This window comes from Actinia tenebrosa, unplaced genomic scaffold (genome assembly GCF_029948245.1).
Source record: "Actinia tenebrosa isolate PJP-AT-01 unplaced genomic scaffold, QUT_ActTen_1.0 PGA_scaffold1__47_contigs__length_23844297, whole genome shotgun sequence".
Taxonomy (NCBI): domain Eukaryota; kingdom Metazoa; phylum Cnidaria; class Anthozoa; order Actiniaria; family Actiniidae; genus Actinia; species Actinia tenebrosa.
In genome coordinates, this window is record NW_028292578.1 from 3,498,161 (window position 1) to 3,559,108 (window position 60,948).

Sequence of the window (60,948 nt, forward strand, 5' to 3'; positions counted from 1 at the left end):
ACAGAAACATCAACAGAGAAATAATCAGAGAATCTAGTCCTGGATGTGGGAGGGACTCCCTATTGAAGCCAATATGACGTCACAACAGGGCTCCGTGGCGTTCATGTTGTTGATGGCATATACCCTTCGAGGAGTGAACAGGCTTTGTAGGAAAATGACTCCGTCACCAGACCGCCCAGTAGTTCGTAGTTTGATAATATAGAGTTAACTAAGATAAAAATAACTAACTCCTTACTTCTTTGCCGTATGGAAGCTCATTTGCCATTTCTGGCGACGCGTACATTTGCGTGCCTCGGAATCCTGGTTGTATCGGTTGCGTCGTTCTCACCACTAGTCCAAGGTCGGCGATTTTAATCTGCAAACATATTAATGACGTTAGTGCCATCCCTTTTGCTGCAGTAGTAAAGGGCAATGATTGATTTTTGGTGTATATAACCAGTTTTTTGACTTGTTAGTATTTGACGCATTGCAAAGAAAAAAGTCATTTTTACCTGGCCTGTGTTACTAATCAAGATGTTTTCGGTCTTTATGTCACAATGGATAAATCCAGACTGATGTAAGTGTGCAAGTCCTTGCAGGCATTCTCTCATAATGTGTGATACGATGTACTCTGGTAAACCGTTTGAAAAGTTGGACATCATCGAGTAAAGGCTCATCCCAGCCACATATTCTGTGACGATGTACAAGAATCCATCGGTGAGGTAGCTGTTTGCTAAGAGCGAGGAATATTTTTGTGCTTGAAGGTAAGCAGGGCCTCGAGCTCCATCAGCAGGCTTCTCTCGTCTGAATGTTCAAGCGAGATGGTCTTGATGGCATATTCTTCGCCCTGATCACGAAAAAGAAAACCAACATGTTAGGGATAATCATGATGTACCACTTTTTTGCCAGAGCAGAGTTATGACAGGCCGTATATACTTGTGTTTCTCACACTTCCTATCATGAGGTTAGTACCTGTATTAGTTTGTTTCTTGCGAGGTAAACCCGTCCAAAACCTCCTCGACCAATCTCTCTGATGAAGATATAATGTCTGTCTGGATGGTACAGTCTATCACGATGGAAGTATTTCAGAACGCTCATCTGGTTCCCTTGCGTGTACGTATGTTGCACACTCTTTTGTGAACTTAGTACAATATCAGCAATGGAAACTTGCCTTTGTTCACTAATAAGAACAAGCAAGAGAAGTGAAAGTAAGAATACAAGGGGGAAAAAGCTGGAGTACAATTTACACTACACTTGGGAGGCTTTGAACGGGAGAAAGAATGTCTTGCAAACGTATAGCAAACCTTTCGCCCAATGTAAGGGAATCCGGACTTATGGTGGATTCCGGATTCCAAGCGCTGGATTCTGGATTCCGAGACTCTGGATTACGGACTCCAAGGGTCTGGATTCCGGATTCCAAAACTTTTGTATTGCGGATTTCGGATTCCATATCGTTAATTTTCAGATACTTTCTCTGAAAATCATATTTGATATACTTGCCAGTATAAGTAGAATCGTCTATCAATTAAATCAGCATCTGATGACAGATATTCTTGGTGGAGATATTACGCAGTGGGGGAGGGGCTACATCGGTTCAGTCTAGGTCGAGGCGATAGCATTTGAGTGTATACTTTGAATTTCAAAGTAGTGGATTCCGGATTCCAAATGGGTAGATTTCGGATTCCATTATAAACTGGATTCCAGATTCCAAGGATTCCGGATTCCAGAGTGCTGGATTCTGGATTCCAAAGCCTAAAATTTTGTGGATTCCGGATTCCGGATTCCGGATTCCGGATTCCGGATTCCGGATTCCAGATTTCCTTACATGGGGCGAAACCTTTTATGGATCGGAAGCCAGTAGGTTTCTGACAAAATATTAACACTTAATTTTCATTTTGAATCCAGATGAAAATCGACGCTTGTCCAACTGTTGTGGAGATTGGCATTAGCTATTATAATGATACCTTGCAGGATTACTAAAAAAGGACTTCTAGAATACGATTCCACTGGAAATAATATCTAGAAGGTATATACCTTTGAAAAACATTTGCAGTCTAGTGTTTATTATTCTACAATTAAAATGTTATTATTGAAAAAGGCCAAGTTAGCATAAGCGTTTATTCACCTTCATTTTCTTTCTTGTATAAATGGTAGAGATCTTTTTGCTGGAGGCATTGCTTTCACTGATAAAGATCTTCGGATTTTGTTCGGCGCGGTTTTTGAGTACACAGAGCGCAGTACACGTGGAGTGACATCCTGCTTGATTTCTTTCGAATTTGTTGTTGTTTTTGGTTTTTTATTTGAAGGACCCTGGTTTGTAGGTTTTCCTGAGCACAGTTTATCATCGCAAGGTACCCCTGCCTTGGTTTGAGGTCTTTCCTCTGCCTGAGGATTATTTTGCTTGACCACTTTTAAACAGAAGGTCTCTGTAACCATGAAATACTATGGTCAGTTTTTCTGCATAAATTGATAAAATCGAATCATAGTAATAATAATATTGATGGAAGTCTTACTCTTTCGCCTCCAGTAGCCCCGAATATTTTTGTTGAACTTGAATAACTCCTTTTGAAGTTGATCCATAGTAATCTGAAATGAGAAAACCCAATTATAGTAGTTATTTTCACAACTAGTGCATCATCTATCAACTATATTTTGTGTGGTGATAGCTAGTAGATCTAGCGTGGACTGCGTTGGTGTTTCTGAATAAAACAGTAGGAATTGAACTCGTATAAATTGGATCACCGTAAAAAGCTTTGTGAAACTGACGTTTCGGACGTTAGTCCTTCGTCGGAGTAAGTGGAAAGAAAAGATGAGATGGGGTGAATAAATGCTAAGATGGAAAATAAAATGGCCAATGAGAAATGAGCATATTTCTTCATATGCTTATTTCTCATTGAATTGGTCATTTTATTTTCCACCTTAGTATTTAATCACCCCTTCTCATCTTTTCTTTCCACTTACTCCGACGAAACGTCAGTTTCACAAAGCTTTTTACGGTGATCCAATTTATCAACAAGTTTCTACTATATATTTTGTTTGTTAAAGTTTTACGAAGGATTCCGTATATAAGGCTACGTACATTTTTCTAAAATCAAGTAATTTAATTATTTTTTAAATTGGTTTTGATTTCCAAAATGTGTAATGAGATTCAATATAAAAATGGCAATGTGACACAAAGGTAAAATTACTTATTGCGCGCAAACCAAATCAATGACATTTTTGGTGGTGAACTACGCCCTTCAAATCTAAGTGAATCAGACACTTACCGGTTCTGTTTCTCGAACTTTTGGTTTACTGTACGCGCACCCCATCTTTTAGGACTGAAATTCGTAACTCAACTTTTGTTAATAAGACTAATTCCTACGTTTTTATCGCAGCGCAGAACAACAGTGTTTCGCGAATGAAGAAAACTATACGAATGGGAAATCGCGAAAGATTTGTGAAGTCATAGTGAGAAACTACGTATTTGCGCGCGCGGATCGTGACTGGTTCCCAGGTCCTTTTGGCATCATTGTCAGCCTTCGCTATTCACCATTATATTTATTGTAATTTGTTACATTTATTTTTTTGTGTGTGAAGAAAGTGAATAAAAAATAAATCTAAATGAATAAATAGAAGCTAAGGGAATAAACAGTGAATCCACAGAGTGTCTCTACTTCCACTGAATTCCAAAAGAAATTTAGAAGTTATTATTTGTTTTGCTAAAGACGGAGAATGAAATACCAGACAATCCGAAGAAATATCCTGGAAGAACTTATAACTTAACTCATATTTTACAACTGTCACGTCCACTTTTCTGTGAGGTTCCCTCCACACACACTACTACTTCATTCTATATTTACAACATACAACACTAAACTCACAAGTTGAACCGGAGAACCCGGAAAATACCCTTGTGGCAAGGGAGAGAACAACACATCAAACAAACTCAAGTCAGGGGAGGAGTGTACTCCTAAAAGGCTTCATTAGTCCAAGTGAAAGCAACGTTTTCTTTGAGTATTAGTTGGTTGGGATTTTCCTAGTAATTAAGGGACAACTCAGGGCAAAGGGCATGCAGAAGTCCAGGTAAAGCTCCCCGCGCATCAAAACACTAAAATACGAATTATATGACAGTTTAATAAAAAAAATAATGGTACAGAAATTCACAGTTACAGTCATTCGAAGAAGTCATTTGGAGGAGAAAATGTTTTTGATGCAAAAAATTTTCCAGACTCTACCTAATAGCATTGATGTTTTTCGGGTAACCCCCCCCCCCCCCTTTCAATCGTTTAAAAATCCTCCTAATCCTCCCAATCATCCTTTTAACCTTTGAAGGTCCCCCTTGTTCCACTAATAAAATTTGAGGGCCCCCCATTTTCTCCTCCACCCCCCCCCCCCTACCGCCTACCTCCTCCCCCCTCCCCCGCGCCCCCCTCCACCCTTCCTACTTAAATAATGACCGGTCCCTAATACAGCACATGTACATTACTTGGGCTTCCTGTAGTCTAAATAGTTGCTTATAGTTCTTTCTCTTTACCTTGTGCTTTTTAGTCTTTATTGTATAAAGATAGCTGGTCATTGTGACAGAAACATAAATTTCAATTTTTTCTCTACTATTAATTTTATTAGACTGATTCCATAAGTTGTACTTTTCGCTCCTTAGCTTTTGGTGGTCGCTAGCCGTGTTCGCCCCTTGCCGCGAGAAAAAAATTCTAAAGAGAGCAAACTGGGACCGACTTATGAAATCAGTCCATGATTTAATAATAATAATAATAATAATAGTTTATTTATCCACATAACGCCTAGGAGCATTTCACATACTCGTTTAAAATGCGCACGTGCACTAATCTATTAAGAAATAACCTAAATTAAAGTGATATAAAATATAATATATATATGTATATATGCAATAAATATAAAATATGAAATGATAAATATCTATTTACAATGGGAAGTTAATAAAGGAAATAAGGAAAAAAAAAAAAAAAAAAAAAAAAATCCAATATATGATAAATAAAAATTTATCTAACGATATATAAAAGGTATGAAGTCTAATTTACGTATGATATTCTTAAAGCTATTTACGTTAACAGCATTTCTCGCATTAGATGGTAAATTGTTCCAAAGATGACTAGCTATGGATACAAAAGAATTAAGACGCCATTTACTGTTAAATGAATATTGCTCAAGTTTAGTACCAGAGCCTCTTAAATTATACTTAACTGTACGAAATTTGAAAAAGTCATTAATATATCTAGGGCCATTCCCTTTGATGCATTTAAAAAGTAAGACTAAAACTTGGAAATATCTCCTATGTTCTACGGTATGATTTCATTAGTTTTGGTTATTCATTACTAGCATTTATTCGCTAAAATATCTTAAACTTTCACTACTACTTGAGATATTGTTCCAAAAGATTGAACGTTTTTATATTATATTTTCTATTGTAAGCTTCATGATGGTAACATATTTCTGTCCCTCCCCTCCCCTGTGGGTAAAGGTTGACCAAATATAGTCAACAGCTTTACATCCGGGACCTTGATAGTAAGATCCAACATGGACGGCTTGGCTGGCTATACTTCAAGCTCGCCTGAAGATGGAGAAAAAGGCCAAAAAAATGAACCAAACAAGGTAAAAATATATAGAATGTAAAGTTTAAAGTCAATAAATGTATTATACTTCTTTTTATTTTATAAAAACGTGTAATTTGCTTTGAAAACTAGGGTTTTGAGTACGCGTCTTGGGATGACAAAGCTACAGAGCTAAAGAAATTCAAATTCCAGTTCGTAATGAGATTATTATCGTGGTACAAAAGCATTTTAACGGGTTTGAATGATTTTCAGCTTATTAGAAGCCTAGCTAAGGGTTTTTTGATGCATTCGTAGACTGACATGTGATTCTGATCTAGCAGTTGTCAGCTAGAACGCAGCTATTCAAGTCACAGGGAACCCAATTCAGCTAAAATTAGAAACTTCATACAAAATAAAAACAGATGTAACTTTGCGGTTCAAAACGGTCTGGTAATGTCTGAAAAAAAACACACACATATTTTTAAATGATTTAAGTATATTTGTATGAACAAGTATTATTATGCTGTATTTATCATATCTGGTTCCTGGTTCAAAGGTTGTAGTACTTTTGTGTTGAACCAAGAAATAGAAGGTTTATCCATAGTTTTATAGTGTTACTGCTTAGTTTAACAGCAATATTACGCCAACTTGGTAGTTGTGAGCTGCCCATTGGAATTTGATTTTGTATTAATGAGTACTATACTTTGTGTTTGACTAGAGAATTATTGTATGAAAACTGGTAGATGATATCATTAGGTACATTAGTTTTACTCTTACCTAGTTTTAGTATATTCATGTTTTTTAAAACTCATTTTTTTCTGTTCTAATGAAATCTTTTATCATTACTGCATAGGCATTAGATAAGGCGTATACACCCCAAACAATGGATACAACTCAGTCATCAGAAGCAAAAAAACGACAGAGATATCCTTCTCCATACTCACCAACAAGCCCTACTAAAATGGCCAGAACAGACCAGCATTGTCCTGAATCACAAGCAACATTTACTACAGACCCTGGAAATGAATCTAATAAAGGTAATGAGAAGTCACTGACTGACAAATTGATTGTAAATGTATTCATGGTAACAGATTAAATGTATCTATTTTACAGATGCAAACGATTATAGAAACAGAAGTCCACACAGTACTATTTCTAGGGTAAGTAAGACTATGGTAAAAATATGTTATCAAATCATAATTAAAGTATTTATGGTTAGTGAAACTGCAAATGATAATGGATAAAAACTGTTTTTACCCTGGTACTGTATCTTTCACAGTATTGGTGCAGTTTTTTTATGTTATCCTAATAAATTATTCATTTGTGTACTCAAACTTGTATTGAATGATGACAAAACAAAGTAAATCATTGCTTTGATCATGCAATTACAGTATAATTATTGCAATTGTTCATCACGATATTTGCTTTGTTTTTCTCAAAAAAAAAAAAAGTTTGAGAATCCATTTCAAAAAATTGAAAAAAAATTTTCATTCCTTATCATTACATCTTGACGTTGTTTAATACTCTACTTCCCACTTCTTGGTCTAAGGATATCGTCTGAAACTCTTTTTCAAGCTTTTGAAATAATGGGTTTTAATTATTATTCTCCTTTTTTATTGAACACTTCGAATCTCAATGCGCTCTTGTACGTTGCTGGCAGGTGTTCTTACATACAGTACTCAGTAATCAATGTAGTTGTTTGTTTCTTCCCCACTGGATATGTTTATCATATGCATTACTGCAGGTATTTAGGTTAATTTGGCCAGAAAAATAAATACTTTAAAGACTCAAAGCTTAAATAACAGTGTTGAACATTAACCAGCATTATACAAAATAATATTATAGTCCTTTGACTATTATTCTTAACTGTTTACCTGCAGTTCATATAAGGATATAACTGCCAAAATAGAACATTTGAGTTATATATGTTATGGAATTCTTAATGTTAAAGTGTTTAGATGTCTGATTGATTTTTTAAAAGAAATTTAGATATACTTGTAAGAGGAAATTAATAGTCAAATAAGTCCAAAGGATAGTTAATTATGTTCAGTCTGACCTAAATAATTTTTCTTTAAGTTCTTTGAAAGCTCCGAGGTTGATGCTGGCTTGAAGGCACAACTAACGACACTTCTTGGAAAAGTTGACGAACTTCTATCAAATCAGGAAAAGGTGCTTAAAAACCAAGACAGGCTACTATCATTGTTGGATCCCAATCAGAAAAGCAATATCTCAGAAAACAGTAAACAACAGACTGTTCGTGTGTTAACTGCTTCTGCTGCGCAAGTCTTGAATATTAATAACATCAGTACCACAGCACAGGTAGTTCCCAAGCAGACTGGTACAGAAAGTGAGGTTTCTTTTGCCGAATTTAAGGTCCCTACATTGCCTGCTGAAAATATTCCCTTTACATGTATCAATAGTATTTTGCCGAGCCAGCCTTTGGCTAAATCACAAGATGCTGTTTTAAAAAATAATTCACAAAATGAAGAAATTTTACCGAACCCCCAAGCACAACAAACTAAACTTTTTCAAGAAATCACTCTCCCTGCAGATTTTCAGTTAGAGTCGTCAGGTAATGAAATAGAAATTCTATCAAAAGATGATGCACCATTTCTAAATGAAGGTGACAGTGACCGTATGAAGGATCTTCTGTGGTGGGCACAAAAAATTAAGAGTAAAAGCTGTTCAATTGGTAATTTTGCGACCAACCTCGTCAAACTCCTTTTTACAAAAGAGGAACTACTAAATAAAAACTGTTCAGGAACGAGAGGAAAGAGTGCTTTAGATCCTGATAAACTTGCTTTTGTGAAATACTGTACTTTTAGACTTTATTCAAAATATGACTCATTTGAACAAGACAATATCTGGAGAAAAAAGTGTATTGTGTCTATTGATGAATACCTTCGCCGAGGCAACAGAACAAGAGCAAATAGTAGAACAGTAAGTCAGGAGGGATCTAGCGAAGATGATGACAAAAGTGAAAGCAAAGATGAAGTTGAAGGTGAACTTAAATCTGCTCCCCTTGAATATACGGAACACCAAGAAACAACAGATAGTCAACACTTACATTCAACAGTAAATGTATCCAACATGGTCTCAGTGTCAAACAATGTTACTTGAAGTAATGACAATATTGAAATATTCATAGGCAGAAAGCTGTTAGCTGTGGAAAGAAGGAAGGAAGGGATAAGCATAATAGCTTTTTTATCACATAACTGTAGGTTGCTTCCATTGCATTTGTTTAGTCGTTAGAGCAATGCAATGAAACAAAAATTTTACTGCTGTGTTTTAAATTTTGAGGACCCTGATACATGGTCAACAGTTATGATAACAACATTTCATCACTTAATCTTTAAAATGTAACAACAAAGCATAGCTAATCATTCACTTGTCAGGTTCTTGTTTTTACATGGTTTTGGAGCTCTCACACCTACTTTATTATAAAGTACTGGTAATATTGATCAATCCATTCCAGAAAAGGATAATAGAAATTTTTTTTTGCCTTTAAGAAACCAAAGACAAACTCATTCAAAAGTAAGATTAGTGTGATATAAATTATATATTCTATTCATTTGGATATTGCCATAGGTTGAAATATTTGTGACTAGATCTTGAGCAGTACTTAATTATTGGACTTTTAAACTGGTAGTAAAGTAAGGTAATACTAGGTCCTATGCTTAACAATTTTAAGTGTTCAACATTACTAATATAGTGTATATCAAGGATGTATCAAGGATGCAAAGCTAAAGTGCATATCATATATCTGTGAAAATGTTACCTAACAAAATTGTACAAATTAGTGGAAAGTTGTGTATAAGAAATATTTATATATATTTTTATAAAAGAAAAATCACTCGATTTAACTTGTTTTAACTTGTTTTCTTGTGTTTGTTGTCATGATCTTGGTTTAGTTTGGTTTATACTCTTTACGGGGAATTGCTTAATGAAATCACTTGATTCAACTTGTTCAAAACCACTAGTTCATTGTTACAGTTCAGCAAACTTTATGCAATTTGCTGAACTTACCAATTTGTGCAATTTCTTACAAAGTTTTTCACTGATATATGGTATGCACTCTAAATAGGAAAATACAAAAGAAATATAACTATTCTGAATGGAATACAAAGTATTTCTTTTCCATCTTTCTGTTGGCTAAATATTCAAGATAGTTTTGAGATGGGTTAATACATTATACCTGCTAGATTATTATTTTAATGCTGAGCACTGCATTAAGGATGATTTTTCAGTGATGTGTAGTAACCTGTATTGGTTGTCAGTCTTCTGCTATTGCAGGGTTGTCTCCTTCCCCTACTCTCCCATCCCTCCCTGCCATTAGGATTACTGCTGACAACCAACTGCTGCAGGCTAGAGACTTAGCTACTAAGTATCTGTGTTCTCTCTAGGAAATATTAAGTAGAAAGATTCCATGTATTTATTATTTAATCCATGTCATGAAAGATGTGTTCATAAAAATACAGCCAATCAAATTTCCAATGTGCTGAGTTACTGGTAATAGGCTTTTGATTGACAGAAGCCAGTAATCCAGACACTGCACTGATTTGGTCAAGTACCTGTAGTTATGAAACTGGACATAATGCGCATGAACTCTGCATAACTTTGCAACAAGTGTAACTGAAAACTGCATATATATAAATCAAATTGTAGAAATGTTGGGTTTTTTGTCTTGTGAAGAATGTTCAGCAGACAAGTCGTCAATAGAATTCTTTCTGGTTGACAGCAAATAGTGGTCAGTGTTTGAATACTATTTGGAGACTTTTATCTGCTGATTTTTTTTCACATTAACATGACATTTAAAATAATAATCAAGACTGACAAGAATACAATGAATCAAAAGACCATGTTAAAGTTAGTGAAGGTTGAAAGTTTGAAATAAATTCAGTAAATAAGAAGAAAATTATTTAATTCCAAAGTTTGCCTATTTCATATGATTTTGTATCATGGTTGGCAACAGCTTGTCCTTCAATGGATAATTCTTACATAAAAGTGACAGTCTTTGGTCATCGCGAACTTGGCTCCCATTTGAGTTAAATTTTTTTAATTCTCCACTTTTACTAACTTTACTTAAATGTACATGCTCTTTCAAGTCATGATATTATTGTCGGTATTGGATTACTATAACAAATGTCACGAGACACGACAACTCCCCTTTGATGTTGTGATTTAAAATGTTAAAACACAACCTCAGAACAATGGGTTTTGAAATAATCTGTTTATGGAGATTATAGTTTTGTGGTAAACTGAAAAACAGGATGCCATACTGCATGCTTAGGTCAGCAACTACAAGATTCAGAGGGGGTCGGGTGAGGGGAGACAAAAATAAAAGGAAAATAAGTTCACTGTAGGTACAACAGATTAAAAAAACAAATTAATACATTTATTAAGAAGTAAATATTCAACTATGTTTACTGGGTATTTAAGATATACCATGATAATACCTGCCAGCAACTACAGACTGCATACACCTTGTTCCTTATCAAGCGTGACGTAATGCGAACGAAAAACGACTTCCGGTCCAAATTAATAATTACTTCCACAGACATTTTCCCATGCTTTTCTTCATAGCAGAATTTTCTGTCCATATATCTAAACTTTGAAGGCAGAGAATAATTCCTGGGAATAGGTTGTGGCAAGATTTTCGGATTTTTTTTGTGTGATTGGACCTGGAAATACGTCGAAACTTGACCCTATATTGTTCAAACCAGAGGTCTTCACCAGTGTTAGAGAAGCGAGGGGGCCCATCTATGCAAAAAATAAATGGGATCTGTATTATAGATTATAAGTGTGACAGGCAATGTGTGTGTTTGAGTGGTGTGTTGTTTGGGAGAAACAAAAATTTAAGAATCTTTAGCGATTGATTTTATTTTCCATCCCATCGATTATGTTTGACTGGCTTTGGGCGTAGCCAGGATTTTCCGCCTTTGTGTACCGACGGGGTTTCGTGGTTTTGGCGGGAACTTTCGCGCCAAGACGTGCGCTTCCCCAACTCCTTATGTTAGAATAAAAGTTACATTGAATAACTGTGTTGATAACCAATTACTATAGTCAACACTTGATCAACGCCAAACAAGCTCTGGACATGAATACAGTCGTGATGCAGAGCGAAGAGACCGTCATTCCCAGGTAAGCATCATAAACACTGCAGTTTTTAGTTTAGTTTTTTTCTTATTTTTTGATTGATTCCACAATTTAAGGAATACTTTAAAGGGATGGTTCCGGGGTGTGTTGCTGCAGAAATACCAAGAATCAGTAGGGAATCTAAGGAAATGCGGGCTACAATCTCGGGGGAAAAAATGTTGATTTTTTTTAAATAATTGATATTTTGATGTCCAAAATTTAAAAATCCCTAAAAATGACCTCCTCCCCTTAAACGTTGTTTCCAGGGAGGCAGGACTGCTTTACTTACTGGGACCAACATTGTCCTGGAGGGGGAGGGGGTAAGATCAACCAAACATTTTTTATGAGGGAAATTGTCCTATTTCGTGATTGGATGAAAAATTCTCAAATTTTTTTGTCCAAGATTGTAGCTAAATTAAATCGTGGGGTTCATTTTTTAATACGCAACTTTAAAAACTATACTTTTGGTGAGGAGAAGGAGGGCTAGCCACCCCTGGATCCGCCCATGTGATAATGCGTTGCTTCGCTGTCTAATATATCGTAGGAATATTGTAGGATTGAAGATATTAATGAATAACTTGGGCCACGTCTATGCTAATGCGTTTTCCGGCGAAACGCTCCGTTTTCGTTTCACCAAAAACCGGAGTGGTTCAAGGATAGTATGCGTTTTGAAACGAAATTGCATTAGTGTGGAGGGAGCCTTTGTCTGAACACAAACAGGCCTGCGTGCAGCTACACTATTACCTCGGGGCTATAAGTCGGGCTGCACGCAGCTAAACACAATAGTACACATACTAATGATTTTCTTAAAGATCTTTAAAATATACGTTTTTTAGGGAGAAGATGGAAGGTTTAGTCCAAGCGGAAGGCGTAGTTCATCAGGAAGATACTCGCCTGATTCAAGAACAGTTGAGAAATCCCCCGAGAGATACTCGCCAACATTTCCAAGCTCTCCAGTAAAAGATACTCCAGGGACAACCGATTCAGCATCAGCTGATAGATCCAGGAAGGATACGCCAACATACTTCAGAAGTTTACTGAAATCCCGCTCTAAAAGTCCCGCAAAATCCCACTCTAGGAGTCCCGTCAGATCCCGCTCTAGCAGTCCCGTGAAAACTCGCAATAAGAGTCCTGTGAGGTCCCGTTCTAGGAGTCCCGTGAGGTCCCGCTCTAGGAGTCCCGTCAGATCTCACTCGAGGAGTCCCGTTAAATCTCGTACTAGGAGTTCCGTGAGATCCCGCTCTAGGAGTCCCGTGAGGTCCCGCTCTAGGAGTCCCGTTAGATCTCACTCGAGGAGTCCCGTGAAATCCCGCTCTAGAACACCATCTAGAGAAAGAGAACGAGAAAAAAGTATGTCTACCATTCATTCTTGTAATTAGTGACCGGTCATTTTTTAAGGAGGGTAGGGTACGAAGCCGAGGTATTCTTCCCCATTTTCCCCTGCAAGATAACCCCCCTCATTTCTACCATTTTGCTATATGAAACTACGTGATCGCGTGACTGCATATTTGTGATACTGCGAGATCGTGATATTGCGTAATTGTACTACTGTGTGATCGTGATACTGCGTTATTGCGATACTGCGTGATCGTGATACTGCGTGATCGTGATACTGCGTTATTGTGATACTGTGTGATCGTGATATTGCTTGATCGTGATACTGCGTTATTGTGATACATGTACTGTTTGATCGTGATATTGCTTGATTGTGATACTTTGTGATCGTGATAATGATTTTGTTTCCATTTCCAGTTGGAACTTACAGGGACGAGTTTGGTCGAGATCGTGAACTAGACAGCAACCGTGATCGAGACAGAAATCGTGACAGGAAACGTGAAAGAGACCGTGATAAGGATCGTGACAAAGATCTTGAAAAGGATCGTGACAGAGACCGCGACCGTGATCGAGACCGTGACAGAGATCGCGATAGAGGACGTGACAGAGATCGTGATAGAGGCCGTGACAGAGATCGCGATAGAGGTCGTGACAGGGATCGTGACAGAGATCGTGACAGAGATCGTGAAAGAGATCGTGACAGAGATCGTGACAGAGATCGTGACAGAGAGCGTTACAGGGGTCGTGACCGTGAACGTTACAGATCACGCAATGATCGTGGCAGACGAGACTCCAGAGGTCAAGATGAGAGGGATAGGAGATATTCTCTTGAAGATCGAATTCCTTCCAGAATCAAAACACCAGTCGTAAAAGGTACGTTTATCCGCATGCCAAGTGAGTTCGTGTAGTCAAAGGCTTTCTACGTGTATACATTCTGGATCGCAATAGGCAAATGAATTAAATCACGAACATGAGATAATCGGCCGTTTAGGCTAACTGGGGTCTGTCATTGTTTCTGGTAGCCCAGTAACATGACAAATACTGCAGTTCAGTTTGCAAATATAGGTGTTAAAATAGACTGGGCGAGCCTTACCTGGACATTCTTTAGGTTATCGTTTTTTAACAGATTCTGTCATTCTGTATATTTATTGATAAGGTATATTGGTACCACAAATTTCAGTGCATAATTTTGTTGTACAGTCGAACAAAACGAGTGCTTCTTTGTATACTAAAGCGATCTTGAATATATCTCTTTAGCTTGGGCGTAATGTTTTTTCCCATTTCAAACCATGTGTCATTCTCTAGAGTATTATTTTTTTGTTTAACGGTTGAGCATGAGAAGACACAGGAATATAGATACAACTCAAGCACAGAATCTTAGGCCTTATTCTTAAGAGAATGACGCCTGAAATGGGAATACGTAACGCCTTAGCTAAAGACTTATAGTCTTGGATAATATGATGAAATGCACACACACATGCCATTATTTTTCTCTAGTATCGCTGACAGCCGTTATATATTTGTTTTTCAAGTGCCCATAGGTCCAACTAGACAGCCGACATCAGAAGAGGTGCAGGCTAAACTAGCACAACACGCTGAGGCAATGAAGAAAAAAGCACAGGTAGCAGCACAGGCTATCAATATGCCAGAATATCTTAACCCGTCAGTGGTAAACCCACAGCAATATGCCATGCAAGAGCAGAAGAAGAAACTCCTCTGGAGCAGCAAAAAGAATGAGGTAAGATCTAAAGGGGCGACTTTTGCTTGCAGCGTTGCTGGGGACAGAGGTTTCAAGGGATGACACCCAAATCTTCCTGCAACAAAAATAACTCGAGAATGATATAATGAAAATTCTTTTTTTAATACATTTTTTTACTTCCCTTCGCCATCTTGAAATGTGGCTGTGCCTTTCATCGAAACGAGACGATCGTTGAACTTGCAATGATAGAGACCTTTTTAACGCTTTAGACAATTTTTGGACATCTCTCTATCATTGCAAGCTAGCTCACCGTTCGTCTCGCTTCGATGCAAAGGCACGGCTACCTATCAAGATGGCGCAGGGAACTGTGAAGGGGACTTTTAAAGAAAGCTACATAATTATGACCAGCAGTCAAGATGAATACGTTTTTATTGGTTGAGAACACTAAGCCATTGCCAGTATAATTATTGCAGGACATGCATATTCGCACGACGAAAACTTGCTGTGCGCAACATTACAGGAGTAAACCTCGACTCATTCTCTGCTAACCTCCAATGTAACCAGCAATAGAGCACGCATTTGGTAGAAGCAATTCAATGTTTTTGTAAATATTCACACAACGTCAGCACAGGTTTTCCACTATGCATCTGAGTTCCCCAAGTTTCTTTTTATTGTTCATTTGTGTTAATAATACTCTAGCTTCGAGTTGTCTGTTGCTCAGGGCTAGCCTCGACTTTGTGCAAAATAATTTTGTTCCAGTGAACGTCCGTGGAATTTCAAAGTGTTTGTATTGTTTGAAGTTGTGTATTCTTTACTTTACTGTTGGTATTTGTGAATATTTAGTCACTCATACGAGGCTAACCCTGAGTAATTGAGTCTTTAATCAAGAAATACAGCGGGTAATTTGAAATTTGAAAATGGTCTATTGTTTATTCTTTATTCAAGCGAACTCTAAGATAACATGATATGGTTTATTTTCAGGGGCCTTCCAACAAGTGGGGACCAGGGATGCACTTTTCTAACGATCAAGGTGGCCAAATGGAAGCCAAATTCCGTCGATTGATGGGCATCAAAGGCGACAGCTCTGAGTCTACCAGCTCTGAGGGCCCAATTCAAGGAGCTGATCTCTTACAAAACCTCGAGGCGGAGTTCGAAAGGTCACGTGCCTTTCAACTTTCACGAGGTGCTGGCGGGAAAAGTGGAATTGGGCTAGGTTACTCAGGACAGCAATATCAAAATTGACTTGTTACCATGGTTACCTTGATAGGATGTCAAGCACTAATGATACTTGGTGCCGCAAAATTTAGACAAAGCAATCGAAACACAAGTTTATACGATACTGAGATATGCGGAGAAGGATCAAATGCTTTCCTTGCTTTAGTATTGTGAATACGTTAGAACTATTAACGTGTCTTGCGTTCACATTAGTATAGTGTATTGCCTTAGTAGTAAATGGATGTTACAATTACCTGTTTTTCGTTTTGAGAATAAGTTTTCTTTCATTTTATATTGTATTTACTTTTCGTTTACATCAAGTTGGTATACGGCGACCAATTTAAAAGACAAATGTTTTGGATTGACTATCCTCAAAAATGTTACCGACTGATTAGGTTTGATTAACGGCAGCGAAAAATCGAATTCAGCGTGCAACTTGGAGACATAGTTCGCATGTTTATGAAAATTGCAGTAAGCGTCCATCTTCTTTGTCTTAAATACTGTTATCAAATTAAACTTTCTTTAATCGAATGTAAAAAAAAATATCTGCAAAATACTGATTATCAGTTCTTTCTGAGTTAATTTCATCAAGACGTTTAATGTTACAGATAATGATCTCATGAAGAAATACTCAAAGTTTTCTTTAAAGACTTCTTCACAATAGTCCCCTTCACAGTTCCCTGCGCCATCTTGAAAGGTTGCCTTGCCTTTGCATCGAAGCGAGACGAACGGTGAGCTTGCAATCAGATAGAGACATGTGAATAATTGTCCAAGGTGTTTAAAAAAGCCTACCTTTCAAGAAAGTGCTTTTTGTTTCTGGTTGTTTATAATACATCTTTAAATATCCTAAGATGCATTTACGTAATCTTCTCATCAGTCTTCAGCACAATATGTACGGTATCTTACCCCCATGTTACCCCCATGTTACCCCCAAACCGCAATGTATTATGGGGATATGGAAACTCCTTCAATAATAAACAATTATTGTATGACGTTAAGCATGCTATCTCAAATTATCAAGACCAACAATTTAGGTCGTGTTGTCTGCAGAAGCCGTATTTTGTGAACTAAGGCTGCGTCATAATGTATGTAGAGGTGGGGGGGAGTGCAGGTGAAAATTTGAAATGTCCAGAATAATTCTTAACACCCCCCACCCCCCTTTAAATCATGCAAAAAAATACGATCCCCCCCCCCCCAAGCAAGGCTTGTAGCTTCTTCCAAAAATTGTGCATGCCCCCCATTTTTCTGATAAAAATTTGCCCATCCCCCCTTTTTCCTACCAAGATTTTCCCGATCCCCTCTCAATTTCACCCGCCCCCCCCCCCCCCCCTACCATACATTATGAACGCAGCCTAAGAATTAGATTTAAAGATTTAATTCTAATTCCAAAGAAAAAGCAAACGTCCTTCAATCTCCTTGTGACCTTGAGTGAGCTTGACATGATAAATGTACTATCTGCAAGAAAACCTACAGATGATACCTTTTAAGATGTCGAGTTCACACGATATCATAGATTGGCGTTAGGCTGGCTCTCGGCCAAATAGAAGCGAGATAGTGAAAATGATTAACAATTGCACTGACTCCTTTATGACTAAGAATTCGAGCTTCTGGAGATTTTCCGAGTTTTGCCTTTGTTTTGTGGCGAACTGTTTTGGCCAGATCCACGGCTATCACTCTTTGCACCGGATGATTCATTTCTCGTTCGGCCTGCACTTGTAGGCCCGCCGCCTTGCGCTCGTGCTTTTCTCATTCGGTTTGCCGCTGTCCACATGGATTCTTTTCTGCCAGACTTTGGTTTTCCATCAACAACGGTTTTGGAAAGAGCTTCAAGGCGAGCTATAAGATAAAAAGAAAGAATACGGCAATGATACAGGAAGTCAAGATTACTTCCGGTGACGTGACGACACGCGTTCTAGGCCACCATTTCCACCGTAAACTTTGTCTTTTATGTCCACTGAGACTCTACGCGTCGATCGTATATTGTAAGTTTGGCGGGGGAAATCCGTTGCTACACTTGTCTTTCTTCGATAATGAGGATGGATAGAATCAGATACAATCCAAATAAAAAATCTTATTCCTCAATGAAATGACATCAAGTTCAATGCAATAAGCTTAATTAAATGGTTTATGAGCCTAATTTGATCATAAAATCGTTATTTCTTGGCGCTTATGCTATCAAGTATATGGTGGGAATTAGGTTATCTAGATACCATATGTACTAACTTACACAGCAATTTAGGATTGATGGTCTCCAAGTCATTCAACATTGATGTATATGTTGTAGGGGATTCTCCTGAGCCTTCTGCGAGGAAAAAGGACATCAAATATTACGTTTGTGACAACGTTAACATTACTAACAAGCCTATATCGCTTCGAAAGCGATGATGTTTCGGCCCGTTATCTATTTATTGTGTGGCATTGCTGAATAAAGAATTTTGGTCTTGCTGTGGTAATGATTGGGTCTCCTGTATTTTGAAAATGGCAGACAAGAGCGATAGATCTCGCGGTACACTTTCACGTTACAAAGTCTTACGCAAATTTTGATGGAAACATTTGTAGTATAAAATTCTCTTGGATGAAGCACATCGTAATTAAGCTTTTTTGAGATTTTAGTGGTTCTTGCTTTGAAACATCGTAGTGTTTTGGGGAAAAACAGGGCAACGTACATACATATAACGTGATAGATGTGTTAATCATCACAGTGAATGCATATACATATAACGTCTCGCCGAACTAATGAGAGATCCGACAATAGATATAAACAATGATTGAGTATCGCAGAGAGCAGAGTACAAAGTGCAAAATATTTTAGCATTACAGTACGCGCTATGTTGAATGTAGGATACTTTTTAAACCTTCATTCTGCTCTTTGATTTATGGTAAATGTATTTAGCTCTTATATCGTAGCTTGAAGAAGATGCGAAAGTCTCAATTCGAACGAAAAGATACAAGGCTTGTCTTTGACCAGTGCGCCGTCACCAATCTACTCAAAATTTACACCTTTTGGTGCTTCAAAAATATTACCGAATCCAAGAAATTATACTTTAAATCAGAGTATTAATAATTGAAAACTGATGATTTCAGACTTCTATCTTTAAAGCTGTAAAGTACGCACTGTTTGTTTATAGGATCTAGTTTAAATAATAGCTGATACCAAAAACATGTCCTCAGATGCGCACGAAGCTACAACATATCGGAAGCTTGCTTCACAAAATATATATGCATCAACTGTTAGTTACACAGATAAACTCACCAGTTTCCTCAACTTATACTCACAGGCAGCTGAGACTGGCAAATTGCCCTAATTTGCCGCACATCACAAAAGCTTTTGGATAACTTTTCAATAACTTACCTACTTGGCGACTTGGACCTAGATACTGACTTAGAAATTAAATACGCATTGTTGTAGGGTTAATCAATAATATATTTTTTTCCAAAAAATGGCGTCATGCGAAAGGGCATAATATAGTCTACACAACTACCTCAGAGAAGATTCACCGCAACTCTCCGAAGTACTCCGCATGGTGAAATGTTTTACATTTTCCCATTGCTTATGATGGAAACGGCATGTGATTGGATTAGGTCCAAAACTCTGACAGCTAAATGACACGCATGAAGACTATTATGGGCCGGCAAACCGAATGTAGTGACTGTTTCGGCCTGAGGGCCGAAACAAAAAACTAGAAAAAGTATCATAGCTAGCCACGATATAACGTGCGCTCTGATTGAGCAGCAGGTAGGGGGACTCGCGATCGATGCCAAAGATATACGGGTTTAACTCGCGGATTTACGAAGACGGGTACAGCAGATTTACGGGTATTTTACCAAGACCTAAAGTTATTTTGGTATCGCAAACGGAGGTTAAAATATTCCTTAGATATACATGGCCACCATCAACGACATTCAAAACAAAACTGTGCGCAGGCTCGGAAATCAGGTGATGGATAACTCAGACGCTGACTTTGTCTTCGCTACATTTATGGAGGGAAAGACAGACAAAACTATGAATCACAAAATGGCTGAAAAGATAATCAACAGAATGCCGGCCGGTGACTACCGTTTGGAGTTGACATTCGTAAAGTACTTAGACGGTGAGTGGATAATAGAAAAGGGTCGTAATCCTATCAGAGCGTCTGGTAAGCAGAACCTGTTCGTTTTGAATAAGCACACACGACCGGGAGCACTTGAGGGAATAGACATGCTCTTCTACGAGGTCGCTTACCCGGTTACCGTGGTCATTTACGGTGCATACGAGATTAAGAAGCCGGATGTTAAGAAGTTGCGACCAATGCGACATCCTGGTAACTTTGTCGGGAAGCTGGTTAGGGAGTTTTTCGAAGATTCCTCTAGGGGCGGTAAGCTTACGCCAAAAAGAAGAGAAGCCATCAGGGAATGGGAGCATTCTACACGTAAAACTGGAGGCTCCATCAAAAACATCAAAAAGTTAGAAACTGCCTTAGAACGCCGCATACACGTGAAGGACATCACCGACGGTTTCATTTACGAAGGGACGAAAAAGTATGGAGGCCGGGGAGCGCCTATTGTTATCTATCAACACAACGCGCACGCATGGAGAGAACTTAGGTTTCCAAGAAAGAAGGAGACAAAGGTCTACAAGGGGTCACCACTCATAGATTTGATCCACGAGAATTCCATATGGCTAATGGATTCGGAAGGAAATCAATTCATGACGCAAGACGGCACTCTTTACCGGCCCGAGAGCGAACACCAGCGCATCCAAAGCGCCTGCGAAACCCTTGGTGAGGACTTTTCAGATGAGGTCCTTAGCTCCCGCAGTTTGGACTTCCTGGCCGCAAAGAAAAGAAACGGCTGGAAACCCACCCCAAAAGAATTCGGAGACATAGCCAAAGCCTGTGTAGAACACGGCCATGGAGGTCTGTGGAACATGGAGTACGACGAAGATCAATACGTATCCCTGGATATGAAACATTGCTACCCTGCCAGTTTTAAAGGCCTTGGGGATTGTAAGGAGTATTACGATAGATACGGGCATCCCGACTCACATATTCTTTCGTGTCGCGTTAGACTGTAAATACGACGCACCAGCAACAGGATTCGTCAGACTAACCACATGGGAGTTAGCAGAAGACTTACATCCAATAATTTACGCGTGGTACGGGAAACATCTACAGGAGAAAGAATGGATCCCTGTGCCCCTGCTGAAGTTTCTCGAAGAGCGTAAACTCCTCACATACACAGCGCATGAAGCCATACTTTGCCATAGCGCCTTCACACAATGGCTCCCAGAGCACAACCCCACAGCGCGGGTTGTCATAGGAAAGTTCACACAGGGCGCTAAGGAAGGAGAAAAACACATGCAACGGCGTTTGATAACAGACGACGGTGAGTTGAGCTTCTTAATAAAACGCGCGCATGAGCAAGGAACCATGGTGTCCGTAGAGAAGTGGAATTATTTCATAGAAGGCCAAGGGGAACGGCAATGGAATGCGCTGTGTTATTACCAAGATCATCGCCCGCAATATTACCATCTTCGGGCCAGCATGTTAGCATATGCGCACATTAATCTATTGTCAATGCTGTTGCGGTTTGACAAAGAGGATATCCCACGCGTAGCCACGGATTCTTTGTATGTAAAGCCAGAAGTGTTAGAAAAGATGCAGGAATTCTATACAGAGGACGAACTTGCAGAGAGCGGTCAATGGCGCGTCAAAGACGAAGAAATAAAGGCCTGGAGAGAACGCGTAGAATACCACGGGGAACACACACATGGTTCAATAACGCCCACTGTGGAGCCTTTACCGTCGGTTGCCAATCCAATATCTTACAAACGCTTCTCTTACCTCTACGGAACCGGTGGCAGTGGTAAAACTACGCGTGTCTTGAAACTATTTCCAAAGATAAAGGTGTTAACACCAACGCATCGTCTGGAGCGAGAATTAACGGAGATGGGTTACGATGCGCAGACGTACCACAGCTTCTTCCGCTGGAATGGTCAAAAGTGGGTGCCGGAAGCAATCCACGACATACTGCCGGTAATACTATGGGATGAGATATGCACCGTGCCATTAGAAATCCTGCAGGAGTTCGTAGACTTCCTACGCGGGAAATGTCAAGTGATATTCGCCGGCGACCCCTGCCAGCCACCGCCTATTTGCGGAGAGATGCCCCACGAATGGTTGAAAGAAATGGTCGACTATGCAGAAGAAATTAACACCGACTACCGCAGTAAGGATCAAGTAAGAAACCTAAAGGCGGAACTTCGGGGCCTCAGTGACGCGGAACAAAACAAGATACTTCGCAAACGTGTACGAGCAAAGAAATACGAGGAATTCCTTCACGCGTGGCATCCAAAGGATTTGGTGTTGAGCAGCAAGCGCGCAGCACAATCACGCATACAGAAAGACCTGCTGAATATACACCGCGAGCGATTCCCTACATATCCCGTGCCCGTCTGCTATAAACCCCACGACACCCGAATGCAAAAAAGAGACGTATGGGTGCCAGGCACCGACATCCAACTGCAGAATGCCGTAACTCACGATAAAGCCTGGGTGCCCATAGAAAAAGTAGAAAGAATTACCTCCCACCCAGATTGGCGCTTAGGTTACTGCATGACAGTCCATAGCGCGCAGGGACTTACCATAAAAGAAACCTTATGGGTCATAGACCAGCGGCTGTGTTGGAGCAACCTTATCTACACCGCCGTAAGCCGCGTAGAATATGCCAAACAGTTAAAAAGAGCCTGGGGGCCACAAATGCGTTACGACCGCACCCCAGAAGACGTAGCCAAAGAGAACATTGCTAAGAAACTCCTTCGCTACAAGCGGCACGACGAAGAAAAGAGCAAAGATCCCCGCTATGCGGGGATAAGGTTCGACCTATGCGTGGACGACGTCTATAAGAAAGGGGCACGGTGTGCCAAATGCAACATACCTCTACTATGGAGGTTTGACCCAAATGACGATCAGCAGTTCTCCGTGGATCGCATAAATAATAAACGCGGGCATTGCAGAGGCAACGTAAGACTGACATGCCTAGAGTGTAATCGGGCGCGTGGAGCTGCACTACTCTGAGTCTTTGGGGACTATGAGCAGCTCTTCCATGACAAATCCGCGACTTGGGCCATTTAGGTAATACAACACGGGTTGCCCTTCCTTGGTGACGGACTTCGAAATCTCATACGTTTCCAAAGACCAGTTAGGATCCGTGGCTCTCTTACTGCCACCTTCGAGTTCCCCCGGCTGATAGAGGTATCTGACCACTATGTCGCGGGGTAGCTTTTTTTCCTTCAGTCCGACCGCCCTTGAACTTCTGACGTAGGACTTGTGTTCCACGTGTTTCTTTTTTATGGCATCCCTGGGTTTTATTCCCGTAGCCCTGGCCGCCTCGTTGTTCAAAGCCGCGACGACCTGGGGGAGCCTCTGAGTCCATTCCCTGTTGCGTTTGGAGGGATCTTCCAGCTCTTTCCAATACTGGTACCCAAAGAGACGCTCGGCCAGGGTCTTATTGAATCTTTCGACGATGCTCTGACCCCTGTGGTACTCTGCCTCGGCTCTCCTAATTTTAGTGCTGTGGTCTTTCAGGGTCTTAGTAACCACGCCCATAAACTCTGTCCCCGCATCCACTTGCAGCAGCTTAGGCCATTTCAAGACGCGCTTATAAATTCTACCTAGGGCTTCTGCGACTTCCCCAGAATCCTTGCTGGTTATGGGTTCGGCGTCCTTGTATCTGCTTGCGATATCGACTACGGTCAAAGCGTATCTATAGGTCTTTCTTCTCACCTTATCGTGCGGCAAGAAAAGCAAGTCCGCCTGATGAACTTCATTAGGGGTATTTACGGTAAAGCTGGGCCTGGGAATGTACTTAGGCACGGGAAGATAAACCTGCCAGAGGGTTTGTTTTCTTAGCCAGTTCTTAGCCGTTTCTTCTGATACCCTGGCCGCGGTCGCGAGTTTCTTGATGGCCGACGCTCCTTTCCAATAGCCTTCAGGCCCATAGTAAATCCTTTTGAGTTTGTCCTCTACGCGGCCCATTATATGAATTCCAAAACAAGATTGATCTTACGTCCGTTAAAATCCACCGTCTTTCCGTCCACTTTAATGGTGATGTTTATGCTTTCTACCAAATTAGACAAGTCATAGCTTAAAGAAATGGGAGTGTATTCTTCTGAGTCAAATGGATTACCTTTGGGCAGAAACTTGGACATAAGAGAAGACTTTTCTCCATTGTTGTAACTATGGACTAAATCGCAATAGACTTCGTAAGAGGATGCGACTTTCCATTTCACAGGTATGGCTGTGTCGGTAATTGTCTTGCCCGAGGCACATAATAAAGATCCCAATGGGTCAGACTTTCCAAAAGTTACTGAATAGTTTGGCATATTATGTTTGAAGGTCATTTCGTGCGGCAATCCCGTGGTGAGAGTATAACCGTGTTTTGCTAATTCCTTAGCAAGGGTGATTGGTGTGTAATGTCCATCGGGCAGCAATACGCCTTGATAATTGCCGCCGCCTTTATGCACGGTGACCATACCATTGACTAGATTATACCAAGAATTGTACAAAGAGCAACTAACCAGCCGAACCTTATGGGCTTTGATGGGGGGATTCAGATAAGTGGTAAAGTTATTTTTATCGCTTTCCAAAAAGACGATCATTTTATTCTAGGCGCCAAAGCGCCAAGCTTAGACTAAATACGTCAAAGCTACGCCTCCCGCCAGCCCTGCGACTCCTACAAAGACCAATTCATTGTCTTTTTGTTTCTTAGAAGGCTGATAGTAATTCTTGAACTGAGGCTTTCTTAACCCCGTTAATGCCGCGGGGTGCGCCTGCGCATAGAGCTTAAAGGCGTAGTCTGTGTTTTCGAAGTTCTTGTCTGCCTGCATTTTGTCTTGGTAGTTCTTGTCCAACCAATCCCTGTAAGCTTGTCTTTTTTCATTCCAAGCTGCCACGTCCCGCTGATATTTCTCCAGCGCTAAGTCGTGTCTCTTCCTTTCGGCGGCCAAATCTCCGCTGCGATCACCCCTAACTAATCTATCTAAATACTGACCACCATAATTAGCTCCAGTGAATGCTAAGGCTGCAATAACTCCACCTGCGACCACGCTAGCCATATATATTAGAAAATCACACCGTAGGTAGGTACTTTTCCTTCCGTAGGTAATCCTTTACCATGATAGCCCCGCCAACGGCAGCGGTCATCTTAGCAAAATTAGCGAAGCTCTTGCTTGGGTCTTCAGTAAAGTCTTCTTTGAGCACTTTCTTACCTACCCAACCAATACCCGCAACGATGGAAGTAATGATAGCTGCTTCTTCAACAGTTTTCAATAACGCGGTTGACATTATATTACAAAGCGAGAAGGAAAATCTAGGTCGCCACGGCACGTGGTGATAAATTTACTCCATTTCAGGGATCTTACTTTTTCTAACAGCCGGTTCCACAGGTGCGCGATACGTTGGTGGTTCTACCTTTTTCGTTGCCCGCCATTGTAAGTAGAGGCTGCCTGCTGCTATAGCGACTCCTAACGCGCCAATGACGTATCCCGGATTAATAAAGGATTCCTCTTCTTTTTCCTCCACCTTTTCTTCTTTTTTGGCTTTGTTCTTCCTGTTCATCTCCGCGAGCTTCTTTCCGGCAGCGACTCTGCCCGGAGATTTAGCCTTGGTAATCTTGGTATCTTCTACGGGTGGTTGTTCTTCGGTGCCACTCATCTTATATTAAGGGACTTGAAGGACTTGACAAGTAACTTGATGACGACTTGACAATGACTTGGCAATGACTTGACAACGACTTGACTAAGTACTTGAGGTGACTTGACAACGACTTGACTAAGTACTTGAGGTGACTTGACAACGACTTGACTAAGTACTTGAGGCGACTTGATCAGGTACCTCAGCAAGTGCCGCCTGGAAGACCTTTTCGACTTCTCTGTCCTTCTTGAAGTCCTTCCAAGATGTTCCGAAGGAACCTAGTACCTCCTTCAAGTCGACGTGCTGAGCTACGTGCAAAGCCGCAGAGGCGACTGCCATTAACTTACCGCACTTCAAAGACAACCACCCGCAGGTTATCTTAAGTTCTTGGGCGATGACATAGTCATCTCTTATGTCCTTCTGGAGTTGCTCCACGTCGTCTATGGGCAGTGCAAGTCCAAGGAGCTTGGTGGCAAGTCGGATGGCTGAGTCTGCTACGGCGTCGGTGGTCTTACTTGCAAGGGCAGCCTCATACCTCTTATGGAATTTCTTGACTTCCTCTTCCGACAACTTATTAACCTGCTCATGGGTAAGTTCCTTGCCTATCATTTCTTTGCACTTCCCAGAAGACACAAGGATGTTAAGTTGTTCCTTGAGGTTACTTTCATCTAGCTGCGTGGGGACTTCATCTAAGAGCTGCTCGATATCCATATACATTAGGAATCAAAGATTCCAACCGTGTAGGGAAACCTCAAAGAGAAGATCATCTTGGAATGTTGGTGCGTCTTTAAATGCCGCATGTATTCGTGTAACTGTTCCTTGCTTATCTCGCCTCCATAGTCGCTTAAGATGGTTTCCAGATCACTCCGGCTCGGAGTATAAAATACGACAAGTGAACCTATGTTTTCCCTAAAAGGCTTAGAGACGCTGGTAAGCTGCTGCGAGAGCAACCAAACGCTGATATTGTCGTGTCTGCCGCTGAAGGCGAGTTTAACGAGCTCGGAAGTGCGTCTTTTTACGTCGTCCCCACAGGCAATGTCATCCAGTATAAGGAGGGTTTGCGTATTCTTGGGGAATTGTTTGTGCCAAAACTTAAGATGGCCGGATAACTCGTTAGGATCTAAGATATCTACAAAGAAGTCGTCATCTTTCACTCCTATGCCCGTCCAGGTGCGGTTATTCACGTAGGTGGGGCATAATAGCACGACGTAGTCGAAACGGTATCTAAAGGGTCCTAATAGCTGCTCCACTACGAATTGGGTCTTTCCGCAGCCGGTGGGTCCTACTATCAGAGCATTGCAGGGAATATGGTTCGGATCCATTATATATACGATGGACCCAGTGGACGCAGTAAGAAGGATTGCCGCCGACGCAAAAGATAAAAGAGACACCATAGAAATGCAAAGGGAGGAGATCGATCGGTTAAAAGAGCGCGTGCAGGAATTGTACGATGAAATGTGCGGCCTGAAGCGCGCGGAAAGGTTTGGTGCGCTTTTGACGATGGCCGGTTGGGCGAAGGAAAGCGTGCAGGACTTTATTAAGTATCCCTTATAAGGGTTAATAAATTCTTATTATATAATGAAGTGTAAGGATTGCGACAGGGAGTTCAGTAGCAAACAGGCTTTGCAGTATCACCAAAAAAAGAAGGTATGTTTTAAAGAGGTGGATAACGTCACCACCTGTGGCACTTGCAGCCGGCAGTTTAGCAGTAAACAGGCGCTGCGATATCACGTGGAAGGAAGGGTGTGTTCGAAGTCTAAGGAAAGACGCTGTGCTGATTGTAATCGGCTCTTTAGCACGCCCCAAATGTTGCAATACCACCAAGAAAATAGGGTGTGTTTAAAGGATGTGTGTGCGCGCTGCGGGGAGCTCTTAACTGACGCATGGCATCAACATAGATGTCGTGGTAATTATGATTTGGATGTCGTATGCGAGGAGCATGGTGATATCGCTGCGAGATGTTGCCCAGCGGAAACCATAAGGAAGTTAACTCTTCGTAAGAAAGAAATAGACCAACGCTTTACGGAGTTCGACCGCGCCGAAGGTACGCGCTGGGAGAACGCAGAGTATTGGAGTGCGCCCTGTGACGCGTGTGGCGGCTTAAGGAAAGGAGATGATCATATCTGGCAGTGCTTGTGCCCGCAGCATCATCCCCGCGGTTTTAAGGAGTACTTGGATCGCTTTGATGATTGGCATGCTCAAAACATGGAGGTAAGGAAAGCCCGTAAGTAAAGTAGGGTTTGCGCAAAGAGTCTCAAAACACGCTCTTATATTTATTAATATTCTTTGATTGTTTATTAAGAATAAAAGAAGAAACATTAATAAATATAAGGACCCCTTTTGGAGAAGGTATGCAGAACTCAATAAGAAAAGAAGAAACATTAATAAATATAAGGACCCCTTTTAAAGGTATATGCTAGCCTACGCAGCCGCCTTTCTGGGAGGCATTCTAATTACCCTTTCAATATATGGACTGTATTACTTGCGAACTACCTGCCGACTGCATTACGCCACCGATACCCAAACCGCGTAAAAAATACACCTGCCTTCATTGCGACAGGGTATTCTCCGAAGGATCCTTCGTGGGGCATTGGTGCTCCGCGGATCCTAAAGCGCAGCGGACTTTAGCAGACGCGCTTAACTACAAAGAGGAGATGGAGTGACTCTTCTTTCAATGTCAAACTTCCATCGGCCATTTACCTTACCATAGCTGCGTAAGTGGGTGAATTCCTCGCCCTGAATTACGTACCGCACGCAATCCGGCGCCCAAAGGGAATATTCCTTGCCTTCTAAGTCTTTGAGGACTAACCGTAAACGGTCGATGTCTTCGAAGACGACGTAATTTTTTATTTCGTATGCTTTATCGCAAATCAGGTCACGCCAGTGTATTTGGTTGACGATCATTATATCTATGAAATATTCTAAGGTGCGTCTTTAGCGTCTCGGGGCTCTTAAAGCGTTTTATACACCATTTACAAGGAATGCGGATGCCGTCCACGTAGTTATCTATGGCACGACAGACAACGTCGTAATCGTCGGACACCATGGTTCGGAAATTATTCATGTCGTACTGCGAAATTAAGTTAGACTGGTCTGCGGACAGGACGCCGTTTCCCTTGGGGGTCTTTAATTCTATGCAAAAGCCATTAAACTCCTTATGGGCGTTGGAGATTAGTAGATCTGGCTGACCGCGTTTGTAACCTTTTTTCCAACATGTTATGCGCTTGCTGGCGGAGTCCTGTAGTTCGCCTAAGCCGGGGGTTAGGATGACGAGGGGGTGAAACCGGCGTATGTAATCGACGACTTTGAAATGCAGGTCAGATTCATTCTCTATTTTGAAGACTTTCTTATTCGGGGTGTCAAACCGCCTTTCTATTTCATACTTACCTGTCTTTCTCAACGCAGGCAGGACATCTTCCAAGACCCAATCCTGGAATGTCTCTGCCGTTGGCATCTTAGAGCTAAATATCAACTGATACAACCCAGATTCGGTTACGTACAGGGAATTAGGCTGTGAATACGAGGGGAGGCGATTCACCTCCACTCTAAGTTCGCTAAGCTTTACCTTATACTTTTCACGAACATGCACCTTAATTGCATCTTTTGGGCGTTCGTAACCCAACGCCAGCGCCACTTCCTTTGCTTTGAAGTATAGTTTATCGCCTTGCACTATGCATTGCAGTTTGGTTTCGTTGTTTTCGAATACGCGAAGCATATTATACGTAAGGAATATTTTATTTTTAGAATGGCTGAGGCAACGAAGTCATTAATAGGCAACGCTCTTTAGCTGATTCATTTCTACGCTCAGTTGCGCGTCAGACACGACGAAGACGTAGCAGTTTATCTTATCGCCGTCGCCCGCACTGGCGTTCTTGGTGCGTTTGATCTCCAATGTTATGCCATCCTGCGTATTTACTAAACGTAAACCCTGACCATGTAGGTCTTCGTCGTTAATGGTGCGCATATCAATCCACAGCGCGTACTTATCCTTAAAGAATTCCTCGGGGCTAATTTGGTCGCCAAACTTGCGCATGGCCTCTCTGTACACGTCTGCGGGCTTTATCCCCTGGGAGTAAACCTTGTTTGGGACTCCGTTGATATTCACGCCGACGTTAGTAATGTTAGGGTTGTGAAAGGCTTCGGAGTCGCGCTTACCGGCCTCGTAGGGCTTAGCAAACACCAACATTAACCCCGTGAGACTTCTTCGGGGGAGGTTAATGCTTTGGTTGATAACCTCATCCGTCTTATCCAAGAAGCTAAACGTCTTATACATTACTACGTGGTCGTATAAGAATGCCTTCCCGGAGCTGTATTCCATGCCAGCGCTACGGGCCAGCTCTTCGCTGTATACCGTTTCGTACTGTAGCTCTAAGTTGGTAACGGAATAGGGGGTTGTCGTGGTAAGTGCAGTGCTTAGCCCACCAATGATGTTATTAGCATCTGCTAAAGTTACTTCAAACTGTAGCTCGGATAACTGTCTTGGGTAATACACACCGTGATTCGTGATTACTTCAAAGTCCAGTGGTATGACATACTTGCTACCATAGGCTGTCTTTATTCGCTTTGCGTCTGCCACTGCGGTTTCTCCGCTGCCGTCAGTAGGTTGCGTTTTCGTAGGTGTGCGGACCTTACGTAGAATGACACTACCAATTCCTTGTTCTATCCTTTGCGCGCGGTCAAATGCTGTTAACCATAAGTCTTTGTATGTGGTATACAGATCGTACCTATTTAAGTCCAGCAAGGATTCCCCGGCGAACTTTACGCGCATCTTAGAAACAATGTTGCGACCCACGTTGTTAACGATAATCCTTTCATCTGTGGGGCTTGACTGTACCGCTAGGTCGAACCTTAAAGCCAGGGTGCCAGGAACCAACACTAGGTTATCTGTTAGGCGGGGCACGCCTACGTACAGCGTTTCCCCTGGCTTTGCGCTACTGGGGGTAAAGGTGACCCGGTGAAAGGTGCGTTCCGCTTTCAGCCCGCCAACCTGCTTAGGTAATACGTTGGGATTTAACTTTGAGCTTATCATATATAATGGAAGTAGAAGGAACGGATTTTGACCCCCTTACCGAAGAAGGCCAAGTAGACATTAACGACGAAGAATACGAGTCTTTACTTCCTGATGACAACGTTGACGGGCGGGGCCTTTTTGACAAGCTAAGACGCAAATATGGCAGCAGGGCCCGCGAGGCCTGGCGTTCCTTAGAGGATAAGTGGCAATCAAGGAACCCAGGGCGACCTATTCCAGAATATTTGGAATTGCAAAACTTGGATTCCACGGACCTAAGAACTGAAATGCTAAGGGGGCTTTTAGACGACGTAAGGGAGAAATTTCCAAATGTGGACTTGACCCGCCTTAATTTCCAAACCGGAGATAAGGGGCAAATTCAAATCCAGTATCAAGGAAGGGATAAGTGGTATAATCTCTACCAAAGGAGAGACTCCGACAGGCTCACCAGTAATCTCCCAAAAGAAATCCAAGACGCATTAGGGAAACCTAATTTAATGGAAAGGCTAAAAGAAAACGACGAAAACCTTAACGAAGCCGTTGAAAGGGTCAAAGCCCTAATGCAGCGACAACAAAAAGGCATCGAAGCGATAAGGGAAGTCGAAGGACTAAAGGAAACAATGGAGGAAAGGGAAGCAGATTACATGAGACAAAACCGACTACTCCTCGATGCTCAAAAGAGAGAACTTAACGATAAAAACCAAAGAATAATAGAAATGAGAGAACAAACAGACAAAGCCCTACGCGATAGGGACCAAGCCCAAAAGGCCTTCGAACTTGCCCTGCAAGACCTAGACATAAGCAAGGAAGAAGCTAAGAACTTACGTACCACCATAGCTGGCTCTTTAGAGGAACGGCGGCAGTTGGTTGCCGAAATTAACACTAAGGAAGAACAAATCCGGCAAAGAGATCAGGCTATTGAAGACCTGGAGGGACAAATAGAGCGGCAGCAGGAAATAATCAATGACCAAACTCGTCCCGAAGAGGAAAGGGAGGCAGCACAAAGGGAATTAGAAGCCCTCCAGGAAAGAGTCGCGGAATTACAAGCGCAAAAGGACAACCTGGAAAGAGAATTGGGGCTTACCACCAAGGAAAAGGTAAAAAGAGCTCTGGTGAAGTATGGTATTCCGCTGGCATTTGCGGTCGCTATTAGCACCGCAGTAGGAGTCATCCTTAACGCGCTTAAGGCTACAGCCGCGGGCGTAAAGAAATTAGGCAATGGGCTAACGGACTTAGGAAAAAAGATGGCAGCAAGCATTCCGGGCTTGCTTGGTAGCGTTTTAAGCCTGGTATTAAGAACCGGCGGTGAACTGTTGAAGTTCGTGGGTAACAACATTTGGATCTTGGTCGTCGCTATTGGGGTGGTACTCCTGAAGAAGATGAGGGGTTGATCTTATCCTTGTGTATTACTGGTGGCTTATCGTCGTCAGGCGCACGAGGCGTCCTCGACTGGGGATAAGTAAAGATAGTATTCGCGCCGCCTTGGTAATTTGGCACCAGGGGTAGGGCAGTCATAGTAGAAATGGGTTTATGGCACCAGGCAGCATTAGGGGAACTAGGACCAAGGCCATTTATTCGAAGGTAGGCAACGTCATTGGGAAGAACCTGAAGCTTCGCGTATTGACAATTAACTATCATATGAAAAGTTATCGACGTTATGTCCTCTGAGCTTTGCGGTGGGGGCTCCGACGAGAAATGGACTGGGTTCCTATTGTTATCTTTTTTTCTGTAAGGCAGTAATGAATGGTTATTCTCATCAACGATCCTAAACCCAGCATTGCACGAATACCCCGTGTTAATGCTAATAGTACACACGATCAATCCCAGGCCCCCAACCTTCGCCCACAATCCCGTGTCATACCAATGCTGTTCTAAGTATTCCTTCTCCTCCAAATAATGAAGAAACCAATCTTCCTTCGCGTGTGGGTTCATATATTTCAGGGAATAAATTCCCTTCTAAAGACTAAGCGCCGTAAGAGTGCTAATGGTTGCGTGGTTATAAACCGTATCTCTCTGATTTTCTATACTATTTATGCAAACGCTCCCGGTGTCATCTACGCGCATTTGCAGCTTTACCTTCCCATGGCAATCGGCGACCATGTGGAAAGTCCAAACCGATAGATTTTCGGCACTGCTGGGGTTGGGCTCTACGGAGAAATGCGCAGGCTCCCTGTTGTTTGTCTTATTTCTCATAGGCTGCAGTACGCCATTCTCATCCAGGAACCTAAAGCCCACGTTGGCATGGCTGCTCGTACCAATGCAAATGCTGCATATTATCAATTTCTTTCCCGAGTAGTTCAAGTCTACAGACATGCCCGTGACATCAACCCAAGATGCCTGGGTGTATTTTTTCTCGCCTGTGTAAGTCGTATAGACACAATCTACTCCAGCTACGTAGGGGTTGTTCATCGCCATATATAATAACTCAGACCAATGCTTGCAGCTGCTAAGCCGGCCTTTAGTAAGTTATGGTCATATTCCTCAGGTATCGCAGGCAAAACCTTCTTCTTTACGTTCTTTGGTGCGGGCTTTTCTACGTGCTCCTTCTTAGGCTTCTCCACGAAATGGGGGATGCTTCTAAGAGTGTCAGAGTTCACGTCGTTCGCCCCAAACTTCATGTCCTTGGTAGCTCGCTGCAGCTTATTGTTGTAACCCACGACGGAATTGGCGTTGATAACCAAATTACTTGGCATCAACCAACAACCAGGCGACAAAGCGTAATCCAGTCGCACTTTAGACTGCTGCACTGCAAGTTGATATCTCTGCACCGACTTAGAGATCTCATTCTCAATAACAGCGCTTTCGAAGAGGACAAGGAATACTTGTTGCGTTTCCTGCGACGCACCGGAGGCATCTACGATGGGGCTGCGAGTGCTAACCTGTGCCCCTAGAATGCAGTAAACAAAGGCTTCGATGCTTCGATTAATCCTTGCGAGATTCTTTAGACCAATGCCCTTTGCGACAAAGAAAGGCGCCCAAGGATATTTCTCTTTGCTTTCTATGAAGTAAATCAAATCACCTTTTGACGCTTTACCCCCTAAGTCGGAGAATTCCCATCTGCTAGGATACCCCATACCCGGAGTTTCTATGCTGGCGCCAACATACGAAGCATAGGTGTAAGTCTCTCCTAAACCATGGGCGGCACCCTCTTTGTTGCGAAAATCGGGGTTGGTAAGCTTAAACTCATTCCTTAATCGCTCCCATGCGACTTTGTCATATTTGTTATCCTTCGGCTTAAAGATAGTGTCACTAGGAAGCGGTGCTCCTAACTCAAACAATATCCTACGAATAGTAAAAGCAACATGAAATCGCAGGAAAGGAATATGGAACATGTCCGCGGCTATACCGCATCCTTTAGTAGCAGCCCAGACAGCAAAGTTTAACTGCTGCGGCCAATACCGCATGTTGGGACCTGATAACCATTCTCTGGATTCTTTCCCTGAGGTATGTTTCATGGCAGTTTCTCTAAAGATGTCTCTGACTTTTATTTTGAAAGTCGTAGAACCCACGGGGATTTCTAAGGAGGTAACCATCTTAGCAAAGTCATTTGCGCCGCCTTTGTTATCGTAAAATGGGTAATCCTCCGTTGCCGGTAATAAATTCTCTGGAAAATTAGGCTGCCTTTCTTTATGCTCGGGTTTTGGGTTCTTTGGCTCCAAGTCCGCATTGCTGTACATTCTGGAGCCTTTATAGTAAATCCCATCCGGTCTTCTTTCAAACTTACTAGGGTCTGCATGCGGAAACATCTTCCTAAATGCTCTCCAGTTGGCATAATCCCTGTTGTCGTGATGTGGCTGCTCCTCAATATCATTCCCAAAAGCGTCGTACATTAGTATATATAATGGATGTTATACCATCAGCACCTCCACTTTATCCTGATCTACCCAAGGAGGGACCTAACGAATTAAACGCCGAAAACTTTCGCCTGAATAAAGCGAACTTAATCCTGGCTTACTTGGAAGGGCAGGCAAAACACTATGAAAAAGTCCGAAAAAAGTACGTTAGAGCCCGGAGTACGCTACATAAGATTGCGATAACTTCAGGATCCATATCTGTTGTGTTAACGGGCTCTGGCGTTGCTACTTCGCTTACTGGGCCGGGAATAATCGTTGGAGTTCCTTTGGCCGGCGTTGGGGCAACCTCTGGTATTATTTCTGCTGTTGCTACGGGTATTATGAAAAAGCTATCCACGAAAATATCCAAGCATGACACGACAATAGCTCTGTCTAGGGCTAAAGTAAATACTATTACCGACCTTGTCTCAAAGGCTTTGCGTGACAGAAAGATAGACGACGTAGAATTCTCGCTTATCTTAGCCGAAGAAGACAAATACGAGAAACTAAAGACGGACATAAGGAATAAAAAAACAGTCGTAAAAGATCTTTCCGAGGAATCTCGCAAAAAGATCTACCAAGAAGCGAAAGAAGAGCTTCAAAGAAAGCTTGCTCAGTAAATATCGTGACGGGATTCTATTTACATATTGAACGTCAGTCTGGAAATTACGCGTAATCTTATGCCATAAGATTTATGCTATTCGCTCATCTTATGCCATAAGATCCACTATCTTCTTGGAATCCATCCTAACAGGGGGTGGTTGGGGTCAATTTTGTAAAATATTTCATAGATTACGTCAGGATAATAAGGAATATCCTTATTCAGCCGACAAAACATCCACTCGGCTTTTGTCATATCAGAAACCTCAGGAATAGACTTACCGGTAATTTCAGACAAAAGATAGGGAATAGCTTTGTAATATTTCCCTAGTTTTAATTTTTTCAGCGTTTTCCGTAGACTTTGCGGGGTTGGCTCTTCTAAATGGTCTATGATTTTCTTCTTTACTTCGTCGCTTAAATATATCGGATGTAAACCTTGGATATGACTCATCCAGTCCCTGAAGTATTTTAATCTCTTATATGGCGTTTTCTTACGACCTCCATTGGCGTAATACTGCTCTCTGGTAGCATTTGGTACGGCATTACGAATATTCTTACCACACTCGTAACACTGTGCTGACGTGTCATCTTCTATCTGCATTTTTTTACCACAACACCAAAAGGGTTCTGGCTTGGGTACGATAACTTTAGGTCTTAGACAAATTATGCAAAAGTCGTTAACGAACTTCTTACATTCGTGCATCGTATATTTATAAGATATTTTTAACCTCCGTTTGCGATACCAAAATAACTTTAGGTCTTGGTAAAATACCCGTAAATCTGCTGTACCCGTCTTCGTAAATCCGCGAGTTAAACCCGTATATCTTTGGCATCGATCGCGAGTCCCCCTACCTGCTGCTGATTGGTGCGTGCGCGAGGTGCATCCAAAAATCGATGGTGCGCGTTGACGTGTTGAGTAGCGCAAACAAACAAACAAACAAAAAACAAACAAACAAAAAACAAAACAACAAACAAACAAAAACAACAACGACAACAAAAAAACTAGGGAAGGTACGTTTTTTTACTTGGGAGAGGGCTCATCATTAAAATCATTTTGACGAGAGCTGTTTACTTGTTGACCAGTTTAATAAGTAAAAGACGGATGGCTCGCAACCGTTTTTTTTTTTCAATTTTACTGCGAATCCCCCATCCCTTTTTACCCAATAATAAACGTTAGGTACCTTCCCTTAAGGTGGCTGGACCCCCTCACGCTTGACCGCTACCTCCCACGGTTGGAACGCTGGTGCATAAACGTGTTTTATCCGATTGCAAATCTTTTTTGCACATAAGTCACATAAAGATTGAATTAATGTTTGATGCAGTTTTTAATGAGATCGGACGTCATAACACGTGATTATGATGAAATATTTGTTTTCGTTTAGAAAATAATGATTTTAGCCTTGCAGAGCGTTCAACACTAAAATGCTTCGTACCACATAATTATATACTAGATGCCTCCATTTGTAGGGATTTTTGAAAAAATCTATCTAGCTAATTATGAGATGTTTGAGATTATTTAAATATAGTGCATAATCTACTTCAAAACTAAACAATGGATTTCATACGGCCGAAATTAATATTTCAGAGGTATATATTCACAAAAGTCATTGCTCATTTAGTTTTACTCTGTATCTAGTTTTAAAAGGAACATTTTGAAGGTAATCGACATCTCGCTTGGCTGCTTTCCGATTTACTCCCGCGAAGTTTGGTAATAAACAGTTTTTTTTATTCAAACGTGGGACGTTTGTCATGATGTACTTTGCCGTCAGTGTGAGTGAATAGAATCGGCGAACATGCCTCAAATAAAAACTTCAAGAAAGAAGCGAGCAAGACTTTTGAGTTTAAATAGAGAACCATACTTCGGGAGTAAATCGGAAAGCGGCCAAGCGACATCAGACCGTGCATGGTGCGAAAGAATTTGGTGTTATGGTCATTAGCAAACAATAGAATTCCCAGAGCATCAAATCGTTGGGAAACGATCAATGTTTTCTGTATTTCTCGTTCGCTTTAGATCGCTTTAAATGAGTTCAATAGTCTTGCAATTTTGTGTGATATTAGTTTAAGTTCTAATTTGTATCCTGACGTAGTTTTGAGAGAAATGATCAGCGAATTTTAGAATAATGGAAGATCTAGTAAGATTGACTAGAAAACTGCGATGAAAAGTGCGCATCAAATGTTTACCCCGTCTTCTGCACTATACGTTTTCATGAAATCGCATAAGTCGATTACCTTCAAAATGTTCCTTTTAAAACTAGATACAGAGTAAAACTAAATAAGCAATGACTTTTGTGAATATATAGCTCTGAAATATTAATTTCGGCCGTATGAAATCCATTGTTTAGTTTTGAAGTAGATTATGCACTATATCTAAATAATCTCAAATATCTCATAATTAGCTATATAGATTTTTTCAAAAATCCCTACAAATGGAGGCATCTAGTATATAATTATGTGGTACGAAGCATTTTAGTGTTGAACGGTCTGCAAGGCTAAAATTATTTTCTAAACGAAAACAAATATTTCATCATAATCACATGTTATGACGTCCGATGTCATTAAAAATTGTATCAAACATTAATTCAATCTTTATGTGACTTATGTGCAAAAAAGATTTGCAATCGGATAAAACACGTTTATGCACCAGCGTTCCAACCGTGGAAGGTAACGGTCAAGCGTGAGGGGGTCCAGCCACCTTAAGTCAATGCAGTCGTAGAGAAGCCATAATGTGATGCCGTCTTATGTCAAAAAAATGGTGTCAGAGGAAGATTTCGTATCTAAAGAGCTGGCGAGGTGACCCAAAATCACACTCATTTACTTACTTTCTATCTTGATAAGAACAAACTTTTGTCTTGCTTTGAGAAACTTGTCAGCGTAGTGATTAGAATATTCGGGGAGGTTCTTGAGATCGCCATCTTCATCAGATAAGTCTAAAATCACTACAGGCCATAAAAAAAGTTAAATGAATATTACAGCTTAGCGATGGATACTCTGCTTGCAAAAGGAAAATGGAAACGTTTAGTGTTTTTGATGCGCGTTTTTCGCATGAATGAAATAATACATGACGTGACATTAAAATGGCTTCTCGACAAATGTTTTTATGCACTGAGTTCATCCAATCCGCAACGAGCTCACAGTATTCTCCCCTTGTTCATACAAAAATAAAGCGCTCTAAAGAGTAATTCGTTTGGCTAAACAAGGTTTACCTGCATGAGTTGCCTGGACCTTGCTTTTTGCAACTCAGAAGGTAGAGCATGACGTAACAAGTGAAAATGGCTTCTGGACGTTTTGATGCGGTTTATCCAACCACGACACATATTTACCACTAGTACCACAGGTAAGAATAGTGTACAGGACAATAAAGCTACGTACACGTATTTTAATGCTGCTCAAACGACCGATCAGCACCCCTGCCTTTTAATATATGGAAGTCATAATGATCGTCTCCACTCCTGTTCAATATATGCTTTTCAAGCTTTGCTTGACTCAGTTTGTACATCGAAAAAAACCTAATTTTTATTCATTCCTGCACAACAGACAGCTTGATTCTCACACAGAATTTCGAACTAAACTTTTGAATTTAACTTGAATTTTTTATTTAGCAAAAAAGTACTAGCACAGTCGCATGACTGTAGTGTTCAGCACCAAAGTATTTTCTTACCTCCTCGCTGACAACGGCACCTTCTTCGAATATTATCCATGAGGTTGAGTGTGACACAATTAGGGTTAAAAAGCTCTTCCTCATTATCTAAATTCGTCCAGAAATAGATTTCAGGTTAACAGTAGGAACAGTTCTAGCAACGCAATTTACTTCATAATAAACAAATATCCAAACTGAATCTGACTTGTAAATCACAGAACTCATGATGAACAGAAAACAGTCCCTACCTCCAAAACGAACTGTTATAAAAGCCATACTACCAAAAGTTCTGGTTTTGAATCAATATTAATGTTAATTTTGTGGGCCTAAAAAGCGATATTTTTGACTCCAAACCAAGAAAAGAAGTTTTGTGAAACTTTTGCTGCAGCGCTTCAAAGAGTTTATAATATTCTCCAGGGAAATCATTCCTATCTTTGTTATTCTTAACGATCAATCGAAATGAATAAAGTGCTTGGTGATTTATGCAGAACGACTGATGGAAGACAAAAGAACGAGTGATTGTGACAATAAAATCGTTCCATCGATAGTGAGTGATTATGATCTTATAATGGTAATATAGACCCTTATCGAATTAGCCAAATACAGCTGTGCTCCTTGTTACAGACTCAATTATTCAGTGTCAGCCTCTAATCAGTATCTAAATATCCACTAATACAAACAGTGAAGTAAAGAATGCACAACTTCAACAATAATAAACACTGATATTCCACGTTCCTTCACTGCAATGCATGAATATTCAAAATAAATTTATACGCAATCGAGGCGGCCTGTGCCACAGAGAATCGAAAATGGAGTAATACTGATTGGTGTTTACCAGCTATGCCAGCTAATATAATACGTATAGTGCTTTCCTTACATAGAGTGAAGGCATTTAGCCCGTGAAATAGAAATTAATAGTCAACGTGTGATAGTCTAATAGGCACAAAAGAGAACAATGGAATTTAAGTCTATTAAAGTGTATTAGACCAATATCTATTCTACGCGTTTAATGACGTCACTCTAATTCAATATCAAAATCTAGGCTTAAAAAGAGCAAAACTAGGTAGTTGTGGGAAAAAAAAAAAAAAAAGAAAAAAAAAGAAAAGAATAACGTGTACAAAAGATTTGGTTAATAATATGCCAACATAAAGGTCACGTGATTCTAGCCTCATGAACCAAGCAATCGTGCAAAAACGAACCCAAAAAATAAAAAGACAACCCGATATCAGTAAGTGGCAAAGTTTCAGCTCATAATGTAGAATATAGGAGTAAATAGCAAAAAATTCAATTAAAAATCCTATTAAGGTGACTGCCTATTTTTGGAAAACAATTTAAAATGTTTTTAAAACTTCGATTTTCCTAATTGAAATTTAATGCTGATTCCAAATCTGGAAAGAAAAATTGGGTGTCCCGAGCTCGTTTTCGAGATAATCAGCATTTAATGGAAGCCTACGCACAAGCTTTTGGAGCAAAACTTGCGCCACCGTAAGTGATTAGAAAAAAATAAGATTCATAAGATAATAGTTATTTGCAGACTATATGATTGCACGAATGAAGGCTAGTCAATCATTCTACGATAATACATGGACATTTTCGACAAAAAGACAAAGAGATACATTGATTTGTCATATTTTCTAGTTTCGGTGCTCTTAAAAAATCTCTGATAAAGTCGAACAAAAATCCCTACAAAAATTTATTTTTTCATGTGTTAGAAATATAAACTTTTTCTAAATTGTTGATATAACCTTTTTGGAGTTTTTTTTTTTTTTTTTTTTTTCTGAATGAGCTATTAAAATATAGAGTCCCGTGCAAAATTTGAGCGTTTTGCCCTGTTGAAGCTCAAAACGTGTATGGTTCTTCAATAAGATCTTGTAGATTTTTCAGAGGTTTTTGAGCAGGCGCGCGCACATCGTGGGCTAAAATCGAACGTTCAAAAGTAGGCAGTCACTTTTATGTGTAAAGAGGATATTATGTACTTATTGACTGAGTGGGAGGGCCGTACGGGAAAATATTTGGCTCGAGGTGATGCCGTACAAATGACCGAGAGCTAAATATTTTCCCGTACGGCCCGACCTAACTCAGTCAATAAGCATTTTATCATATGACCGTCACGAAAAAATCAATAAAAAATAAAAGAAAGAAAGAAATAGTAAATAAAAGCTAAAAAAGAGAAAGCGCGCGGATTCGAGCAGGGCCGTACGGATTCGTACGGCCCTGCTCGCCCAAAGCCGTACGGCCCTCATCATGTGACTTTTTCCAATGGTTTTATTAGAGCGCTCGAGCAGGGCCGTACGGGTCATATGATAAATAGAGTTTCGTGTTTTGTCTTTCTTTTATGTATAAAGGTGATCAATGTGACTTTTTTAAAAATTAAAATTAAATTTAATCTTTTGTTGTAATCTCTTGTTGTAATCAGTGTGTGGTCCGTTGATATGCAAAAACTGACAATGTAATGCGTTTTATGCTCATTATATCAACAAACAAATGCTGTAAAGACGTCTTCAAATTTCAAGTGTCCTTAATGCGGGGTTGTTTATAAACGGAAACTGTCATTCAGGTCCTAGAAATGTGTCCTTTGTATTTATTAACGGATGTCCTTATAAAGCGGGTTAATTTAACAGAAAATGTATGAGCTTTCGTTGGGACTTTGAAACGTGTCCTTAATAACGAGGTGTCCTTATTAAGCGGTGGGTGTCCTTAGAGCATCCCCCCCCCCCCCTCTCCTATATCGAGTACTTGTATCAAGGAGAATCCCATGTATGAAAAGAGTACCTCGATATTAGTAAGAAGGAGAAGTTTTAGATTATAAAATGATAGAAAAGTGACACAGTGCACGTCCTTTCTCGCTTATAGCCTTGCATCCAAGAAAATGTTTTGAATGGGACAGTCTAAAACGACGATATTACGATTAAAAAAATAAGAAATAAATAAATAAAAAACTGGCTCGAAACATGAATCGCAAAAAAACAACAAAAAACAAAAACAAAAACACAAAAACAAAACAAAAAAACACAACAACAACAACAACAAAAACAAAAAACAAAAAAACAAACAAAAAAAACAACAACAAAACAACAACAAAAAAAAGGTTTAGGCAATTTGAATAAGAACTAAAATTCACAATTTTCCAGACATCGATTCACTGGTCAAGCACAAAGCGCTCAAGCGAGGCGCCAAGGTACTTTCAAAGGGTTATTTAAATTTGAACCTTGCAACCTCAACTGAATGCTTTGTGTTTGACCAGTGAACCGATGTATGGAAAATGGTGAATTGATGGGTTGCAAGCATTCCCAAGAGAGTCAAAAGACAAAAGCATGGCGGCCATTGTGGTGCCGTTAACAGTGGATGCTAGTGAGAAATCTTTTGTTAAATGGCACCAACATGGCCGCGATGACGTAACGTACAATCGAAGAATAAGAACAATAAAAAAAGCCAAAAATATATTAACACATTTTAAGGTAAAATTGTGATTACCTCTTGGCTTGGTCAGAAAAATAACAAAGTGCGGAATAAAAGAGACTGATGGATCATCTTGAACAAAACCATCCTTTGATATCAAAAGAACTGATTATAAAGATAACATTAAATAGCACTTAGATGTGATGTCCTTGTACAATGGTGAACGTGGGTGTTGATCAAAGACAAGAGAAGGCACCATATTACAGCTGGGTCGCCGCAAAATACCTCATCATTCAACTGCGATGCCAAAATAATTTGTTGAAATAACTATGGGTTTTTGAACACCCACGTTATAAAATCCTGAGCGAGTTCACGAACTAACGCGATAAGTAAGAGCCACATTGTTGATGGTTCATGATTTAAGTCATTATAGCAGGCTGCAGCTAAAACCTTTTTTCATTGTCCTATAGTGTAACTTTTTGTAGACCTTTAACAGTAAAGACTAGCGTTTCGATGTCTCTGACATCATTATCAAAATTATAAGAATTATGTTTATGAATGAGTTTTCATTGGAGTAGTTTTTAAAGTTAATCAAAAACATGTCACTCGCACTAAGTCTGATCTTGAACATCTCATGAATAAGACAGTCCAACTTTTTTTTTGATTTCTTTAAGAAGGTAAAATGTTCACTAAACAATTCCGTGTCCATTCGCTTGAGATGCTTGCCAATTGTTGAATGATGATGTTCTTCGATATTATGCGCTGGTAGTATAGCTGGAATAGTTCGTAGCCAAAAGGCGCTATATCTGAGATGTGATAATAAACTTGCACTGTGGCTGTAACTAATGAAATGATGTCTAAAACAACTTAGAATCAATCAAAATATTATCAATTATTCATCATTTTCTGTTCCTAAGATTAATTTAGTTTAGATTAAAGTGAGGACACTCGAACCGTGATTACTCGTTTTTTGTTGTTGTCACATTTAAAAATACATACTGCGTACATCATCCCTTGAGCCAATCGTTTAGAAATAAGACTAAACTAATTTATTTTGATCACTAGGTTTTATTTGAAGCGTCAATGCTTCATTTTAGAGGGTTTGAAAGCATAAACGGAATCTTGCAAAATATCATGGCTTACAGCAGACTGTGTAGTACAAATTAACTTCGATTAATTTTCGGTCACGTGGTTGCACTCTAAGTGAGGTTTTTCATGTGTCGTCACACTGTAGAAAAACTGAAATATTTGATATGAAAAAGAATTTGATATTGAACGTTTTCATACGCATATGACTTAATTTAGTGAAGATCGCACGTAAACTATCGAAAAAATGATTGCTTAATTTTTAAATTATGAAATTTTACTAAGAAATTAGCGGAGTTTAGCAGTGACTATTTGCAGCTCAGAATACACTTCTTTCTAACTTGTAGGATTCAAAAATTCAAAATTTTTATCAGGACATGACAATCCCCATGAAACTTTACAATTCTACTAATAAATATATGACAAATTGACTGCAAACTTTTTTTTGGTCGTGTTACCACAAATATAAAGCGTGTCATTAGAAGAATAAAGATACCAGTCGATTGACGTATAACTGTAATACTGTCTTGGTCCAAACGGGTTAAGATATTGTGTTGTGGTCTTAGCATTGTTCTTGTGGTCAAGAAGTTTGTCTTCTTGCTTTGGTTGATATTAATGCCGCAGTGCACGTAGATTGTGTGTTGTAAGTGTCACAAGTTAAGTGTCAAAAAATTGGTTTTTCTTCTTACTTTCGTTTATTTTGCGTTTTTTCCGTGCTTTTTTCCAAATTCCTCTCATTATTAATAAATGTATTTTTTGGATTTTGGATTATGGGAAAAAAGTATAATTTTGCTTCTTTTTGATGATTTTTTATTATTAGAGTGAGTGTGCGAGAGAGAATGAATGTATCACCTTTAAACAGTGTGACCGTATGGAAAAACGACTTTGCGGGTCAGTGGCGGATCCAGGGGGGAGGGGGGGGGGTCGAAGGACTCCACGGAACCCCCCTTGAAGGTTTGATCTTTTAGGTAATAGAAATATGTCTTACATAAATTTTGCTTAAAAATATCCTCAAAGATAATGTTGAACACCAAATGATAGATATTTGCTGTTATAATGTTTAATTTACCTTTAAAGAGGCTGTCTCTGTAAGAACCACATAACCATTTTGGATGAAAAAATAGATTTCTTTCAAACTTTGTGTGTGAGTGTACCCTTCCAAGGTTATTTCCAAAACACATTTTGTTTTGTGTCTCGGCGCTTTTTTGCAAAGTTTCAGGGGGGGTCCCCTTGGGGGCCAAATTAGTGATTTTGACTACTTCTCATTCATAAAATTTGGGCGATGTTTAAAAATTCGTAATTCCATAACAAATCATCACAACGCTAAATCCTTCCATGTTATAGTAGATATATATCTTATGCAAAGATGGGTGGCCTTAAAGTTAAATATGAACTTATTTATATCTAGATATTTTAATTTTACCGACCATCGATAATCGACTTTGGCCAGTTGGCTAAAATATGGCTTAGGAAAAAAAATCAAAACTCAAAAGTTAGACTTCGTAGGACTATAATATTTGAGTACAGAAGAGATAAAAGGTAGTTCTTACAGAAATTAAAATAATATTTTGCGGCCAGCAGGTTTTGAGAAGTGAACAGGTCGACAAACTTTCAGTATTTTTGAGATTTAATGTGTTACGTCAAAAAGGTGCAAATAGCTTTGAATGCGATTTATCTTTAAATGTATATAAATTCACTGTTTAAACTGGTCTAATATATTTTTAAAACATTTTAACCACACAAATTGTAAAAAACGGTTTTAGAAAACAGTATTGGAATCGAAAGACTGATATCACAACATGCCTTAACTGTAAGGTTTATTTTGTTTATTTGTTTTTATCTCGAAGCCAGAACTGCCCAATACTATATTTATGTTTTGGATAGATCTACCAACCAGAGACATCATTGTCATTAACTTAAAATTTTCCTGACCTGGCCAAGATAAGTTGATACTCTGTCAAGTTTTCTCGTGAAAGATGGTACTTTAGATGGTACTTTAGAATATGACCTTGAATATCATCTGTACATTGCAGTAGTTTTACAAGATTTACTTTCCCTCTAGACTCTCCAAAATTTTTATCCGCATGAAAACAAACACTCAACATATTCAACATAAAAATAAATACACAAAGAATGGGCTTCCTGTGGTCCACGCATGACAGCTGAATCTATTTCGCCGGTCAGCGGCTTTCACTACTAGATTACTAGAAAAGAGCAACTACTAGATGAACTCAGGAAAATAACGAGGCAGTTTTTTTAAACTAATATCCTCGATAAAGTTACAAGAATAATGTTTTAGTATGTTACTATATTCAAAGACTTCATTGAGGCAGAAATGAGGACGAAATTGAAGACCAAAAGTGGATACTTCTCAGGGGTGGATCCAGGGTTTGGACATGAGTAGTTTACTCTGACAGACCAATCAATTTATACCCAACCCACCATACCCCTAATAGTTATAAACTACCTAAAAGGATACATCTAGCATACCATGCTGTCTGCAGTCAAGATCCTTGTACAGATTTATCTCAGTTGAAGAATCTAGCACATCAAAGGACATCATGTGAAAAAATGACATCAAAAGTATTAGTATGTAAAAGTACAATGCAAAATATATGCTATTAAAGGAAAAGTGGCATGGCAGCAAATTGAATACTTTATGAAAAATAGAGAACATACAGTCACAATATCATACATGTACTAGCAAATTATACAAAATGAATACATTACCTTATTTAGATTGAGGTGTTCCACTAGATGAGTTCATTGCTGAGTTCAGTTGAGAATATGTAAAGACCATTCAAGCTTAATTAAAACCCAGTGAATAATATCATAGATTTCAGAAAAGAATAAGTTTTTAAAAATTCCACCTTGTTCCTGTACTGTTCCCCATCAGTTTAAGGATTAAAAATCAGATAATTATTAATCCAGATGGAACATAACTCACAAGTACTCTAAGAGCACTGGTGGTCAAAAAAATATTATATAAAATATTACTGTAAGATATTCTCCATTCTCATTCGTCTAGGATTTAAAGTAGCAAATAAATCTATTATTTCCTCAAGATCTAAGTCCATGTCTCTGTGGGAATGCATCAGTGCCAGTTCATTCATTCTGTCTTGGGCCATAGTATTTCTTAAGTAGTTCTTAAGATTACGGAGGGTTGAAATGGACCTGAAAATTTCCTGATAGACTAGCATTTGTTGGGTCATCATCGCGTTGACCCCGGAGAGCTATGTTGTTTCGCCCACAGAAAATTATCGTTTCAAACAAAGACTTAAGGACCGTCCTATTTCTATCGATTTGCTGTTGAATAATATTATTCAACTGCTGATCTACTGGGACCGCTTGCTGCCTCATTGTTTTCAAAAAGTTATCCATGGCAATTACAGCAAAATTGTGCATCTCACATTTACCGCTGGCGTGTTTTGTAAGTCTCGAAGCCGCTGAAGTCCAACATGTGAGTGGGGACTTCAACAACTTGTCTAATTTATGAGCATTTCTACCAGATTCTACTCCAAACAAAACACACGGAAAACAAAATGCTCCATCGAGATATTTAGAGTATGCAAGCCAGGGATATCTTCTAAGCCATTCAAAGACAAACTTACGAGGCTTTCTATTTTCTATTGACACTGGGAAATCAAAAATCTCACCTGGTTTCCACACATTCTCAATGAACCCCAGCTTATCTTGTGGTGATGAAGAGCCAATTTCTTTTAAAGTACAAGCCAATGTCGAAAGGAGAACAGTCCTCCCTCCTGCAAATCGGGTCGCCACGCATTGTAGAATATTCTTTACTTCAAAATCCTTCGTTCAAACTACAGCAAGTCTATGACTCTAATCATAAGAACGAAAGAGACCCAACGGGGGTAGGCCTAGCTTTTTATAGTTTTGCTGGTAGTTTATGAGGTAGTTTGCAAAGTAGATAGCCAATCAGAAAAGGGTTTGAGTGGTTTCCAAAACAATCAATGTGTTTCCAGCCAATCAGAGAAGTCTTTGAGTAGTTTACGATTATCACACCGGCCTAGCTCTACAACTACGCACGCTCACTCCCTGAGGTTCTATTTGACAAAGGCTGTTTTCCGATCGTTTTCCGATAGCATTCCGATGCGTACCGACGGAGATATCCGAAACCCGAAACTTTTTGCGGGAATCGGTAAGAAATCGGCAGAAATGACGAGATTACTCATTTTTGTTTGACTTTTCTTTAATTAATTAACTGAAAAACAACCAAGTGAGTCGTTTCTAGTAGTTGCTAGAATAATGTAATACACATATTTTGTCATTATTTAGAAAGAAATGTGTAGCTTTGAAAAAAATTGAGTAGTTTACGGAAATCACGTAAACTACCCTGGATCCACCCTTGCTTCTGGGCCTAAATGTATCAACATGACAGTTGTATCGAACTGCAGATGATTACTCGTTTTCAAAGGCATGTTTATCTGGATTATTTGGATTTCTTTTTGGTTGTAGGCAAAATATGAACAAATAATCTTGTGATTTGCTTATCGATTGATATTTGTTCATCGTGCAAATAATTTACAGTTATTTATTTCGAGTGAACTTATCGTTGTATTTTATGACAGTATACAGCATTTTACCTTACAGTTAAGGCATGTTGTGATATCAGTCTTTCGATTCCAATACTGTTTTCTAAAACCGTTTTTTACAATTTGTGTGGTTAAAATGTTTTAAAAATATATTAGACCAGTTTAAACAGTGAATTTATATACATTTAAAGATAAATCGCATTCAAAGCTATTTGCACCTTTTTGACGTAACACATTAAATCTCAAAAATACTGAAAGTTTGTCGACCTGTTCACTTCTCAAAACCTGCTGGCCGCAAAATATTATTTTAATTTCTGTAAGAACTACCTTTTATCTCTGCAGTACTCAAATATTATAGTCCTACGAAGTCTAACTTTTGAGTTTTGATTTTTTTTCCTAAGCCATATTTTAGCCAACTGGTCAAAGTCGATTATCGATGGTCGGTAAAATTAAAATATCTAGATATAAATAAGTTCATATTTAACTTTAAGGCCACCCATCTTTGCATAAGATATATATCTACTATAACATGGAAGGATTTAGTGTTGTGATGATTTGTTATGGAATTACGAATTTTTAAACATCGCCCAAATTTCATGAATGAGAAGTAGTCAAAATCACTAATTTGGCCCCCAAGGGGACCCCCCCTGAAACTTTGCAAAAAAGCGCCGAGACACAAAACAAAATGTGTTTTGGAAATAACCTTGGAAGGGTACACTCACACACAAAGTTTGAAAGAAATCTATTTTTTCATCCAAAATGGTTATGTGGTTCTTACAGAGACAGCCTCTTAAGTTCCGTTACTAGATAGTAAATTAGGTGATTAGAGCCACTTTTTTTTGTCAAACATCGACTAAACAAAAGAGAATTATACACAGTTTAAGAAACGGAACCCCCCTTTGAAAAATCCTGGATCCGCCACTGCGGGTATCTTTATCATAATGACAGGATTTGCTGTCTAAAGTCAGTGTTATTGTTTCAGGTAGAGGTTAGATTATTGCAATTATTTTTCGCTTTCTTTTAGCGGTTTTTGTGAGCAGTTGGACCCGGAAATACGTTCATGGGCTTAGTTGCCATGGTAACCAGGCGGTTTTTTCGCGCATTCCTTCAAAGGCAAAACAAAGAGATTTAAGGTAAGATATTAAACGGTTTCAATTTTCTAAAAAAAAGAAAAAAGAAAGAATTTGCGCATTAGATCAATTAACGCCAAGATAAACCTCTAAAAGGTGGTTGGATTCCTTACTTAAATGCATGTATGAAATATACTGAGGTTTACAACGAATGCCACTAAATAACAACAAAATTGTCATTCAAAATGTTCAATCATTTTTAAGCCGTTTAAATTAGTGCTTATGATAGTTACCAAGTGCAAATAAGCAAGCGATTTTATACTTAATTTATCACCGGTGAAATACTGATTACTTTTTAATGTATGAAACTCAACTGGGCACAAAAGAAAAGAATATAAATGAGATTCTGTTCTATGTTAAACCTTTAACTATTTCACCGTGAAAAAGTACTATGAAATAGTACTAGACAATAGAGTCAGTGCATATATCCGTCCAAAACGTTGTAAAATATTTTGCACCAATTAGTGATTTCAGTATACCTCAGTAGACCAAACCGTAGACCTGCTACAAAACCTTGCACTTATTTTTGCAATTGTATTAGTTAACTTCTTCACGGATGTATATGGTATGCACTCCGAAGAAAAACTTTGTTTTTATCGTCATGCCGTTAATCGTTTTACGTAAACTTTCAACTTATTGCATTGATACCCGTGACTAGCTTCGTGGGCTTTATTGCTATAAGAAATTTGTTTCAAGATTTGCATGGGTTGTTTTCATTACTGGAATTCCAAACGACTGGAAAATGGGATGATTTCCCATTCTTAAACAAGTCTGATATGATGCCTTACCACACTGAATGCTCTATAAGAGTTATCTAAATTTCCTGGTACGTTTTTGATAAAATCCTACGATACCGCGATCAAACCCACAGTTAAATCATTAAAAAACCATTTAATCTACAAACTGTTATAAAAAAACAAAATAACAAAGCAAGGCTATTATGCCAATGATAATTTCTCCAGCTGTCAGAAAATACTGGCATTGTTTTCTTAAACCTTGGAGATTTACTTTATTTTAAGATTTTTCTTAAGTAGTAAGAAATCGGTTTGCAAACAGAAGCCAGTTAAGTGCTAGCTGCGTTCATGCGGCATGAAAGAATTTCAAATATTTAGTTATTAGTGATAAGTTAAAGCTATAGAAATAGCGCACTGATACCGCACATCTAAAAGGTTGCAGATCTCTATTGATAATGAGATTATTAATTGCCTGTTCAATTAGACTGTGTTCTCTCGTCTGCCTCTAATGGGGATTAATATATTGCGCATTGGCGGGCAATAGCCTAGCCACAAAATAAAACTCTCTTTACTAAAAAAATAAATTTTATCCCACAAGAAATACCACGATGTTTACAGCTGTGCAAGAGTGTACATCGCATTTGTATAAATACGAGGTTCTGCTAGCAACAAACACATCTCAGTAGCTCAAGACTTTAAAAACACATTTCAAAGAAGCAGTTCAAGAAATCTCAATCTTTCAAGATGAAATCCATGGTCATTGTATTTGTTGTCCTTCTTGGCGTCGCCATGATCAGTGCTAATGAGCAAGAGCTACTCTCCATTTGTAAGCATTTAGTATGATTTCTTTCTTTACTGTTATATTTTGTTGTCATGCTTCCTCTGCTCTAGTTCTTAACTTCCCTTAGTCCTTCAAACGTTCATAATATCTTAATTAATTAAATTAATCTTAATCAAACGGATCTATTAAACGGCAGATCCATTATTTAACGATAAGCATTTTTTGATTGGATTAAATCAACTGAAAAACCCGTTCAAAAAACTTTTTTTTTAAATTTTCACTTGAAATATTTAGCTTTTATTCTCTTATTGAATTTACCACGGTTATAGTAAAGTGCATATAAAATACAATAAAATTGCAAAACTAGTGAATTTATACGCAGTTTATTTAGCTTTCACGTGAAACTGAATGAAGTTCAATCAACGACAAGCTGTAAAATTGAAAACCCTCATTTAAGCTAAAAACGAAATTGGTTTGCATGAGAAAATCATAAGTAAACCGTCTAAATAGGTTGAAAATGCTTACGCTAATTAAGTAAAGTGCGAGAGGCACCTAAAGATTTGTAAACATCGTAACTTTGTAATTGGAATTTGTGTGTAGATATTCTTCTAACCTTTTTTTCACATTGAAAATAGAAAATCATCAAGCTAAGTTCTTTATTTTGTTGTTTTTCCTTCAGTGAGAGACGAAAGAGAAGATGGTAAGTACTACTAAATTTTTCAATACATAAATTATGACTAATAAAAAGTCGCCTACTTGATTGCTTTTGCGAAAGATTGTGTAAAAGCTAGGCTCCTTTAAGTTTAAGAAAATAGTGCATAGAGGCTTTGCACCATCAGGTGATGGCAAAAATGACATTTGGCTCAACAATAGAGCATCTTTCCCCTGGGAAAGTGAATTCTTTCTCATGTACATCATACTAAACCAGTTTTTTTTCAATTTTTCCTGCCTCCTGTCATGGCTGCCATTACGTGAAGCCTCTATTCTTATTTCTATCAAGGAAGGTTTATCTTTATGGCGCGGAGAGATTATTTTAATGTTTAAGTAACTGAATGCCGTAGAAATCCAGTCGACTGAAGAGTTGTCATTGTTATTCTTTTGTCCTATTGATACCAGTCCAACGCCGATTGAAGTAACTGAAGAGACTGGGTATACTCAAGCAAGTTTACACGTGTGATAAAAACCGTGTTCCTGGAAGCAAAACTAAAGCAAATTGTTTTCTTTTTTCACAGCGAGAAGTGGGTGTGTCAACAATTACAAGAAAAACATCTGTGGAAAAGTAAGACTATCCTTATAAATTGGCAAACTGAATCTTGTGAATGAATGAATGAATGGATGAAATAATGAATTAATGATTTGATAGTTGAATGAACGAATGGACGGATGGATGGATGGAGAGAGTGGCTAAATTGATGAGGGAATGAATGAAGAAATGAATGAAGAAATGAATGTAGAAACGAATGAATGAATAAACGAATGGATAGATAAGTGGATGAGCAAATGGCTGGTTAAATAAATGAAGAGCAGTAAACGAATAAGTAGATGAATAAACTTGTTTTATTCTTTTTTGTAATCAGTTGGTTACTCCATTGAACTGCATCGCACCAAAGACTAGAATGGGAAAGTTTGCCAGGTCGTACTGCCAATATATGTGTGGACTGTGCTAAGGTAATGACGATTGTTTTTACTCACTAGCAGTGCTTGTAAATATTCATTGTCCTGTCCATGTAATGGGATGGGGTAGGGAGGACACAAAAGGAATTTGAATCAAGGAAAGAAGGTAATATAAACTCAGATAAGATAAATATTGGAGAGATACTAAGCAAATTATTAAACGAGTTTATATTTACAAGGTCATGTTACCTTTTCTTCTGAATGACCTGTACAACAATAGACCTCTTTAGCTTTAACTTTAGTGTATCTAATGTTTTCCCACTTCAAAACACGTGTTATTCTCTTAAGAACAAGATTGTTTGTTTGAGTTGTATTCATATTCATGTTCTTTACACGTGCAACCATTAAACAAAAAATGATACTCTAGAGAATGACACGTGGTCTGAACTATGAAAAGATTACGCCCAAGGAAAAGTGGTCGTTTGTATCATCTTCTCAAACGTCAATATTAGACAAAGAAATTCATGTACTAAAAGAATTAACGTGATAGAACATGGGGTTGAACGAATTATATTAATTGGACAAACAGAGAAAGAAGCAATTTTAATGTACTATTATTAATATTAATTGTGTCTAATAGTTAATATTAATTTTATGGTTTATTTCAGTCACGTGGACATTGACGTCAGACCAAACGGACACGATAACGGACATCACATGGGCAATGCACTTGGAACAATGATAAATAATGATTGATCAAATATGGTGCTTGCTTAAATCTAATTAAATGTAGAGTTAAGACAAATAAAAGTGCTGAAATAATTAAACACTGACTCGTCCCTTTGTTTTAGAATTTACTTATGAAATTTTATTTACTTAAAATGTCAAAAACCAGGGTAAAGGATTTAGTCGGAATGCACAGGCAGCCCAAGCAATGTATTTGTAGTGTGTATGTACACCATAAATACATTGTTTGGGCTGCCTGTGCAAAATGAAACAGTTTTAAGCATCTTAAGTGTCCAAGATGCAATCTCGGATATTCACAAATACCAACAGGTAAAGTAAAGAATGCACGACTTTCACAATACAAACAGTCAAGCTAGGCCGTCTCGGTTCTTGTGGAACTCCGCCGGAGTCGAAACAGTAGAATGCATCACATTAACGAGGACTCGAAGAAAAATAAGAAAATAAGAAAATAAAATAGAAATTCACTTCCAAAGATTTTTGATTTTTGGTTAAACAAAATGATCCAAAGAACTGACACCTCTGTATAGCGCTCAGAACTGACCCAGCGAACTGTAAGAAGAAGTGTGATCCAAAGAAGTCATTTTAATGGACTACTTCGACGACGCGGGTCGCCCAGAAGGCAAAACAAAATAACGATGCTGAAATGACGATCCCACGATATTTGAGAAAAAATTTCTTCAGTTGTGGAAATGTTCATATTATTTTAATTCAACTCTTATCAAATTGTCTTGTTGTGAACCGTAAATGTCAATCGAAGCCATTACTGTAACAAAGTTTTGTCTAATTTGGACGACCCATAATGCCTTGCGATTCAAGATGGCCGCCGAATCGTCGAAGTAGTCCATTGTATAACTAACTCTCCCTATAGCAGCAGACACTGAGAGAATAATATGGTAAGCCAGTCGAATTCAGTCTGAACAATAATAACTGAGCTCTTCTGTGTATTCTTTTTCGGCATATAGTCAGTGCATTCAACGCCTTTTCCTTTTCTTAGAAAAGGACACAACTGTTGAAAATCCCAAAGCCATGTTCACAGGCTAAGCTAGGCTACGCACCACCGTGTAATAATATTATCCTCTATTTATTCATAAGGAACTGTACCATCACAAACAATTTTTTTAATTACACCTCTAAACACTTAATGAATAGCGCAAAGACTTCTTAATTGTGAATATGCCCTAAATCTCATATATTATATATATATCTATTTTTTCTTCTCTTAATTGTAATTGATGATTACCTCAATTATTTTTGTTATATTTAGAATTTATCTTACGCTATTTATTTAATGTATTGCAGATGAAGAGCCACCTATGTGGATATGCTGTAATAAAGCCGTTATTATTATTACTATTATTATTATTATTGTTATTATTATTATTATAATATGTTTATTTCAACTTCAGACTTCAGACATTTTTGCCACATGAATACAGAATATTGCGGGCATGAATAGTCTAAGCAAATATCTGCATGACTGGTTTTACAAAGATGTATATAAATTTAACAATTGTACAGACGTTTCACAATCTCACAGTTCTGTGAAATAACTCATTTCTGACACTTTCTTACAATTTTTATATACCATCAGTGAGGCCTACATCAGCCAGTTTACTAATCAAATCCGTGTGATACCCAGATAGAAAATCAAATACTATGTTAACTTGTGTTACTTTATATCCAGGGTACATTCTTTTAAGACTAGATCTTAAGTCAGTATATTTAACAGTTTTCTTTTTATCCCTATCAAGTATCTCTCCTACATTACAGACTGTTCCTTCAAATATAATACGTTGCTTGTCTTTCTTACTTACTTAATTCTTTAAAATAATTAAAAAAATTATTATTTTTCTTAAAAAAAAAAAAAAAAAAAAAATTATTATCATTATTATTATCATTATTATCATTATTATCATTATTATTATCATTATTATCATTATTATTATTATTATTTTCATATAATATTTTAGTTATGTATTATATCAATAAATAAACTGACAACAACAACTAACCGCAAGTGTATTAATCAATCTATTCTTTTATTTTTTGATAATTCTATAGAGAGCGATTTACGTAAGAAGTGTGAAGCAATACACCAACTTCGTAGAAGAAGAGATAACTAGCTAAAAACTACTCCGACGAAGGACCAGAGTGCTCACACTAAAACAGTGAAACAAATACTAATTTTTAGCACTAAATAGTGATAACTAAACAATAGAAAACAACTGATTCTGTATGAAATAGTATTAATTAGTACTAACTATTGTGCATGGGCTTAGTGCGTGCTCTCTAGCGTCCGAAACGTCAGTAAGTTTTTCATCTTTTATGACGTCCTTTTTTCACGAGGGTAGCACTTAATAGCCAGTGGCTAACAAACCTGTGGCCCTCATTCCATGATCGAATTGGAATTTAGGAGTTGAGGAAAACCGGAGAACCTGGAAAACCCTCAAGTCTAGTATTAATCAAACGCCTGTGTGCCATTTCCATCATATAATTTTATTTACTATATATATAGATACATCCGAAGATAAAATTTAGCTTATTTATTATAGATATTTTATAGATATATTACATTTTTTCATGATTGTAAATAGTTACGTAATTCAGCCTAAGGGCTGCGATGTAATTTCTTAATAAACTTACTTACTTACTTACTTACTAACAGCGTTAAGAAATATATATGTATATTTACTCAAATTCAAATAGCGGTCTTTCGATCGTTCATGCTGCGTTATGATTGGATGACCTACTACTAGGCCGATAAGTTATATCCTACGAGAGTGAAAATATATTGCTAGCTTTGAAAACAAAACACTGAATTTAACTTTATTTTCAAAACTTGTTTGCATCTATATATTTGACCGACTAGTTGGATTTGACTCAAACGATTAGTCCTATCGCCCTCATGGCCCATGAGTCAATAGCATTCGACATGAATGATGGCACGGAGAGCAGTGTTTGCCCTTCGATGAAGGCTGCTAGTAAGGTTCGTGGATTCATTCAGCTGATCGTTACCAAGATTTGGAATACCAATATTGTATGACAATATTTGATTCCAATAATAAATTAAATATTGGTAGATATATAGCATAGCTTTTTTCTTCATAACGTCGTTATAACACTAAAAAAGTCACTTAGGATCCACTTATTTCATATTTTACATCTAAATGTTGATTTGAAATACATGCATTGTACTTAATATTTTACACTTTGTTTGAAGAGAAATTCTTTTCTAGTATTGACTCTGATTCTCTACAACCGAGGCAAGAGAGAAAAGAGTGCAATATACTTATATATAATATTCTAAATAATATTTTTAATATTTTAATCTCGAACGTGATCTATTGAAGAAGTTCCTGGCGTATTTTTCAAGGGAGGAAACTACGAGTGATGTTAATAGGGTTATCAACAGTCAACCCTTTAATGTCTTTCCACAAGGCCGGAGCGCGGAGGAAGACAGCGGTGACAGTGATGATTCCCAGAAAAATCGCCACAATTAGGACACAGCGATCAAGGATTCGAGCGGCCAGCGTCCACTCCCAGTGCCTCAGTTTGCGCTCTTTGTCTTCAAGATCTCGATTTTCTTTCCTTTCGTTTCCTCTGGTATCCATGTCTTTTATATTAAAGGGATAGGTATTGATATGTGATGGTCCTCGCATTTCAATTCCTTCATTATCCAGCGCTTGATCATTGCCATATATGTTATCACCATAGCCAGCACCTGCTGACCCAGCTGTGTCATTCCTCTTGTGCAGGGTCATAGGTCTTTGGTCTTTTTTGTCATTTAATTGCTTAGTGTGAATTTGTAGGATTGCATTCAAGGGTGGCCATTGATTGATTGAATATTTCGCCTTAACTTCCCCGTGGAGGAATACCAAACGTGACATCCAGTGAAGCAGAAGTTTTTTGACCCACCCAGGCATTTTCCTGTCAGTGCGGTGGTAAAAGTTAAGAATGACAGTTGTCACAACCAGAGATGCACTGATTTCCAAGACGATGGCAAAATAGTACTGGCCAAGAATGGGAAAGTCATAGGCTGGCATGATTTCGAAGGTGAGCTGTTGAAACACTGTCATTGCTAATAGGACTGTAATGCTCAGACCAATACGCTCTCCTGACTCTGGAGGCAGAATGAAACCCAAAAATATCATTGAGGAGATAAGACAGCAAGGAACGATGAGGTTGATTAGATAGTCAAAGGCTTCTCGACTTATATAGATCGCGAAGTTCAATTGTGCGAAACGATCGTCACAACATGGAAATGCATCCTCAGTCCGATATAACGAAATGTTATACACTAGCCACTCCCCGTTCTTGGTGAAGTATTTTGTCGGGAACTCTATATCTATGGCTTCTAAGTCCAAGTGTCGGAGACTATTGGTCCATGAGCCAAAAGTCAGCACACATGTCTGACTGTCCAAAGGAAAGTATCTCACTTGGATGCGGCAAAAACTCTTAAACATTACTGGGCTGGCCCAGACGTTAGTGCCATTGCTATCAATGACTACTCTTGTTTTATAGGTGCTAGGCCCACCGCCAACACGATCTTGTTCATCTAAACTAATGATGGAAATGGAAAAACAATGGAAATCTTGATTTGTTTTATCTTGTATTTTCTTTTGCGCAGATCTTTCTTTTTTCTTCTTTGTGCACACGTGTATGTATCTCTTTCGAAATAGTCCCCGGTACGCACTACCAAAACCAATAGTATCAGATTCCAACCGGGGATCCTTTTTTGCACTCGACCCTCACAACAGATGTCAGAACTTACTTGTTATATAGCAGGATATTCGGGACCCACATCAAACCGGATCCCTACCGGGTACCATTACTAACTCACTTGTTATATAGCAGGATATCTGGGACCCATATCGAACCGGGTCCCTACCGGGTACCATTGCTAACTTACTTGTTACATGGCAGGATATCTAGGACCCATATCGAACCGGGTCCCTACCGGGTACTATTGTTAACTTACTTGTTATATAGCAGGATATCTGGGACCCACATCGAACAGGGTCCCTACCGGGTACTATTGTTAACTTACTTGTTATATGGCAGGATATCTGGGACCCACATCGAACCGGGTCCCTAACGGGGACCATTACTAACTTACTTGTTATATGGCAGGATATCTAGGACCCATATCGAACCGGGTCCCTAACGTGGACCATTACTAACTTACTTGTTATATGGCAGGATATTTGGGACCCATATCGAACCGGGTCCCTACCGGTTACTATTGTTAACTTACTTGTTATATAGCAGGATATCTGGGACCCATATGTTTTCGGCCTTGACGCTTAGTTTATCTATTCCATTGTATTCTTTAGGGTTCCACTTGAGGAGATGGTTATTCCATTTCTGTCAGATGACACAATCATACAACACCTTCAAATTTCCACTAGCAAATTCTTGTGGCTTATACAAAGTATTAGTGTATTAATGTATTAGCATTGCTTTTGTATGCCCGTGATTTCTAAGTTTCGTAAGGAGAGACAAAACAGTAACAGCATGCAACATACACATTAAAAAAAACAACAACAACAAAAAACTTGGCGTTGGTTTAAATATTCTTATAACGTACATCCACAGAGATTCCTTAGTATAAGGCTCCTGTGTACTCATGCCAAAACGAGCGCTTTATATTTAATGTGTATATTGCTATTTTTTATGGGACGCAATCCACAGGAACTCCAACACGTTAAACCACAGAGAAAAACATCATACATAAGCTGACATACCTGGATTATCCAGGCGTATACTGTAATAAACTGCATCTTGGCATTCTGGGGATAAAAAAATCAATACAGTTTAGAAAAGGGGGACAAATGTCTGAAGACCTAACTTTGTTTGATTGACGCAAAAAAAAGTTGAATCTTAACACCCGCGTAAAAATTTACTTTTCGAATCAATCAGGCCATTTTTGATTTCGTGCACTGAACATCGGGATATGTTCATGGATCACAGACCCTTTTACTCGGGGTTAGTCTAATTTCAGCGTCAGAATAATTTAACAATTATTCGCGTGATTATCGGTGAATATTTTCCGAGCCGCGGTTTTTCACAAAATTAAAAGTCACCATATTGATATCTATATTCATACACTCACCACTTCGACGATGTTTATAAGATGAAACCCAAATTTAACTTTTAGAGGTTTTCCATGATTCTTTGATGGAAGGAAGTTGGTCTTTGTGTTGAAAACCTTTTGGTAAAGCCTTTCATGTTGTTGTGTCTCGTTATTGTCAGCAAGACAAAGTGGTACTAAAATATATTCAGGACCAAATTTAATCAGTAACAACTACTGCATCTGCCACAGAAATAGCAACAACAGAAGGAGCAGCAAGAAGAACAGCAGCAGCACAAAACAGCAACAATGACAACAGTAGCAGCAGTAACGACAAACAACAGCAGCTGCTACATCAAAAACAGCTGCAATGACCAAAAAAAAAACAAACAACAACAACAACAACAGCAGCAACAACAGCAGTAACGACAAACAACAGCAGTAGCAACAGCAACAATAGCTGCAATGACAACAGCAGCAGAAACAATAATACAAGCAGCAACAACGACAGCAGCAAAAACAACAGTAGCAACAACAACGGAAAAGACAACAGTAGCAACGACAACAGCAAAGACAACAGTAGCAACAACAACAGCGAAGACAACAGTAGCAACATCAACAGTAAAGACAACAGTAGCAACAACAACAGCAAAGACAACAGTAGCAACATCAACAGCAAAGACAACAGTAGCAATAACAACAGCAAAGACAGCAGTAGCAACATCAACAGCAAAGACAACAGTAGCAACAACAACAGTAAAGACAACAGTAGCAACAACAACAGTAAAGACAACAGTAGCAGCATCAACAGCAAAGACAACAGTAGCAACATCAACAGCAAAGACAACAGTAGCAACAACAACAGCAAAGACAACAGTAGCAACATCAACAGCAAAGACAACAGTAGCAACATCAACAGCAAAGACAACAGTAGCAACATCAACAGCAAAGACAACAGTAGCAACAACAACAGTAAAGACAACAGTAGCAACAACAACAGTAAAGGCAACAGTAGCAACAACAACAGCAAAGACAACAGTAGCAACATCAACAGCAAAGACAACAATAGCAACAGCAAAATAGCAATACCGCAGCAGTAGCAATAGCAATAGCAAAACTTCGAAATAAAAACGTTATAGAATTCTGGTCAGTAGTTATTTCAATACGTCATTGATAACAACGTTGCAAACAATGCTTATATCAGTGATATCTATTGCGCTTATGACACTCATTTTTGATCTATCACACGTGAAAGAACGAAAGATTCCTACTTACCGGTAAGACAACATATACAGCCAATAAGCTGGAGTGCAGAAAGCACAGGAAATGGTTTCTGTTTGTATCTCGACATTGAGTTAACGAATATATCTACGGAACTAAAATAATAATAATAATAATAATAATAATAATAATAATAATAATAATAGTAATGATAATAATAATGATAATAATAATAATAATAGTAATAATAATAATAACAATAATAATAATAATAATCAGGGGGAGAAGAACCCCTTTTTTTATGGACAATGAATTCTTGAATGACTTTAATCTTAACCCCAATGTAGCGGAAATTTAGAAATATTTAGATTTTAATAATAAATGTATAGTTTTAATATAGTATTATATCATTGTGAAGAGCTGGACTCGTGTTTTGAGCTATTAATTTATTTTTACAAATATGTTTTCATAGATAAATAAGTATATATTATATAGATTTGTTATTTTATATTCATAATCTTTTCTTTTTTGTTTTATAATTATAGCAATATTCTTATCACGTCTCATATTATAATGAATTATTAGTTAATTATTATTGTCAATAAAGTTATTTATAATAATAATAATAATAATAGTAACAATAATAATAATAATAATAATAGTAATAGTAATAATAATAATAATAATAACACACAACAAATGGTTAAAACTGATGTTAATTATGTTAACGATGTCATTATTGTAAATAATGATTATCAGAACACAATATGGATCACATTAATCGTAATAATGATTATAATTATAAAATGAAAAAGCAAGAAGACAAGAAATTGATGACACCAAAATATGCGACATATAACTAATACTGATAACCATCGATTCATATTGAGATTCCGTCAGTTTTGCACATTTTCGTCTAGAGAGCCTGTAGTTCATATCAGCAGCGTTCATC

At 38.8% G+C, this 60,948-nt stretch overlaps 4 protein-coding genes across 7 annotated transcripts; 2 read left to right on the top strand and 2 right to left on the bottom strand.

Annotated features, from left to right (window-relative positions):
- Positions 1-5,503: 5,503 nt before the first annotated feature.
- On the top strand, positions 5,504-16,910 carry LOC116306609 (uncharacterized). The gene is made up of 8 exons (XM_031716691.2): positions 5,504-5,589; positions 6,382-6,565; positions 6,642-6,688; positions 11,592-11,669; positions 12,500-13,013; positions 13,416-13,871; positions 14,531-14,736; positions 15,679-16,910. Exons 1-8 carry the CDS (start codon positions 5,515-5,517, stop codon positions 15,937-15,939), a joined length of 1,821 nt encoding a protein of 606 aa, XP_031572551.1. The 5' UTR covers positions 5,504-5,514; the 3' UTR covers positions 15,940-16,910.
- Positions 16,911-17,249: 339 nt separating this feature from the next.
- Positions 17,250-47,510, bottom strand: LOC116293311 (uncharacterized protein C22orf15). Of its 4 annotated transcripts, none has more exons than XM_089032838.1 (8): positions 46,803-47,510; positions 45,877-45,915; positions 45,626-45,687; positions 45,079-45,364; positions 38,683-38,769; positions 37,844-37,960; positions 18,140-18,214; positions 17,250-17,748 (listed from the first exon to the last, which is right to left on the bottom strand). In XM_089032838.1, the coding sequence occupies exons 5-8, from the start codon at positions 38,720-38,722 to the stop codon at positions 17,504-17,506; spliced, it is 477 nt and encodes a 158-aa protein (XP_088888964.1). In that variant the 5' UTR covers positions 38,723-38,769; positions 45,079-45,364; positions 45,626-45,687; positions 45,877-45,915; positions 46,803-47,510; the 3' UTR covers positions 17,250-17,503. The 4 variants fall into 4 exon arrangements, with proteins under 4 accessions (XP_088888964.1, XP_088888963.1, XP_088888965.1 ...); XM_089032837.1 differs by having other exon boundaries at positions 45,877-45,951; XM_089032839.1 differs by lacking the exons at positions 45,079-45,364; positions 45,626-45,687; positions 45,877-45,915; positions 46,803-47,510 and adding an exon at positions 42,136-42,309.
- Positions 47,511-50,225: 2,715 nt separating this feature from the next.
- On the top strand, positions 50,226-52,785 carry LOC116293320 (U-actitoxin-Avd8a). Its single transcript, XM_031700740.2, has 5 exons — positions 50,226-50,389; positions 51,024-51,044; positions 51,577-51,623; positions 51,922-52,012; positions 52,627-52,785. The coding sequence occupies exons 1-4, from the start codon at positions 50,308-50,310 to the stop codon at positions 52,009-52,011; spliced, it is 240 nt and encodes a 79-aa protein (XP_031556600.1). The 5' UTR covers positions 50,226-50,307; the 3' UTR covers position 52,012; positions 52,627-52,785.
- A 2,448-nt stretch (positions 52,786-55,233) lies between these two features.
- LOC116293300 (neuronal acetylcholine receptor subunit alpha-10-like) lies at positions 55,234-60,130 on the bottom strand. Its single transcript, XM_031700720.2, has 5 exons — positions 60,051-60,130; positions 58,818-58,972; positions 58,450-58,494; positions 57,960-58,069; positions 55,234-57,265 (listed from the first exon to the last, which is right to left on the bottom strand). The coding sequence occupies exons 1-5, from the start codon at positions 60,124-60,126 to the stop codon at positions 56,074-56,076; spliced, it is 1,578 nt and encodes a 525-aa protein (XP_031556580.1). The 5' UTR covers positions 60,127-60,130; the 3' UTR covers positions 55,234-56,073.
- Positions 60,131-60,948: the final 818 nt, after the last annotated feature.

Bases quoted from the DNA above. Each gene is read 5' to 3' on its own strand.
- LOC116306609 (XM_031716691.2), top strand. From the start codon at position 5,515: ATGGACGGCTTGGCTGGCTATACTTCAAGCTCGCCTGAAGATGGAGAA. The intron at 6,689-11,591 runs GTAAGTAAGACT...CAATTACTATAG, and splicing joins CACACAGTACTATTTCTAGG to TCAACACTTGATCAACGCCA. The intron at 13,872-14,530 runs GTACGTTTATCC...TTGTTTTTCAAG, and splicing joins CAAAACACCAGTCGTAAAAG to TGCCCATAGGTCCAACTAGA.
- LOC116293311 (XM_089032836.1), bottom strand. From the start codon at position 38,937: ATGGCTTTTATAACAGTTCGTTTTGGAG. The intron at 38,770-38,909 runs GTAGGGACTGTT...GGACGAATTTAG, and splicing joins TATAACAGTTCGTTTTGGAG to ATAATGAGGAAGAGCTTTTT. The intron at 37,961-38,682 runs GTAAGAAAATAC...TATGGCCTGTAG, and splicing joins GTGCCGTTGTCAGCGAGGAG to TGATTTTAGACTTATCTGAT.
- LOC116293320 (XM_031700740.2), top strand. From the start codon at position 50,308: ATGAAATCCATGGTCATTGTATTTGTTGTCCTTCTTGGCGTCGCCATG. The intron at 50,390-51,023 runs GTAAGCATTTAG...TTTTTCCTTCAG, and splicing joins GCAAGAGCTACTCTCCATTT to TGAGAGACGAAAGAGAAGAT. The intron at 51,624-51,921 runs GTAAGACTATCC...TTTTGTAATCAG, and splicing joins AGAAAAACATCTGTGGAAAA to TTGGTTACTCCATTGAACTG.
- LOC116293300 (XM_031700720.2), bottom strand. From the start codon at position 60,126: ATGTCGAGATACAAACAGAAACCATTTCCTGTGCTTTCTGCACTCCAG. The intron at 58,973-60,050 runs GTAAGTAGGAAT...AATATATTTTAG, and splicing joins CTGTATATGTTGTCTTACCG to TACCACTTTGTCTTGCTGAC. The intron at 57,266-57,959 runs GTAAGTTAACAA...TTCCATCATTAG, and splicing joins GATATCCTGCTATATAACAA to TTTAGATGAACAAGATCGTG.